Source organism: Mauremys mutica, chromosome 1 (assembly GCF_020497125.1).
Source record: "Mauremys mutica isolate MM-2020 ecotype Southern chromosome 1, ASM2049712v1, whole genome shotgun sequence".
Classification (NCBI taxonomy): Eukaryota; Metazoa; Chordata; order Testudines; family Geoemydidae; genus Mauremys; species Mauremys mutica.
Genome location: NC_059072.1, coordinates 360,192,118 through 360,263,681, shown reverse-complemented (window position 1 = coordinate 360,263,681; position 71,564 = coordinate 360,192,118). Strand labels below are relative to the sequence as shown.

The 71,564-nt window shown below is 47.1% G+C and overlaps 5 protein-coding genes and 1 pseudogene across 5 annotated transcripts; all 6 read right to left on the bottom strand.

Moving 5' to 3' along the window:
- Positions 1-4,524: 4,524 nt before the first annotated feature.
- Positions 4,525-5,461, bottom strand: LOC123364353 (annotated as a pseudogene).
- A 9,103-nt stretch (positions 5,462-14,564) lies between these two features.
- On the bottom strand, positions 14,565-15,500 carry LOC123375431 (olfactory receptor 51G2-like). Its single transcript, XM_045026302.1, has one exon. It carries the CDS (start codon positions 15,498-15,500, stop codon positions 14,565-14,567), a length of 936 nt encoding a protein of 311 aa, XP_044882237.1.
- A 20,073-nt stretch (positions 15,501-35,573) lies between these two features.
- On the bottom strand, positions 35,574-36,509 carry LOC123349086 (olfactory receptor 51G2-like). The gene has a single exon (XM_044986827.1). It carries the CDS (start codon positions 36,507-36,509, stop codon positions 35,574-35,576), a length of 936 nt encoding a protein of 311 aa, XP_044842762.1.
- An 8,734-nt stretch (positions 36,510-45,243) lies between these two features.
- Positions 45,244-46,179, bottom strand: LOC123352952 (olfactory receptor 51G2-like). The gene has a single exon (XM_044993577.1). The coding sequence runs from the start codon at positions 46,177-46,179 to the stop codon at positions 45,244-45,246; it is 936 nt and encodes a 311-aa protein (XP_044849512.1).
- Positions 46,180-57,828: 11,649 nt separating this feature from the next.
- LOC123362206 (olfactory receptor 51G2-like) lies at positions 57,829-58,764 on the bottom strand. The gene has a single exon (XM_045002597.1). It carries the CDS (start codon positions 58,762-58,764, stop codon positions 57,829-57,831), a length of 936 nt encoding a protein of 311 aa, XP_044858532.1.
- An 11,172-nt stretch (positions 58,765-69,936) lies between these two features.
- LOC123343542 (olfactory receptor 51G2-like) lies at positions 69,937-70,872 on the bottom strand. Its single transcript, XM_044978694.1, has one exon. The coding sequence runs from the start codon at positions 70,870-70,872 to the stop codon at positions 69,937-69,939; it is 936 nt and encodes a 311-aa protein (XP_044834629.1).
- Positions 70,873-71,564: the final 692 nt, after the last annotated feature.

The following is a 71,564-nucleotide window of genomic DNA, read 5'->3' as shown; positions in this document are numbered from 1 at the left end:
GGCACTGAATACCTCCGGATTAATTTCCGTTTTTCCAGTTCTTTAATGACTTGTTTCAGGGTTTTTGTTTGGTTTTTTTGGAGGGGGGGATTGGGTATTATTTAATGTATGGAGGAACGTCTCCTAGTGTAAACAAAATTTGTACCTTTCCTGTATTGAGTGGGTTTATAGCCCATCCATTTTGTATTTCAGTCCACCGGGATGTCCAGCCTTCTGGTGCAGGAGGTGGCTTTTTTGGTTTTATTGCTTTTACAATTTGAGTAGCATACCCCATGGGGATTAGATTAACGTCATCCTTCCCCTCTTTCACAGTAACAGCTTGTTTAATACAAATATTTGAGAAATGCATGACTATATTTAATTGCTTTATTGTTTCAGTTCCAATTCCATTTTTTTCTGCGATGGCACACTTCTCCTGATTGGCATGTGCACCAAACTGGAAAGGTAGTGGTTTTACATTATAAGTCTGCTTGTTTTTTGATATTTTTTGTATTTGTACAGAGTTTGTAAGTGGATCCACGTACTGATGACAGTGACTTAGGGCTTGTCTACATTACCCGCTGGATCGGTGGGCAGCGATCGATCCAGAGGGGGTTGATTTATTGTGTCTAGTCTAGATGTGATAAATCAACTGCCGAGCGCTCTCCCATCAACTCCGGTTCTCCACCAGAGCAAGAGGTGCAGGCGGAGTCAACGGAAGAGTGTAAGCCATCGACTTACCGCTGTGAAGACCCCACGGTAAGTAGATCTAAGTTCATCAACTTCAGCTATGATAGTCACGTAGCTGAAGTTGCATAATTTAGATTGTTCCCCCACATAGTGTAGACCAGGCCTCAGTATTATGCAGTGCATGCTTAACAGAAATCCAACAAAATGCACAGTGCCACCTAGAGACAAACACACAGCACCGAATGAAGACCAGATCTGACTGGAGGAATCAGCTTAGCTCGTTATTCGCTGCTATGGGTAGAATGTGTACAGGATGTCTTTTTTCCTAAAGCTTCTGATACCCATCCCAGAATATATTCCACACCCCCACCGCCACCAGTGTGAGAACCTCTGGACTACATTATCTAATGGTTAATTCTTGTCTTGAACTCTATGAATCATTTTCTTGAGTGGATCATTATCTTGGATGCAACTTAAACAAGTTGTTCTTGTTTAACTGAATGCTGATAGGCACTCAACACAGATAGATGATGGCCAAGAAGAATTGGGATTGTCACAGTAAAACTTTGATATATGGTCTTTTTACCCTCTAAACCAGGTCCTTTTCTGTCATGCGTGGAGTCTCAGAGTAGTCCCACTCTTTGAGCTGGGAACAACACAGAGTCTATGCTAAACACTTATCACCAAGTACCAGAGGGGTAGCCGTTAGTCTGGATATGTGAGCTTACTGGAGCATGAGCTTTCGTGAGTGAATACTTGCATCCGTCGAAGTGGGTATTCACCCACGAAAGCTAATGCTCCAATACGTCTGTTAGTCTATAAGGTGCCACAGGACTCTTTGCTGCTTATCTCCAAGCAGGTCTAACTGGACACCTCAGTCTCTTCCCTTTGGGTGATTGTGACCAGAGCTATACAGTCACCCTCAGCCTCCTTAAAACTAGGAGGTTTATTGGAAAAAAGCACAAAGCATTGGAGAAAATGATTGTAAAATAACAGGTAGCTGCCACACGTCTACACTCGTCTATCTGACATCTCATTACAAGCTAAGTTAGACAGGCTTTGCTCTGGAGATACAGGAACAGAACTGGCCCAACTTACATTCTCTTGGGACACCAAGGAGCTCTTGGGACCCAGATTAACTACCCTGTGTCTCTGAGAGCATCTTCCCATTGGTTTGCTCTTTTCTTGTGGAACCAGACTGTGCTGAAACCTGTGTGAGCCTGGGCCCACTCACCACCGTAGTGCTCAGCTGTGTCCATGTTACAGGGCCAACGTGTGGAGCTGACCTTTGACCTCAGACTGATTTCTCCCAGCCAGACAGTTTAAGATGAAGCCCCTGTGGCTGTTGCTCCATTGTTTGGCCGTTAGACACAATCAGTCTGAATGGCTGCAAACATGTTTCCGGTGACTGTGCTGAAACTCCTGACATCCCTGTGATGCTCCAATGCTCCCCTCAGAAATCCACTACCCACCCCTCACTGTCACCCCTGAGCATCCCCACATCTGCCACAGAGACCAAGTTGCTGGAGTCACAGGGCTTCCCAGAAGCAGCTGTCACAGGAGGCTCAGCTAGGAAACCTTTTATAGACAAATGTCAGGGACGTTGCTCTGTGGAACCTGACACAGCCCTGAGCTTAGGGTCCCAGAGTATCTGATCTCCTGGAATCTCTTTCTCCTCCCGACACCGCTGTGAGGCAGGGCAGGGCTACGATCTGCCTGTGCAGAGGTCCAGAGACAGTTAGTAGCTTGCCCATGGTCACACGTGGCAAGGGAATCAAAGCCAACTCTGTTGAGTCACAGAGCAGTGCAGAGTTTAGAGCAGTCTGGGGTCTGCTAACAGCTTCCAAGAGTACAGCCCACTTTGACCAAGTCTCTGTGGATGGGTGTCACCCCAGAGAGCCCCCTTGGGGCCTGAGGTAGCCCTGCAAGCACCCTGCCCTTACCTCTTTGGTGCTTGCAATGACTCACTCTCAGCCTGAGGTACTTAAAACAACAGCCCCCTTTGTGGGGTCGCATTATTTCAGTCTTCTCCAAAACACAAACTCTCCTACCCTCCAGCCCCATCCTTCTCCTTTCATCAGGAGACTCCCCCACCCTGCCTGCTGTGGTTAGCATTGGTTCAGGCTTGCCACACCCTCTGCCTCATCTCTTCCCTCAAATCTCTGTCCCCTGCTCTTCCACTTCTGGGCCAATGTGGGGAGACCTGGACTCTCCAACTTCCCTGGGGGTATGTCTTGGGTTTGGTGATAGAAGATGGGGGCTGCTCTCGGGCCCACCAGCCACCTGCCCAGGATAGGAGTAGGGTCTGGGGTTCCCTATGTGGTTCTGGAAACCTGGGCAGATCTTACCATGGCCTGGCTCTGGTTTTGGGTTTGTAGGTGGGTTGGAGCCTCAGGTAAAGAGGAGTAGCGTGGGGTGGGATTTCAGCAGGGCCGGTGCTTCCATTAGGCGACCCTAGGCAGTCGCCTATGGCACCAGGATTCAGGGGGCGGCATTTTGTGCGCTCCCCACGGGGCGCATGGGAGCTTCTGGTTCCACTCCCGTCACGCCGCCGAAGAAAGACCTTCTGCCGTCGTGCCGTGGAAAACAGCGGCAGGCAATTGAGCAGCTCAATGACTGCCGCTGTCGCCTGCGGCATTTCGACAAAGGGTCCTTCTTCGGCGGCGCAACGGGAGCGGAACTGAAAGCTCCCTCACGCCCCATGGGGTGCGCACAAAATGCCACCCCCCGAATTCTGCCTGGGGCACCAGAAACTCTGGCGCTGATCCTGGGTTTCGGTGAAGAGATGGGGCAGAGGGCGGGCAAAGGGGGAAGGGGATGGAGCAGGGGGTTGTGGCTTCAGGTAAGAGATGGGGCAGAGGGAGGTGCGTCAAGGAAAAAGGAAGCGCAGGGGCGGGGCCACACGGGGGATGGGGCCCCTGCATATGTTCTGCTTTTGCCTTTTGAACAGGTGCTTACCCTACAGTGAATGGGCTGGACTGAGACAGGAGCTACCTGGGCCTCTCTGGGGGAGCTGATTCCCATTTCCACCCCTTGAGAAGCAGCTGGGGCAGCACAAACACAAGGGACAGGGAGGGAAACTGGGCATCAGTCTCTTGTCAGGACTCCTGTGTGTCAGACCCTCACTCACACACACATCTCTGCTCAGGGGAGGGGGAATGGGCTCAGCAGGTGTGTGGTGCTGAGACATCAACTGTGTGCAGGGGGGGCTGCCTGAAAGGCTTCTCCAGGGGCTCCTGCGTTAATCATTTGTCTGACACGATTCAGTCACAAGCACCTGGCTGAGGGCGTAGGGGAAGGGTGGGTGTCTGTGCACCATGAATAGTCCCTGTCCACAGCTCCTGCAGCCCTCATGGATCGCACAGCAACCAGAGCGCTCACAGTGAATCAGGACTGAGACTGCAGAACAGCTCTGCAGCTTTCTCCATGGCCTATGGATGTTTAACCAGAGACAGGACGGGGCAGGACAGGTCTAATAGGAAACAACATCCACGTCCCTTCTCTTTATTGACTGTATCAAGAGGAATTGTGAGGTTGGAGCAGCTACCAATAGGGCTCTTTATGGGCCAACATCCCACCGGTCCCCTGGCTCTCCACAAACACAGGCTCTTTGTAAATGCTGCTGCCTGCCTTGGTTGCCTTCCCCCTGTGTGCTGTCCTCACTCACCAGCAGGTGGGTCAGTCTCTTTCCCATTTCTCCAAGCCTTACACCCCATCTCAACCTCTATCTATAGAGAGGAGATGAGTAGCTCATCTTGTCTCAGATGTAAGGGTCCAGGATTGAATAAGTGTCTGTGTCCTGAGTTTTTCGTCTCCTGTGTCACCAGTGCTGGAAGTGGGTGATGAACTGACCCTTCACTCGAGGAACAATCTGATTATCCTCGATCGAAGGTATTTGCTTTTCGTGCTGTACACGACTGGGTTCATCAGGGGCGGGACCAGAAGGTAGACGTAGCCCAGGAGAATCTGAAGCAGGTGAGTAGAGCTGTTCCCGAATCTGTGTATCACAGACAAACCAAACTCTGGAGTGTAGAAGAGCAGGACGACACAGAGGTGGGAGACGCAGGTGTCCAGGGCCCTCAGGCACTTTGTCTGGGACACAACGCTCAGCACTGTTTTGAGGATTATCACATATGAGAGGAAGATGAGCAGTAAATCCAACCCCATCATTAAGAGTGAAAGAGACAAGCCATAGACATTGTTGCCTGTGATGTCTGAACAAGCCAACTTCATGACTTCCTGGTGTAGGCAGTAGGAATGGGAGAGGACATTGGATCGACAGTATCGGAACCGTTTCAGGAGAAAGGGGAGTGGGACTACTACAGCCACCCCTCTTAGCACACACACCAGTCCCATCTTGGTTATTCTCGGCAGGGTTAAGATGGAAGCATATCTCAGCGGGTTACAGATCGCAATGAAGCGGTCAAAGGCCATCAACAAGAGCACAGAAGATTCAATGCACTGAAGCAAGTGAATAAAGAACAACTGGGTAAAACAGGCATTAAAGCTGATTTCCCTAGAGTTAAACAAGTATATGCCCAGTATCGTCGGTATGGTGGTTATCGATAAGCCAATGTCTGTGACGGCCAACATGGAAAGGAAAATGTACATGGGCTCATGGAGGGTTGGATCTGTTTTTATAATGAACAGAATGAACTGAATTTCCTATTATCGAAATAACATACATTAAACAGAAGGGGACAGAGATCCAGAGATGGACGTCTTCCTGCCCTGGTATCCCGGTGAGAAGGAACACTGCAGGGTTGAATTTGGTGTCATTGACAGCTGACATAATGTCCTGGGCAGGTCCAAAGAGACTAGATGATATTTAGGGAGACATCTTTCTCCTCTCAATGCAAGTCTAGAGGCTCCCAGGATCTCAAGAAAAATGAGTAACTGTATAGTCTTGGATTTTCACCACCACCAGGAAGATAGGCACTGCCAAACTGGATCAGACATGTGGTCCATTCGGCTCAGTACTGAGTGGCTATTTCCTAGATTCTTCAGAGGAAAGTGGAACAAGTCTTGCAATAGGTAGCTGAGATAACCTGCTCCCACGGAAAGTTTCACCCTGACACTCACTACTTAGACATATTTTGTGACGTAAAGCAGGAAGGTTTAGAGCCCTTGCAAGACTTTCTTAAAAGAGATCCTCACAACTATAATGGGATTTAATTTTTACCCATATAAACATCCCATCCCTCCTTGAAGCCTGCTAAGCTCTTGGCCCCATAGATATCTTGAGCTGGGAGTTCCACAGCCTATTGTGCACGATGTGATTTTATAGTTGTGACCTTCCCACAGACACTCATTCTGGCCCATTTTATCATGGCGTGTGTGCAAGTGCATGGTGATATTGGTCATTGTATTTATCTGTCCGGAATTGAAGCTATTTATAAATGTGTCTGCCTCTTTCCAGCACATGGGATAAATTCTTAGGGCCTGATTCTGAATTCAATATTGTCTTAATGGTATCACTCCAGATTTACATGGATTAATTCCTTGAGAACAGGGCTCTATTAACCTTCCCTTGCCAAATGCACCAGGTGATTCTCTTTTACCCCCAAGTGTCCCTGCAAGAGAAGCTGAAATGCTTTGCCTCAACAGTGTTGATTGAATCCAGACAGTCCATTCACCGTACAAGCTTCTCTTCATTCTCACAGGTCCTGCATCCTCTCACCATGCAAGGGTCCGTAAATATCTGCAAAGTTACAAAATGACACAGACAGTTACTTCAGTTGGGTGCGAGAGGGTTTGGCATCACACATAGGTGAATAGTGGAAAACCAGGTTTGCACTAATATCCACTTGAACGTACAAGTTATGTCAGCCATGTGCATGTAAGAGGTGATGGGTGAAAATTATATACAACCACTGTATATAATGTATATAATGTCTTTTCTACACCTCAGCTTGACTCTTTGCTGAAACACAGACCAACGGTTTTGTTATCTCATGACCTTTTCAAAAGACTTGCCCAGGTATTGCAGAGGGATAATGTTCATGACCCCGAATGTAAGTGTTAGAAACAGCTTCTGGTCATTTCCCAGGAGACAGTATCATACAGCTGTTCACTGAACAAAGAGTTAAGAGCTCAAACCTATTGCCAACAGTATTTGAAGTACTACTGAAATATTTTCTAAAGCAAAAGCCATTAAGCAATACAGTTACCACTGCTCCTTCCTGTAGCGATTCCAACAACACTGCTTCTGGCTTTCAGTATACAGGCATGGCATGAATGTTTGGTTTGTAATATCTGTATTACAATGAAAAGTTTTGGCATAACATTTACACATCTGTACTTTAGCATACATGTGTCAGTCCATTCTTTCCCCTCTGATTCGCTTTCAGAAATGATTTCTTGGGTTAGAGTGGGACTTAAAATGTAACGTCTGTCATTGGGATTTCTTCAGAACCTGAAAAGATTGCAGCGTCCCAGCCCTCATTCAGTCGATTGCCAGCAAACAAAAGTCTCGGAGCTCCTCTGTCCCTGGGTTAATAGCTGACTGGTTCTCCTCAGGTTCTGTTCTGTCAGTCTGCAGCCTGTATGCAGAGCAGTAACAGCCATTGAGATCAGTATAGAATATATTCATTCCCTGAACTCTCACTCTCTAGTACACAGTAACTCCAGCACCTGTTATTCAGGCACGATGAGGGTTTGCAGTTAGTGGATTTCAAAGTCACATGCAGGAGTATTCATGGAAATGGAACTTCATTTCACACAGGAAAGTCGTCTATTGCTCTCGCTCTGACTGTCTTTGTCCTGTATTCATAATATCTGTAGCACCTGGGAACAGCATTGTATCCGACATGGAGCTGAGCTGTCATAATGAATGTGCGTGTTAAACCCAGTTCTTAGGATGGTAGCTTGATAGCTACATTGGGCTGACTGTTTATGCTATGGCTGTACTGGGTGAATCCAGTATGGTTCATGTTAGTTTAGTAACAGGCTGCTGGAAAACAAGGAGAAAGGGAAGCAACAGCTGAAGAAAAGCCATCTCTCAGTGAGTACCTCAGGGAAACTGAGAGACCACTCCGTAGCTACAAGCTGGGAAGAGCCTATTTCCAGGCTCCAGGCACATTACACAGCTTGTTTTGGCAGTGCTGGGAGCTTGTGCAGAGCTGGTGCAGCTGTTGCTGAGAATCTCTTCATACCGACAAGCACAGACACCGCTGGGGAAGTCTGAAGGCCCTCAGCGTTCCTGGGTCCACGTCAGAGTGGGAGGGTTTGGGGTCAGAGACATGTACAGGCTGTTGTTTTAAAATCCTATTATTCTCTCATGTTATGCTTTATTCCTACTGTTCAAATTAAACAGTATTTGGGTTCAAGAAGGCTGACTGGTCACTTGTCACTAGTCACATGCTCACAAAGGGAAGAAACACATGTGCCTAACCCACTCGGACCTGCAGGGAAAACACATTCGACCCACAGTGTGCGGTAGACAAGGTCCCAATCTGAGGGTGGGAGGATCGTGGGATTTCACTCAATGAGAGGGAAAGCTATTATGCCTGACATCTGGCACTTGGAGACCAGAGGAGGGTCAGAGATTTGGTAGCCCTGTAACTCTGAGGGGTATATACAAGGCAGAAATGCTGGAGCCCTCAGCCAGTCAGGAAACAGAAATATGCCCTATCAGACCTGTTACCACAGAGCAACGCAGCTCTGAATTCCTGCCTTCACAATCGAACCAGAGAAAAAAATAATTGTATATGCATTTACTGATTACATTTCCTGGAACAAATAACCCTGAGGTAATTTGTGAAATAGTCACTGATATTCCATGGGATTTCAGGATCGGGCCCAGAGCATACTGCTCCTCTAGAAATGGGACAACTTGACAAATCCTAACCCAGGGCAATGGAGTTTTACCGCTCTGAGCTCACTTTGAATGTCAGATTTCTGTGTAGCTTGAAAAGCCCACCTTGGTTCATGGGCAGGTGTAGGGGAGGGGTTGCCAAGAGACCTAGCGCTCCTGCCCTCCAGCCCCTGTCACTGAATCACCCCATCAGACCAGCTGAGTTTGCTGCCGCTGCACAGAACATCTGCAAATGGAAACAGCTTGCAGCCTTTCCCCTTCACTTCACGTTTTAAAGACAGTGAAACCTCCCAACGTACCCAATTCCTGCTAGACGAGCAGCTGCTGACACCAGAGGTCTTCACCCCAAAGGAAAAGGAGTCATTGGAGAGGTAGCACGGGTAGCAGGCAGCATCTGTTCAGACACAGAGGCAACTGTGTTTATGAAGCATGCCTGCACATTCCCTTGGGGGCCACTTGGCCATTAGGGAACTTCAGCTTCTTGGCTTCCTGTGGACCAGCTTTAACCCGTATCATGGCCAAAGCAAACTGCAAGAAGCCAAATCAAAGAGGATGCGTAATGATCCTATCCACCTGGACTGCAGCGCCAGCCCTGCTGCAGGCTCTTTTCCTGGAATCTGGGCTTGTCATCACTGTTCATATGATTTCGATTAGTCACCTGGCTACCTTGGAGACGTCCGAGGGGTAGCAATGAACCTGTCACAGCTGTGTTCTTGCTGAAATAAAATAAAATATAATTATAATAATATAGGAGCATATTTCTCCCCGGCAGCCCCCATTTCCTGTATTACTAAACCAGGGTGCGGGCCAGGGAAGGGATATTCCACAATGCTCTGTACCTGGAAATTTCCCTTGAATCGTTCCAGGAGGCGAGGTCTCTTCCCTTCTCCCTGAGGAATGAAAAGGGGGACCCAGGATCCAGGGCTCCCCAAAGTTAGGCACCGATCCTAGTGATCCACTGCTAGCTAGGCCCACCCACCCACAATCTCTGTGCCTTCACAATTGCTCTAGGATGCTCTCCAGCTCCCGGCTAGCACAGGTTCATCAGAGATGTGCTACCAGGGCCTGTCACAGTAGCCACTGCCCACAGGATCTGCTGAAGAGTGAGTTGTACAGGGTGCAGTGGGCTGCACAGACATGGGAGGGATGATTAGAGTAGCTGCGGGGCACAATACCCCAGCCCTAGACTGGTTCAGATGTTTCGACATTTCTATGCCCCAAGTCCAGCCATAGACTCTGTCTGTGCAACCTTCATTTATGTTATAAGGAAGAGGCAGATGAAACACCTCCAATTTCTCTTGCCGATTCTGGCAGTTGCAGCTGAGCAGCATCATTGGGTCAAAATTGTGTGGGGGAGGTGAGGGGCGCTCTGTTTTCCAACACAGCTCTAGCTCAAACCATGAAACTCTGTCTCTAGTGCTACAGGACCACACCCCTAGGTGGCAGCACAAGCCCCCCATCAACCTTCCACACTGAGCACCCTTAGGGTGACCATATTTCCCAAAGAGAAAACAGGAGACACACAGTTTCTCGCCCTAGTCCCCCCGCCCCTGTGCAAAGCTGTCGCCCATCATTGGAACCCAATAGGGGAATCCTCAGGTTTCAGGAAGTTGTCACCTGTGGCTGCAACACTGCCTCCTGCCTCCCAGCTCTGCCTCACCCCCGGCTTGGGGCTGGCATCTCCACTCGCCTACACGAACGTTCCTCCGCTCCCCACTTTCATGATAGAAGTGGGCATTTGTCCTGTTTGCTGTTGCCGGCTGATCAAGTTTGCAAGAGCAAACAGTACAAATGCCTCCTTTTGGAAAAAAAAAGAAAAAGTCGAGTCGGCTGGGACCCTGCTTAAAAAATGGATTGTCCCAGCCAAAATGGGATGTATGGTCACCTTACCACAGAAGTCTGCTGGGGTGGCTAGCTGAGCTCTATAACAGAGGGAACTCCTGGAAAAGGTTTGGTCCATCTACCCCAGTGCCCTGTCCTCTGACTGTGGCCAGTTCAGGTTCTTCAGAGGGAAATAACAGAAGGGGACAATTATTGAGTGATCCATCCTCCCTCGTCAACTCCCATCCTCTGACACTCAGAGACTTAGACACACCCAGAGCATGGGGTTACGTCCCTGACCATCTTGTTTTGTAGCCACTAATGAACCTCTCCTCCATGAAATTACCTAGTTCTATTTTTGGATGCAGTCATACTTTTGGCCTTCGCAACATCCCCTGGCAATGAGTTCCTCAGGCTGACTTTGCATTGTGCATTGTGTGAAGAAACGCGGCCTTTGGTTCGTTTTAAACCTGATGCATATTAACTTCACGGGTGACCCCTGGTTGTTGTGTTATCTATTTTATAGACCGCTATCATATTGCCACTTAATCATCTCTTGTCCAAGCTGAAAAGTCCCAGTATTTGTAATCTCTCATCCAATGGAAGCTGTTCCATACCCCTAAACATTTTTGTCACCCTTCTCTGTACTTTTTCTAATTCTAATGTATCTTTTTTGAGATGAGGCAACCAGACCTGCACCATGGTGTGGGCGTACCATGCATTTATTTAGAGGCATCTATTTTGGTCTCATTATCTATCCCTTTCCTAATTGTTTCCAAACTGGGCGGTGGGTGGAGCCCACTTTTGGGGAGGCTAGCCTGCCAGACCCTCTCCTTCTGCCCTTCTCCCTCCCCCCCCCCAGCCAGAGTGGTGAGCCCCCTGAAGAAGCCTAGAGCCCCCACAGCCCCCGACGCTGCAGCCCTGAGCATGGTTGGAGGAGCCCCGGGCTGGCTGGAGCCACCCCAGCCACGCTGCACCTCCTCTCGTGAGACCCCGAGCCACCCTAGGGAAAAGCTTGTCTCTTCCCAAAGGACCTGAGCTTTTCATATTTGCTTTGCAGGTTCCAGGGCAGCTGAGGAAGCGGTTGGGACATTGCCTCCCATATTCATCATAGTGGTATCATTATGATACCGTTATAATAGATATTGTACAAACATGTCTTGTGAGGTGTCTATGGAAAAGTTTCAGAGCGGAAGCCATGCTAGTCTGTATCAGCAAAAACAAGGAGGAGTCCTTGTGGCACTTTAGAGACTAACACATTTATTTGGTGTTGTATCCTTGTGGACAACAGTTTTAGGAAGAAATCACTGGAGACACAGAGAGCTGTAAATCTTGAAGCAGCCTTTTTATTGCCACACACAGATCTAACCAATAGCCAGACAAAACTGGCTGGGCTATCCCCTAATAATCTAACTCAGTTGCCATAGCAACACAAGATTCTATTACCATGACAACCAAATACACAACTTTTGGGCATAAGCTTTTGTAGGCTAAAACCCACTTCATCTAATGCATGGAGTGGAACATACCTTAGGGAGGTATAAATACACAGCATACGAAAAGATGGGCATTGCCTTAGCAAGTGTGGGGGGGTCAATGCTAACGAGCAAATTCAATTAAGGTGGAAGTGGACTATTCTCAACAGTTGACAAGAAGGAGTGGAAATCACTTTTGTAGTGTTAATGAGGCCAATGTAAACAAGGTGGCTCATTTGAAACAGTGGACAAGAAGGGGTGAGTATTTAGCAAGGGGAAATTAGTTTTTGTAAAAACAACTCGCAGTACTTGTGGCACCTTTGAGACTAACACATTGATTTAGTTTCTGTAGTGACCCATCCACTCCCCCTCTATTCAAGCCTAATTTGATGGTGCCCAGTTTGCAAATAATTCCAGTTTTGCAGTTTCTCGTTGGAGTCTGTTTTTGAAGTTTTTTTGTTGAAGAACTGCCACTTTTAAGTCTGTGGGCTGGTCTACACTACGGGGGGGAAATCGATCTAAGATACGCAACTTCAGCTACGTGAATAACGTAGCTGAAGTCGAAGTATCTTTGATTGAATTACCTACCATCCTCACGGCGCGGGATCGACATCCGCGGCTCTCCATGTCGACTCCACTACCGCCGTTTGGGTTGGTGGAGTTCCGGAGTCAACAGGAGCGCATTCGGGGATCGATATATCACATCTAGATGAGACGCGATACATCGATCCCCGAGAAATCGATTGCTACCCGCGGATATGGCGGGTAGTGAAGACGTACCCTGTTATTGAGTAACCAGGGAGATTGAAGTGTTCTCCTACTGATTTTTGAATGTTATAATTCCTGATGTCAGATTTGTGTTCATTTATTCTTTTGCGTAGAAACTGTCCGGTTTGGCCAATGTACATGGCAGAGGGGCATTGCTGGCACATGATGGCATCTATCACATTGGTAAATGTGCAGCTGACCAAGCCCCTGATGGTGTGGCTGATGTGCTTAGGGCCTAATGATGGTGTCCCTTGAACACATATGCAGATATATTTGGCACTGGGGTTTGTTGCAGAGTTTGGTTCCTGAGCTAGTGTTTTTGTTGTGTGGTGTGTCATTGCTGGTGAGTATTTGCTTTAGGTTGGGAGTGTGTCTGTAAGTGAGGACTGGCCTGTCTCCCAAGGTCTGTGAGAGTGAGTAATCGTCCTTCAAGATAGGCAATGTGATACATGCAGGGCCGGCTCTGGCTTTCTTGCCACCGCAAGCAAAAAAAAAAAGAGGGGGGAGGGGCCACCGGAGCGGCAAAGCAGGGGAAAAAACAAAACCACAGCGAGGCCAGAGCGGCAAAGCAGGGGGGGGGTAACAAAAAAACGGCACGGCGGGAATGGCAAACGGAGGGGGGGCGGAACTGCAGCACAGCCGGAGCAGCAAAGCAGGGAGAAAACAAAACAAAACAACAACATAAAACCACGGTGCGGCTGGAGTGGTAAAGGCGGGGGAACAGGGCGCTGGAGCGGCAAAGCAGGGGAAGCAAATAAAAGAAAAAGAAAACACGGCGCAGCCAGAGCGGCAAAGCGGGGTCGGGGGAACAAAAAACGGCACGGCTGGAATGGCAAAGCAGGGAAGAAAATAAAAACCCTGCCGCACAGCCGGAGCGGCGAAGCAGGGTGGGGGAAAAACAAAAAAGCCTGCACGGCTGGAGCGGCAAAGCAGGTGAAAAAAAAACAACCTGCGGCGCGGCTGGAGCGGCCAAGCGGGGGTGGGGGAACGGGGCGGCCGGCAAAGCAGGGAGAAGAAAACAAAAAAACCCCACAGGACGGCCGGAGCCAGGGGACTGCCTGTGCTGCAGAGTGCGCGCCCGGTCTAATGGGGGGAAGGGGAGGGAGCGAGGGGGGAGACGGGGGCAGCCAGGGCTTCAGGCGGGCGCTCACCCCGCGGCCCCGACTCCCGACTCTGCTCCGGTCGGCGGGGAGGGAAGGACGGGGGCTGCCCTGCCAAATGTGCTGCAGGGCGCTCCCCTCCTCCGCCCCCTACAGGGTGGCCAGAGCAGCAAACAAACAAACAAAACAAAACAAAAAAAAGCGTCAGTGCCACCCTAGGATTGGGCGGAAGCCGCCCCCTAGAATCTGCCGCCCCAAGCACCAGCTTGCTCTGCTGGTGCCTGGAGCCGGCCCTGAGGAACAGGGAATCTGGGCCTGCGTCTCTTGCCAGGTCTCCTGAGTGTCAGACTCTCTCACACACAGAGCTCTGCTCTGCCTCATAAGGGAGTGAGCTCATTGGGAGTGTTGTGTGCAGGATGGGTGTCCATGCCCCTTGAATAGCCCCTGTCCACAGCTGCGGCAGCGCCAGTGGATCATGCAGCATCCAGAGTGCTCAGGAAGGGATGTTTAACCAGAAACGGGACAGTGACCAGCCAGGTGTAATGGGAAACAGCATCCACATCCCTTCTCTTTATTGACTCTATAGGCAGGAATTCTGAGGTTAGAGACGCCACTGATACAACACTTTATGGGCCAAAATCCCACCAGTCCCCCAGCTCTCCACAAACACAGTCACTTTGTAAATGCTACTGCCTTCCTTCCACCAGTGCACTAGCCTCCCTCACCAACCCCTCTTCCATTGCTCCAGGCCTTAGATCCCGTCAGAACTTCTCTCTCCACAGTGGAGATCATTAGCGCATTCCATCTTGGGCTAACGATCTCCACTGTGGATGTCAGGGTCCGGGATGGAATAGGGGGCGTGTGTTTTTCATGGCCCGTGTCAACAGTGCTGGAGTTGGATGATGAACTCACTGTTCACTTAAGGAACACCCTGATTATCCTCGCACGAAGGTGTTTGCTTTTCACGCTGTACACGATTGGGTTCATTAGGGGTGGAACCAGCACGTAGATGTAGCCCAGGAAAATCTGAAGCAAGTGAGAAGAGCTGTTCCCAAATCTGTGTATCACAGACAAGCCAATATGTGGTAAGTAGAAGAGCACAATGGCGCACAGGTGGGAGACACAGGTGCTCAGGGCCCTGAGGCACTCCACATGGGATGCGACACTCAGCACAGTTTTGAGGATCATCACATAGGAGAAAAAGATAAGCAATGAGTCTAACCCCACCGTTAAGAGTTTAATAGACAAGCCATAGATGTTGTTGACTGTGATATCGGAACAAGCCATCTTCATGACCTCCTGGTGTAGGCAGTAGGAATGGGAGAGGACATTGGCTCGACAGTATCGGAACTGTTTCAGGAAAAAGGGGAGTGGGAATATTAGGACCACTGATCTTAGCACAACCACCAGTCCCATCTTAGCTATTCTTGTTGGGGTTAAGATGGAAGCATATCTTAGTGGGACAGAGATAGCAATGAAACGGTCAAAGGCCATCAAAAAGAGAACGGAGGATTCAATGTATGAAAGAAAGTCGATGAAGAAGACCTGGGTGAAACAGGCATAGAGGCTGATCTCCCTAGAGTTAAATAATAATATCCCCAGTGTTGTTGGTATGGTACATATCGATAAGCCGAGGTCTGTGATGACCAACATGGAAAGGAAAATGTACATGGGCTCATGGAGGGTTCGATCTGTTTTTATAATGAACAGAATAACTGAATTGCCCACTATCGAAATGACATATATTAGGCAGAATGGGACAGAGATCCACAGATGCACATCTTCCTGACCAGGTATCCCGGTGAGCAGGAACACTACAGAGTTGAATTTGGTGTCATTGACACCTGACATAATGTACTGGGCAGCTCCAAGGTGTTTTGAACGTTCCTTCCTGAAAGGAAAAAGAACAGGAGACTACATGATATTCAATGAAACATCTTTCTGCTCTCAGTACAAGTTTGGAGGTTCCCAGGAGCTCAAGGAAGATTAGCAAAAACATAGTATTGGATTTACACCACTAATAGGAAGACAGGCACTCCCAGATTGGGATTAGACCTGCAGTCCATCTAGCCCAGTATCCAGTGGCCAGTTCCAGATGCTGCAGAGGAAGGTGGAAGAAGCCCTGCAACAGGCAGCTATAAGATAACCTGCTCCCAGGGAAAATTTCTCCCTGACATCCACAAGTTAGACATATTTTGTGGTGTAAATCAGGAAGATTTAGAGCCCTCCCAAGACTTTTTAAAAACAATCCTCATTCCTGTAATTGGATTTCCTGGTTTCCCATATAAATATCCAGTCCCTCTTTGAATCCCGCTAAACTCTTGGCCCCCTTGATACCTTGTGCCTGGGAGTTCCGCAGCCCCCTTCAGCACTGTGTGATTTTGCAATTGTGACCTTCCCACAGACACCCATTCTGGCCTTCCACTTCTGAGTTTGGCCCATTGTATGATGACATGAATCTAATCAAATGGCCGGATGAAAATGGTCTTTGGATCTGTGTGTCCTCGATTGAAGATATCTATAAATGTTTTTCATATATATATATAATTTTCTCCACTCCTGACACTTCAAAATTATGCCACTGCCTCTTTCCAGTAATGAGATAAATTCTCATTGCCATTTTTTAAATTCAATAGTATTGACTTCAAGTGCGTCACTCCAGATCTACATGTGTAAATTCAGTCAGAACAGGGTTCTATTTACTTTCCCTTACCAGATGCTCCCAGTGATACACTCTGACCCCAAGAATCCCTGCAAGGGAAGCTGAAGTGCTTCCCTGGCCAAAGGTGACTGAATCCAGAGAGTATGATCATCCTACAGCCTTCTTTTCATCCTCACAGGACCTGCATCCTCTCCCCATGAGGCATTTTTAGATATTTGGGAAGTTACAAGCTAACACAGAGAGTTACTTCAGCTGGGCATGGAAGGGGATCATATTACAAATGGGAGAATAGTGGAAGCACTAGGTTTGCACTAATATCCAGTTGAGTGTGCAAATTACCTGAGCAATGCTCCTGTAAGAGGTGATGAGTGTAAGTTACATAGAACCTCTATTACACTCCGCTTTCCTGCACCTCAGCTCTACTCTTTGCTGAAACATAGCCCAGCGGTTCTGTTCTCTCTGGAATTTTTGGAAAGTCTTTCACAGATATTGCAGAGGGATTGTGTTCATGACCATGAATATAAGTGTTAGAAACAGCTTCTAGTCAGTTATCAGGAGACAGTATTATACAATTGTTCACTGAACAAAGAGTTAATAGCACAAACCCATTGCAAACAGTATGTGGAGCACTTCTGAAATACTTTCTCAAGCAAAAGTCATTAAGCATTAAAGTTACCACTGTTCCTTCCTGTAGAGATTCCAACAACTCTGCTGCTGGCTTTCAATATACAGGCATGTCATGAAAGTTTGGTTTGCAATATTTGTATTACAATGAAAAGTTTTGGTATAACATTTACACATCTGTACTTTAGCACACACACGTCAACCCATTTTTTCCCCTCTGATCTGTTTTCAGAGATGATTTCTCAGGTTAGAGTGGGACTTAAAATGTCGCTTCTGTCATCGGGATTTCTTCAGAACCTGAAAAGATCCCAGCGTCTCACCCATCAGTCAGCCACTTGTCAGCAAACAAAAGTCTAGTAGCTCCTCTGTCCCTGGGTTAATAGCTGACTGGTTCTCCTCAGGTTCTGTTCTGTCAGTCTGTAGCCTGTATCCGGAGTGGTAACAGGCATTGGGGTCAGTATAGAAAATATCCATTCCCTGAGCTCTCACTCTCCAGTACGGAGTAACCCCAGCACTTGCTACTGAGGGTTTGCAGGAAGTGGATTTCAAAATCAAATGCATGAATATTCATGGAAATGGAACTTCCTTTCACACAGGAAAGTCGTCCATTGCTCTCTCTCTCTCTCTCTCTCTTTGAATATCTCTGCCCTGTATTCATAAAATCCGTAGCACCCAGAAATGGCATAGGGGAAGACATGGAGCTGAGATGCCATAATGAATGTGTCTGTTAAACCCAGTTCTTGGGATGTTTTCTGTAGAGCTACATTGGGTTAACTATTGGGATGTTTATGTTATGGCTGTACTGAGTGAAACCTGCACGGCTCATCTTAGTTTAGTAGCAGGATTCTGGAAAACAAGCATGAAGAGTAGAAAGAGCTCAAGAAAAGCCATCGCTCGGTCAGCACTGAGATTTAACAGTCCGAGCTCGCTTTGAAAGTCAGATTTCTGTTTAGCTTGAATAACCCCTGTGGAGCAAGGGCAGATGTAGGGGAGGGGTTCCCAAGCTACCTAGCAGTGCCTGTCCTCAAGCCCCATCACTGAGTCACCCTGACAGCCCAGCTGAGTCCTCTGCCGCTGCACAGAATATCTGCAAATGGAAACAACTTGCAGCCATTTCCCTTCCCTTCGCATTTTAAAGATAGTGGAACCTGCCAACATACCCAATTCCTGCTAGAAGGGGAGCAGCTGACACCAGAGATCTTCACCCTAAAGGACAAGGAGTCATCAAACAGGTAGCACGGACAGCAGGCAGTGTCAGTTCAGATAGGGAGGGAACTGTCTTTATGAAGCATGTCTGCACATTCCCTTGGGGCCACTTGGCCATCAGGGAACTTCAGCTGCTTGGCTTAGTTGGCACCAGCTCTAAACAGCGTTGCAGCAAATGGCAAACTGGAGGAGGCCAAATCACAGCTAAAGGCTCTCCTCCTGGACTCCGGGCTTGTCATATCTGTTTGCATGGTTCCAATTAGTCATATGGCTACCGTGAGGGTGGCCAAGTGGTAACAATGATGCTTTCACAGCTGTGATTTTGCTAAAATAAAATAAATTAAAATAGAATAATAAATAATAGAATAATATAGGACCCATTTTCTACCTGGCAGCCCCCTTTTCTGCATCACCAACCCAGGGTGCAGGCCAGGGGAGGAGATGTACATGGACATTTCCCTTGGATAGTTCCAGGAGGGAAAGTCCCTTCTCTTCTCCCTGAGGAATGAAAAGGGATCCAGGATCCAAAGTTATGCACAGATCTCAGTGATCCACCGGTACCTAGGCCCACCCACCATCTCTGTAACTTCATAAGTGCTCTAAGACCCTCTCCAGCTCCCTGCTAGGACAGGTTCAGCAGAGATGTGCTACCAGGGTCTGTCACAGAAGCTATTGCCCGCAGGATCTGCTGAAGGGGGCATCGTGCAGGGACCTGCACAGAGATGGGAACGCTGGTCAGAGAAGCTGATGGGCACAATACCCCAGCCATAGACTGGTCAGAAAATTTCGACCTTTCCATACCCAGAGTGCAGCCATAAACTCTATCAGTGCCACCTTCATTATGTTATGAGGAAGTGGGAGATGAAAAGCCTCCAGTTTCTCTTGGAGATGCAGGCAGCTGCAGCTGGGCAGCATCATGTCAGCTGAGCTTTCAGAGAAAAATGATTCATTTTCTATGAAAACTCACCCCAAAAAAATGGATGAAAAGGAAACATTTCAGTTTGCTCAGCATTTTTCATGGAGGGAAAAGCTCTCTGTTTTCCAGCCCAGCCCTGGCTCAAACCATGAGCCTTTGTTCCTCATGCTACTGTACCACACCCCTAGTTGGCAGCACTAGCCTGCAATCAGCCTTCCACAGTGAGCAGCACCTGGACATCTGCTGGGGGTGGATATGCCAATTCTATAACAGAGGGAGCCCCTGGAAATGGCCTGTCAGCAGCAGCCCATCCATCAGTGGAACAATTAATGTATATAATAACGGCCTTATTGTGTTGGACAAATGGTTTGTCCTGCCCAGGGAATGAAGAGGGAATGAAGAGAACATGGAATTATCAAGGGATCCGTCCCCTCCGTCTCCTCCATTTTGGCTAATTGATGGACCTTTCCTCCATGAACTTATGTTATTCTTTTTTGGACCAGTTATACATTTGGCCTTCACAACATCCCTTGGCAATGAGTCCACAGGCTGACTGTGCATTGTATGATAAAGCACTTTCTTTTGTTCGTTTTAAACCTTCTGCCTATTAACTTAGTTAAGTGACCCCAGATTATTGTGTAGGTGAAAATAACACTTCCTTATTCATTTTCTCTACACAGCTCATGATTTTACAGACCTCTATCATATCCCCACTTTGTCATCCCTTTTCCGAGATGAACAGTCCCAGTCTTTTTCATCTCTCTTCATCTGGAAGTTGCTCCATGTCCGTAAACATTTTTGTTACCCTTTCTCTGTACTTTTTCCAATTCACATACAGTATATATATTTTTTGAAATGGGGGAATCAAAACAGGACACAGTATTCAAGATCTGGGTGTGCCATGGATTTATACAGAGGCAATATGATATTTTCTCTCTCCTTAACTATCCCTTTCCTAATGGTTCCCAACATGAATGGGGGTGGAGCCCCCCTTCGGGGAAGGAGGTCCCCTTGGCCCCACACCTTCTGACAGAAGCTCTCCCCCACCACAGCTGGAGCGCTGAACCTCCCCATCATAGAGAACCCAGAGCCTCCCCACCACCCATGGCTGTAGCCCTGATCTCCCCTCCTACACTTTGTGGATGGAGGAGTCTTGGGCTGGAAAGAGCCCCCTCAGCCTTTCCGTGCCTCCCCTCCTGAGATCCCAATCTGCCCCACGAGGAAAGTATGTCTCTTTCTGAAGAACCTGAACATTTTAAATGTGCCATGCATGTTACAAGACAGCTGAGGAGGCAGTTATGACACTGCCCCCAGTATTCAGCATAGTGGTATCATAATGATATGATTATGATATCATTATAATGCATCTTGTACAAAATGTGTCTTGTGAGGTACCTATGGAAATGTTATGATTTGCGAAATATGATAACATTATATTTATGCATGAATCATTTTTGTATCAGAAGTCATGAATATTGACGATGTATCTGTATTTCAAATGTAGCTACGCCTGGACAAAATGCTTCCTGTCAAGACAGCTGGTTGTGAGGGGTCTATTCAGAGTAATGGGACATTAAGGGAAACAATAGGCCTGAGGAGCAGCTTATCCCCCCACCGGGTCACCCTTCCTGAGAATGCTCCAGACAGCCTATGGATAATGGCTGCTATGACTCAGCAGCGCATGCAAGGACATGTGACCAAACCACATGACACTAAACTCCATTTTGGTATGTGTATTTTTCCAATATATAACGTAGAGTGTGTGATCATTTCTTGGCCTCACTCCCCAAACAAGAGAACTCCTGGAAACACCTGAGGAACAAAAACTGAACGAAAGGAAGTGCTGGTCCCAACCTAAAGGGATTTCTAGCCTGCATATGGAAACTTGGTGGACTGCTTGTTTCATCAGTCAGGGTGAGAAATTGGCAATTCATATCTGTTATATCCTTGGGGGCAACCGGTTTAGGAAGCAATCACTTGAGGCCAGAGAGCAGGCAGCTAACCAAAACCTCCATTTTATTTACAGAAACAGAGAGCTCACTCAGCCGGTTGAAACCGGCTGAGCTATCCCTTAATAAGTCTAACTCAGTTGCCATAGGTAACCAAAACCCATGACAACCAAATACACAACATATTCCCCCCCCCTAATAAGAACATCCCCTAAATAAAACACACACAAAACTAGAGAAGGAGGGTAGACTGCCTCCATTCCCGGCTAAACCCTGGGGATTATTTTGCCCCATAACCGTGGGTTCGCCCTAGCTAAAGATCCAGCCGATGAGGAGGCCTTCTGTCTCTAGGTGGATTACGGCGAACTTCTGGTATTTTTGCACCCGAAAGTACCATGGGCTCAGGGTCCGCAGCACGAACGGGTGAGGAGGTGGTATCAGCTCGTGCTGGGCAAAGGGGCATCTCAGCCACCGGCAGTAATGGAGGAGGACAGTCAGGAATAGGTGATTCGTGATTCGGTGCCTCACCAGAAGAGGTGAAGTCAGACCCCTCAATTGCAGATGTGTCCTGAGGACTGGCATGACCTGGCAACAGCTGATCTACATGTTGCCGCCAGGTAAGATTCTCTGCAGTCCGGACTGTGTAGGAAACAGGTCCTGTTTGAGTGATGACTGTGGCCGGGACCCATTTAGCTCTGGAAGTATAATTCCGAGCCAAAACTGGCTGTCTCGGGCTAAAGGTTCGGTCTTTTGCTCTGGGTGCCCATCTGATGACTTGATATTGCTGCTGATGTTGCACAGTTTGTCTGGGTTCAGAAGGTTTCAGCAGATCAAAGCAAGTGCGCAGCTGTCGTCCCATCATTAGAAAGGCGGAAGCCTGGGTCGTAGCATGAGGTGTGTTTCTATAGGAAAGTAAGAAGGTATCCAGACGCTTTTGAATGGAGTGTTGTCCCTTTGCTGATTTCAAAGCGTTTTTCATTGTCTGCACAAATCTTTCAGCTAATCCATTGGTGGATGGATGATATGGTGCTGACGTGATGTGGTGTATCCCATTTGCCTTCATAAAATTTTGAAACTCCTGAGAGACAAACTGCGGTCCATTGTCTCTCACAAGTTGTTCTGGCAGACCAAAATGACTAAAGAGCCCTCGTAGTTTTTGGATAGTACTCTCTGCAGTAGTGGACTGCATTATAGAGACTTCTGGCCATTTAGAATGGGCATCTATTGCCACCAAGAACATCCTTCCTTCAAGGGGGCCAGCAAAGTCAACTTGAATACGTTGCCACGGGTTTTCAGGCCAGTCCCATGGGTGTAGGGGTGCCCACTGGGGTGCATTTCTTACACCCTGACATGACATACAAGCTTTTACCTTCTCTTCAATAGCACTGTCCAATCCAGGCCACCAAAAATAGCTTCGTGCAATTTCCTTCATGCGCACTATTCCACAGTGACCAGAATGTAGCTGTTCTAACAGCTGTGATCTCAGTGGTGGTGGAATAATGACACATCTCCCCCACAACAAACAGCCAGATTGGGCCGATACCTCCGTCCTTCTGGACATGTAGGGAACAAGGTCAGATGAGACCGGAGAGGTTTGTCGAGATTTTCCATGCATGACCAGGTCCATAACTTGGGACAATACTGGGTCAATGCGGGTTGCCTTCTTTATCTGAGTAGCAGTGGTGGGTGTATTCTCTACCTGTTCAAAGTAGAAGATTTCCTTTTGGGCACTATCTTGATGTTTGACCAGCAAAGGCAACCTTGAGAGGCCATCTGCATTGCCGTGCAGAGTGGATTTCCGATATTTGATTTCATATGTGTGTGCTGAAAGTAACAATGCCCAATGTTGCATACGACTAGCAGCTAATGGGGGAATGCCTGTGTAGGGTCCAAAAATTGACGTCAGAGGTTGATGGTCTGTGAGAAGAGTAAACTTTCGCCCAAACAGGTACTGATGAAACTTCCGAATTCCAAAAACAATTCCTAATGCCTCACGTTCGATTTGGATGTAGTTAGTTTCTGCTTTGCTTAGAGTGCGTGAAGCAAAAGCAATAGGTCTTTCTTCTCCCGAAGGCATAATGTGTGACACGACTGCTCCCACTCCATAAGGGGAGGCATCGCAGGCCAATTGTAGGGGTAAGGATGGATCAAAGTGCGTTAGAACTTCAGAATTTAGCAATGCATCCTTAGCTTTGTTAAATGCAACATCACAGTCTTCAGTCCCCTTCCAGGCCTTGTTCTGCCCAAGGAGCTCATGAAGTGGTTTTAGCAGTGTGGCTAACTGTGAGATGAACTTTCCATAGTAGTTCAGTAGTCCTAGAAACGAGCGCAGCTGGCTTACATTTCGAGGTGGGGAAGCCTCCACAATAGCTTTAACTTTTGCAGGGGCCTTATGAAGACCTGCAGAATCAATGATGTGTCCCAAATATTCAACAGAGGGCTTGAAGTATTCACACTTGTCTTTGCGAACTCGTAGGCCATACTCTTCCAGTCTTTGGCCTTGTCTACACTACAAGACTATTTCGAATCAACTTAGTTCGAATTTGTGGATTCGACCTTATGAAGTCGAATTTGTGTATCCATACTAAATACACTAATTCGAATTTCTGAGTCCACATTCACGGGGCCAGCGTCGACTTTGGAAGCGGTGCACTGTGGGAAGCTATCCCACAGTTCCCGCAGTCCCCGCTGCCCATTGGAATGCTGGGTAGAGCCCCCAATGCCTGCTGGGGGGAGAAATGCGTCGAGGGTGGTTTTGGGTAAGTGTCGTCATTGAACCGTCAATCACAACCTCCCTCCCTCCCTCCTTGAAAGCGCCTGCGGGCAATCTGTTCGTGCACTTTTCTGGTCAGTGACAGCGCGGATGCCACAGCACTGCAAGCATGGAGCCCGCTGCGATCATCGCCGTTTTCTCCTCCTCGCACTTTATCGTCCACCTCTTCCACAGTCAGCTGATGAGAAATTGGGCTACTTTTCAATGGTGCTGCAAGCACTGGGGGACCATAGGGGACGTTTTGCAAACATCAACATTGGGTGGCTGGGCAAGGTTCATGATGCGTGTGTTTTCAGGAACTGTGGGCTGCTCAGACGCCTGCAGGAAGGTAGTTTCTTCCCGGACCATGAAATAACTGTTGTGGATGAGCAGATTCCTAAAGTCATCCTCGGGGACCCAGCCTGCCCGCTAATGCACTTGCTCATGAAGCCCTATACAGGCGCCTGGGACAGCGACAAGGAACTCTTCAAATAACAGCGAGCAGCGTGACCTGTGACTGTTCAGTTTTTTTACAGAGAAGCTGAACCTGCCCCTGTTTCTTTACCCACTGACTGTTGACTCTCCTCTTCGGTTACATACCCCGTTCACCCCGTTTCCCCCACTTCCAACACAAGTGTAAAAATAAAATACATGTCCCATGGTTACTGAAGAAAGGTTTCTTTATTCATGACTTTGCGTTAAAGGGTTGAAACTGGGAGGCAGACTGTGCTGGGTAGGGTGTGCAGTGATGTAAAGACCGCCTGTAAACTCGAGGAATGACAGGCTCCTGCTCCCAAAGCGGTCTGCAGTGCCGGACTGGATGTTTCAACGGAGCCTGCCATCCCTCCTTTTTGGGACTCTGTGTGCGGGGGCTATGTGGCCTTTTGGCGGGGGAGGACGGATACAGATTCCTCTGCTGCGTGGCTCTGTGGTCCAGGACAGGGACCGTTGCATGAGATCTGTAACCTCCCTCCCCCGCTACAAAGTCACGTAACCCCCACCCACACAGAACCTGCAAACCACCTCCCATACCGACCAGGGTGCGTACTGACAGCAGTGTGTGTGTGACCTGCTGCTGATCCTGCCCCCATGTCTGTACCCTGGTAAAGGTGATTGTCCTGTCAAATTACCAACCCCCTTCCCCCCCTTCAAACACAGTCTCCTCTAAAAGAACATGACGGAAACAGTAATTAACAGAAAAGCATTTTTTATTATCAACTAGACAGTTAGGGGATGAAACTAGGATGGGGGCTTGGGTGAGGCGGGAAGGAAAGGACTTCTCAAAATTTAGGGTATGAGAGCTTTTGGGTACTTGAGCACTCTGCTGGGGTGCAGTGACAGTTTACACGGCCTCTGGCGCCCCTCCTTCTGGTTATTTTGGGTGAGGGGGGTATGGGACTTTGTGGCGGGGGAGGGCGGTTGCAGATACACTGCAGGGGGGCTCTGTCCTCCTGCGGTCCTGCAGAACATCCACAAGGTGCCTGAGCGTGTCCGTTTGCTCCCTCACTAGTCCAAACATTGTTTGAGTCGCCTGCTTGTCTTCCTCACGCCACCTCTCCTCCCGTTCACTGTGTGAGCGCTGGTACAGAGAGACGGTCTCCCTCCACTGGCTCTGCTGGTCCGCCTCGGCTAGGTAGCAGCCCATACGTTCATCGAACATCTTGTCCCTTGTCTTTTTCTTTCTCCGCCTAATCTTTGCCAGCCTCTGCGAGGGGGATGCTGTGGCAGGTCTGGAGACAGTGGAAGCTGTGAGATGGGAAACAGGGAGTGAATTCCTTGCAAAGATACATTTTTGCGAACAATTAACTGAGTCTAGGCTGTCTCTGTGAATTCTGGGTTGAGACCCCTGTGCCTGCTGGGGCACAAATAATTTTCGCGGTGGATTCTGGGTAAATGTCGCCAGTCATTCCTTCCTCCGGGAAAGCAACGGCAGACAATCATTTCAAGCCCGTTTTCCCAGAATTGCCCTGGCATACGCCATAGCGTGGCAACCATGGACACTGTTTTGCCTTTTGTGTATGTCACTGTATGTGTACTAGATGCCGCTGACAGAGGCGGTCCAGCAGCACTACACAGCAGCATGCTTTTGCTTTTGCATGACAGCAGAGATGGTTACCAGCCATATTGTACCATCTACCATACCATAAATTGGTAATAAGATGGTAATAAGATGGGCATGGTTACCTGTCCTTTTACACTGCACCATTTGGTGCTGTCATAAGTGCCCCTGGCCAAGCAGCCAGGGGCGCAAAAGCAAAAATTGGGAATGACTCCCTGAGTCAATCCCTCCTTTTTGGTATCTAAAAATACAATCAGTCCTGCCTAGATTATGGGCAAGTGTACTAGAGAACCACTGTATCATAGAACCAGAGAGCACAGCTGCTCTGTGTCCGATCCTGCATAAATTTGGAGCTGTATGCTATTCACAGGGGGTGCTCCTGCAACAACACCACCTGTTCGTTCCGGCCTTCCCACAGCCTTCCTGGGCTACCATACCATTGTCCCACCACTTGTGTGATGAAGTAATAAAGAATGCAGGAATAAGACACAGTGACTTGTTTGTGAGAAATGAGTGGAAGGAAGCCTCCAGGTGCAATGATAGTCCAGGCAGGACATTAATTACTGTGGATGAAGGAGCCCATCATCCCTCTGCTAGTCCAGGGGCAATTCAATCTTTTCTTTACACGGGAAGGGTGGGGGCTGATGGAGCTCAGCCCCCTGTTGCAATGATGAGGACGGTTACCAGCCATACTGCACCATCTACCATGAAAAATTAGGGCCAGGCACCCTTGATCGACCTCACAGATGCTAGTACGCATGGTTACCAGTCCTTTTGCACTGCCCCATGTGCCAATAGGCTGATGATGAGGATGGATACCAGTCGTTTTGTACCATCAGCCATCCATAGCGTGGGGGGAGCAAGGATGTTGGTGTTGAGTGCTGCACCATCGCGTCTATCTGCAGCATTCTGTAAAGATAGGGTGACATGTAAAAGAGTCAACAGAGGATTGTTTTCACTTCTGGTGGTGGGTGGGGTGTGTGCGCAAATTGCCGAACTATGCCCTGACCCACCGCAGACACTGTGTTTGACCCTAGAAGCATTTGGAGCTCATCCAAGAATGTAAATACTTTTCGGAGACAGCAGGAACTGTGGGATACCTTGCATCCTCATTCCCCCCTCCCTCCATGAGCGTCCATTATATTCTTTGGCTTTCCGTTATGCTCGTCACGCAGCTGCGTGCTGAGTCTGTGCTATGCCGTCTGTCCGTGGATTTATTAAAAATACTTTGGACCAGGCGCACCATAACAGTAATTCCACTACTTAGATGCATGAGTCTCCTAGCGAGATCACCGTGAGGACGGGCACTGAAGGAGATAGAGAGCGCATGCTGCGTGAAATCTATCACGAACCATGGACCGATGCAGCCGTGCTCGGGGAGGCAATGCTCCCTGAATACCGCATGAAAGCCTCGCGCGGAAAAGGGTGCTATCACGGAGCACCCAATAAGGCAGCTCTCCCCAGGATCCTCCTGCTGATGCTTATCGATTAATGGAAGGAGAGCTTCGTGGAGATCTCCCAGGAGGATTTCTGTTCTATCACCATATATAGAGAGTCCTCCTTCTCACACACTTCAGATTCCTGTTATATTAAGAATAAAAGTTAACATGGTTAAAGCACTTACCGACTGCTCCTTCCCCTGATTCAGGATCCGGGTTCATGGCCAGGGAGGGTTGGTAGGGGATCTCCGTGAGGGTGATGAATAGATCCTGGCTGTCGGGGAAACCAGCGTTGTAAGCGCTCTCGCTTGTCTCGTCCTCCACAAACACTTCCTCATCTTCCCCGTCCGTGAACATCGTCGAGGAACTGTCCGTCGACACTGTCCCATCATCAGAGTCCATGGTCACTGGTGGGGCAGTGGTGGCAGGCTCCGTAGCGTCCGTTTGCCGCTTTGATTTTTTGGTAGCCTTGTCTGGGGTCCTTGGTTTTCACGCGGCGATGTGTTGCATGACGGCTGTATCCTCTGTCTGGATCATGGCTTTGGAGACCTTCTCGTAGGTCTTTGCATTCCGTTTGTTGGAGCGCAGCTCCGAAAGCACAGACTCCTCGCCCCACACACCGATCAGACCCAAGAGTTCCCGGTCAGTCTATGCCGGGTCCCTCTTTCTATTCAGAGATTACATGAACTCCTCTGCTGGAGAGCTCTGCATTGCTGCCGGTGCTGCTGAGCTCGCCCCGATGTCCAACCACGAAATGAGATTCTAACTGTCCAGAAAGGAAAAGGAATTCAAATTTTCCCGGGTCGTTTCCTGTGTGGCTGCTCAGATCATCAAAGCTCGGACTGCTGTCCAGAGAGTCAACAGAGTGGTGCACTGTGGGATAGCTCCCGGAGCTACTAAGTTCAATTTGCATCCACACCTAGCCTAATTCGAGCTAGCCATGTCGAATTTAGCGTTACTCCACCTGTCGGGGTGGAGTACCAAATTCGAACTAAAGAGCCCTCTAGTTCGAATTAAATGGCTTCCTGGTGTGGACGGTTGAGCGGTTAGTTCGAATTAACGCTGCTAAATTCGATTTAAAATCCTAGTGTAGACCAGGCCTTTGTAGGGTAGCCTCTAAATTCTTTAAGTGATCCTCTTCATTTCTTCCAGTGACCAGGATATCATCCAGATAGCACTGAACTCCTGACAAGCCACACAAGATCTGGTCCATAGCCCTCTGGAACAGGGCGGGAGCAGATGTTATTCCGAAGGGTAGGTGGCAGTATCGATAAAGCCCCTTATGAGTCACAATAGTCAACAGCTCTTGGGACTTTTCATCGACGTGCATCTGTAAATATGCTTGACTCAGATCAATCTTACTGAACTTTTGTCCCCCAGCCAGGCCTGCGAAGAGGTCATCGATGCGGGGAAGTGGGTATTGCTCTGCACACAACACTGGGTTGACAATGACCTTAAAATCACCGCAAATCCGGAGAGAGCCATCTTTCTTCACTATTGGAACGATAGGAGTGGCCCATGAGCTATGGGTAACTGGTATTAGGACTCCATTGGTGACCAGGTGCTCCAGGTCTGCTTCAACTTTTGGCCTGATGGCATATGGCACAGTTCGGGCTTTCAGATATTTTGGTGGACTGTCAGGTTTAATGTTCAATGTCACAGTGATTCCCTTCATACTTCCCAAATCATCTCCAAAAACAGCAGCATGTTTCCTTAGTATAGGGGTTAGACTGATTTCTTCTTTAGTCATCCGGTGCACTTCTGCCCAGTTCAGCTGAATCTTCCCAAGCCAAGACCTAACCATTAAGGCTGGGTAGTTACCTCTCACCACAAACAGTGGCAATTTAGCCACCTGTCCATTGAGCTCCACCTTAACATCAATAGTGCCCAACATGGGCACAACTTCTCCCATATACGTCTTCAGAACAGTTTTTGTTGCCTTAAGCGGAAGATGCTGTAGCTTTTCTTTATAGACAGTCTCGGAGATCAGTGAGACGGCTGCACCGGTGTCCAGTTCCATGGAGACAGCAATATCAACAGCCTTCTGTAAGGTAAGCTGAGCTTCTGTCAGTAGGCCACACACTAACCTGTCATGCAGGGCATCATTTAACATCTCTTTAAATTCACAGTGTTCTGCTAGCTTTTTTAAAATGGCTACAAATTGTACAACTGTTTCATCTTCCTTTTGGTCTCTTTTGTGGAACCTATATCTTTCAGCAATTACCAGTGGTTTTGGTGAGAAATGGGACCCCAGGATTTCCACAATGTCACTGTAAGATTTAGTCTCAGGCTTAACAGGGTGTAGTAAGCTGCGTAGCTGGGAGTAGGTTTTAGCCCCTACAACACTTAAGAATATTGGCACCTTCTTTGTTTCTGTAATGTCATTTGCAATACCAAAAAGCTCAAAATGCTCAGTATACACATGCCATTGCTCTGTATTCTCATCAAAAGGTTCCAGTGGCCTGGTAAGAGTAGCCATGATTTTAGTTTCACTTTCACAGTCAGTGCAAACAAGCAGTATTTTTATTTGTTTGTTTTGTACCTTGACTTCTACTTCCTTCTGTTACTGGAGCAGCACCAGGATCCCATCCATCGTCGCCACTTGTTATATCCTGGGGGGCAGCCGGTTTAGGAAGAAATCACTGGAGGCCAGACAGCAGACAGCTAACAAAGCCACCATTTTATTTACAGACTCAGAGAACTCACCCAGCATGCTGAAGCTGGCTGAGCTATCCCCTAATAATCTAACTCAGTTACCATAGGAACCAAAAACCATGACAACCAAATACACAACAATATAGCCTATCTAGTATGTTAGGCTTAGTTTGTGTTTTTTTGTTTATTTGCTAGGTAATCTACTTTGATCTGTTTGCTATCACTTATAATTACTTAAAATCCATCTTTTTGTAGATTTTTTTATGCTTTATCTTTACCAGCATGTTTTGGGTACAGTGTCTGGGAAAATCTGAAGTCTATGTACAAAGGCTGTCGCATATCTTCCCCGCATCAGGGGGAAAGTGACCTATATTAAAGAGCTTACGCTGTACAGACACCTGTGCAGAGCAAGACGATACAATTCAGGGTTTATACTCAAGAAAGGGAGCAAGGTGGAGAAGCTGGGAAATTGGCTGTTGTCTCCTGCCTGTCTTTGAGTGGCTTAGGTAAAGCACTCAGGCAGCTCAGTTGGTTTTATGGCACTAACTGCTGTCGTGTTGGGTGATACCAAGGCTTGCAGAGGCTGGCTGTGTCACCAGCAGAGCAGTGTATGATTGGCCAGCCCAGCTGGAGGATTGAGGGGCACAGCAGTTCCCACAGCTCCCAGACTGCACCGTGAGGGTGACAACTTGTCACAGTGGAAAGTGTTATACAGCTTCCTCTGTTCATCAGTAATCTCCCTGAACCTGGGAAGCTAAGTACCACATACTGCATCCTCGGCCACCTTGGAACCTGCATGGTGCATAATAATAAGCAAAAACTTCCCTGTGTAAATCCCACAACTGGTGGCCAGCATCCACAGCTGCACCACTGGAGTCTTAGCCTGTCCTGGCCTATTACATCTTCCGACTATGGTTCTCAATATTCTGTTAGCTTTCTTTGACTGCTGCTGCACATTGAGCAGATGTTTTCAGAGACCATCCACAATGACTCCAAGATCTTTTTCCTGAGTGGTAACAACTAATTTGGAAACATCCTTTTGTATGTAAAGTGGGGATTAAGTTTTCCAGTGTGCATTACTTTGCATTTATCAACACCAAAATTCATCTGTCATTCACCCAGTCACTGAGTTTTGTGAGATGCCTTTGTAACTCTTTAAGGTCTGCTTTGAATTTCCCATCTCCCAGCCTTTCACCCTTGCTGAAATGTAAACCTAGAATTATGCCATCTTCTGCTGCGCAGACATTAATGCAAGCCCATGAATATAGGTAGCGTTACCATAGAATTGCAAAAGATATGCAACAGCCTTTGTTTACAGAGCTGTGATTTTCCCAGACACTTCACACAAAACACACTGGTTATGATAGAATATAAAACAAGTGTATTAAATACAGAAAGATAGATGGTGCATGATTATAGGTGACAGCAAACATCAAATCAGGTTAACTAGCAAATAAACAAATCTTCAAATGAAGCCTAATAAACTAGTTAGATTGGATATGAATTAGCTATTTATCTCCCTGACTGATGATACAAGCAGTCCACCAAGTTTCCATATGCAGGCTATAAATCCCTATAGCCTGGGACCAGCACTTCCCTCCGTTCAGTCTTTGTTCCTCAGGTGTTTCCAGATGTTCTGCTGTGTGGAGAGGTAGGTCAACAGATGATGTCACTCAACACCTTATAAAGTTTTTCCATATGGCAAGAACCCTTTGTTTTAAGATAAGTTCCCAGACCAGTTTGTGGCGAAATACAGGTACCAAAATGGAGTTCAGTGTCATGTGGTCTGATCACATGCCCATGCATGCCCTGCTGAGTCACAGCAGCCGTTACTCAGAGGCTCACTGAAACGTTCACTGGAAGGTGAAGCTCTTCCATGGTCAATTATCTTTGTTGATGAGCCATCAGCACTGTCTAGCATCTTCATTTTTGTACCTGAGACCATTGCTTCTTGTTATGTCATCTGCCACCACTGAGAACCACGGTCTTGAGTGGATCATTATCTTGGATGAAACTTGAACAAGTTGCTCCTCTGAATGCTGACAGGCACTGAACCAGGACAGACGCTGGCCAAGAAGAATTGGGATTGTCACAGTAAAATTGGGATATATAGTCACTTTATACTAGGTCCTTTTATGTCCTGTGGGGGAGTCTCGCAATACTCCCACTTTTCGAGCTGGGAACAACATCCCATCTATGATTAAAGTTTATCACCAAGCAGCTCTGACTGGACACCTCAGTCACTTCTGTAGGGAGTTTGTGACCAGAGCTGTACAGTCACCTCCACCCTCCTTAAAACTAGGAGGTTTATTAGCAAACAGCACAAAGCATTAGAGAAAATGGTTATAAAATACCAGGCAGCTGCCACACGTCTACACTCATCTATCTCATGTGTCACTCCAAGCTAAGGTAGACAGGCTTTGCTCTGGAGACAGAGAAACAGAACTGGCCCAACTTTCAAACTTCTGGGAAGCCAAGGAGTTCTTAGGGCCCAGTTTATTTTCCCTGTGTACCTGAGAGCATCTTCCCATCTGTTTGTCCCTTTCTTTTGGAAGAAGACTTTGGAAACCAAAGTACTCAGCAGTGTCCTTGTTTCAGGGCCAAGCTGTGGAGTTGACTTTTGCCTTAAAACTGCTTTCTCCCAGCCAGATTGTCTAAGATGAGTCTCCCATGGCCATTGCTCCATTGCTTGTCGGTTAGACCAATTCAGCCTCTATGGCTTGCAAACGCCGCTCCGGTGATTGTGCTGAAACTCCCGTTGACCCCATGACACTCCAACACTCTCCTCAGAAATCCACTGCCTACCCCTCACTGTCACCCCCGAGCACCCCCACATTTGCCACAGAGACCAAGGTTCTGGAGTCACAGGGCTTCCCAGAAGCAGCTGTCACAAGAGGCTGTGGTAAGAGGCCTTTTATAGACAAATGTCAAAGTTGTTGTTCTGTGGGACACTGATTCGCCCTGATCTTGGGTTCTCAGAGTATCTGAGCACCTTGAATGTATTCATCCTCCCGCCACTGCTGTGAGGTAGGGCAGTGCTGCTACCCACCTGTGCAGAGGCTCAGAGACAGCCCATGGCTTGCCCACAGGCACACAGCAAGGAAATCAAACCCAGATCTATTGAGTTGCAGAGCAGTGCCCAGAGAACAGCACCAACCTGCAGAGAGCGGGGATAGCGAGGAGCCAGTTACAGTGGTTTGATTTGCTGGCCTGTTCTCCCCCAGCCTCAGGGGCTGGGCTGACCTCCGCCCGTTGGTAACAGCTTCCAGGAGCACAGCCCACTCTGGCCAAATCCATGCAGATAGGGACCACCCCAGAGTTCCCATTTGGGTACTGACGTAACCATGCATCACCCTTACATTCCTTAGAAAGTCCTTGCATTGACTTACTCTCAACCTGGGATACTTAAAACAAGATTCCCCTTTGCGGGGTTGCATTTATTCAGTCTTCTCCAAAGCACAAGGTCTCCTACCCTCCAACTTGACCAGTCTCCTTTACTCATGAATACTCTCTCATTCTTGTTGCTGGTGTCTGCATTGCTTCAGACTTTCCACTTCCTCTGGGGCTCTGCCTCCTGGCCACACCAGAGCTGGGCCATGGTAAGAGCTTCTGTGATGTTCTCTGATTAAAATATGACCATATATCTAGAGATCACTCTGGAATCACTGTTCTATATTTGAAACAAATCTTGTGCAAAATGTGACATGTAAGATGTTGATGAAAAAGTTATGATTTTCTGGTTATTGTTGTGTTATCTGTATTTTGTATTTGAAGGTTGGCTCTATACCCTCCAGCCCCACTTCCTCCTTTACTCACAAGCCCTCTGCTCCCCCTTCCCGACCTCCTTGCTGGGGTCTGCATTGGTTTAGGCTTGTTGCATCCCCTGCTCCACCTTTTCCCCTGAGGCCCTCCCCCCTGTCCAAACTACAGTCACCCTGACATTTGCTGAGAGAGCAATGCAGCAATGCACAGACAATCCAGGAAGTTTTTGGAGAGTGCTGGGGACAAATTCCTAGTACAAGTGCCAGAGGAACCGACTAGGGGCCGTGCTCCACTTCACCTGCTGCTTACAAACAGGGAAGCATTGGTAGGGGAAGTAGAAGTGTGTGGCAACCTAGGCAGCCCCTGTCCACAGCTGGTGCAACCCCCATGGATCATGCAGCATCCAGAGTGCTCAGGAAATACCAGAACTGTGACTCCACAACAGCTCTGCAGCCTTTTTTTAATGGCCCGTGGATGTTTAACCAGAGACAGGACATTGCCCAGGCAGGTTTAATGGGAAACAACATCCACATCCCTTCTCTTTATTGACAGCATCAACAAGAATTCAGAGTTTGGATCAGCCACCAGTATGGCCCTTTATTAGCCAACGTCCCAGTGGTCTCCTGGCTCTCCATGAACACAGTCAATTTATAAATGGTGCTGCCTGCCTTGGTCTCCTTTCCCCATGCACTGTCCTCCCTCACCAGTGTTTGGGGTCAGCCCCACTCCCATTGTTCCAGGCCTAAGACCCCATCTGACCCTCTCTCTACAGAGTGGAGATCAGTAGGTCATGTTGTCTTGGATTTAAGTGTCTAGGATGCAATAGGTGACCCGTGTCACCAGCACTGGAGCCAGGCGATGAATTGACCCTTCACTTGATGAACATCCTGATTATTCTCGCACGAAGGTGTTGGTTTTTCACGCTGTACACGATTGGGTTCATCAGGGGTGGGACCAGCAGGTAGACGTAGCCCAGTAGAATCTGAAGCAAGTGAGATGAGCTATTCCCAAATCTGTGTATCACAGACAAGCCGATCTCTGGTGTGTAGAAGAGCAGGACTGCGAACAAGTGGGAGATGCAGGTGTTTAGGGCCCTGAGGCACTCCGCGTGGGATGTGACACTCAGGACAGTTTTGAGGATCATCACATAAGAGAGAAAGATAAGTAATAAATCCAACACCACCGTTAAGAGTCAGATTTGGTCAGATGAAATAAAAGCAAAATGCATTCTAAGCTGATTTTAACACTTTCAGTGCCCTTACAAACTTAGAGGCTTCTCACCACAGGCTGGCTGGTTGCTCTTCAGCCAGGCTCTCCCCTTTGATCAGCACTTCAGTCACTTGGTGTGGTGGTGTCTGTAGATGGAGGTGGAAGAGAGAGGAAGAGCCTGGCAAACGTCTCTCCCTTTTATCATGTTCTTTCTTCCCTCTTGACTTCCCCCCCGTACTTTCAGAGTCAGGTGAGCATTACCTCATCGCAGTCCCAAACTGACTAAAGGAAGGGAGGTGACTCACTCAAGAGTCCAATAGATCCCTTGTTGCTGCCTAGGCCAGTGTCCTTTGTTCCTGTGAGGCTGGGCTGGGTTTGTCTCATCCATGCCCTGATGAGGTGTGAACTGCCCCTCTGCTCTTGGGGAGTTGTTGTCTGGGCTTGCTTTAATCCATGATGATACATTTTCATCTTCATAACTATATACATGAAATTACAACCTATAACATTATTATAACATTACTGTAACAACAGTTACTATAACATCACTATAACAACAATGCTCAGTGCATCATGAGCCTTCCGGAGACACTTTACATGACAAACTATGCACTGGATACAACACAATCATATTATAAGGATGAACACGGAGGTGCAGGGAATTCCCCTGAAGCACAGAGTGTCACAACCTTCACTTGATAAACAGCCTGATTATTCTCGCACGAAGGTGTTTGCTTTTCACACTGTACACGATTGGGTTCATCAGAGGCGGGACCAGCAGGTAGACATAGCCCAGGAGAATCTGAAGGAAGTGAGAAGAGCTGTTCCCAAATCTGTGTATCACAGACAAGCCAATCTCTGGTATGTAGAAGAGCAGGACAGCACAGAGATGGGAGATGCAGGTGTTCAGAGCCTTGAGTCTCTCTGCGTGGGATGCGACACTAAGCACAGTTTTGAGAATCATCACATAAGAGAGAAAGATGAGCAATGAGTCCAAACCCACCATTAAGAGTTTAATAGACAAGCCATAGATGCTATTGACTGTGATATCGGAACAAGCCATCTTCATGACCTCCTGGTGCAGGCAGTAGGAATGAGAGAGGACATTGTCTCGACAGTATCGGAACCGTTTCAGGAGAAAGGGAAGTGGGATGTTAAGGGCCACCGATCTTAGCACAAAGAAAAGTCCCATCCTGGCTATTCTCAGTGCGTTTAAGATGGAAGCATATCTCAGTGGGTTAGAGATCGCGACAAAACGGTCAAAGGCCATCAACAAGAGCACGGAGGATTCAATGTATGAAAGTGAGTGGATGAAGAACAGCTGGGCAAAACAGGCATTGAGGCTGATCTCCCTAGAGTTAAATAAGAATATGCCCAGCATTGTCGGCATGGTGGATATCGATAAGCCAAGGTCTGTGATGGCCAACATGGAAAGGAAAATGTACATGGGCTCATGGAGGGTTCGATCAGTTTTTATAATGAACAGAATGACTGAATTTCCTACTATTGAAATAACATATATTAAGCAAAAGGGGATAGAGATCCAGAGATGGACATCTTCCTGTCCCGGTATCCCAGTGAGCAGGAACACTGCAGAGTTGAATTTGGTGTCATTGACAGCTGACATAATATACTGGGCAGGTCTGAGGAGTTTTGAACTTTCCTTTCTGAAAGGGAAAAAAACAGGAGACTAAATGATATTTTAAAAGATACATTTCTGCTTTCGGTGCAAGTCTAGAGACTCCTGGAAGCTCAAGGGAAATCAGCAAAAACATAGTCTTGGATTTACACTACCAACAGGAAGATAGGCACTGCCAGACTGGATCAGACCTGCAGTCCATCAAGCCCAGTATCCCTTGACCAGTTCCAGATGCTGCAGAAGAAGGTTGGAAGAAGCCCTGAAATAGACAGCTGTGAGATAACCTGCTCCCAGGGAAAACATCCCAGGGAAAAAATCCCCTGCTCCTGTGAGATAACCTGCTCTCAGGGAAAATATCTCCATGACAGCCACTAGTTAGACATATGTAGTGGTGTAAATGAGGAAGGTTTAGAGCCCTTCCAAGACTTTTTAAAACAATCCTCACTACTATAATTGGATTTTATGGTTGCCCATATAAACATCCCGGCCCTCTTTGAATCCTGCTAAACTCTAGGCCCCCTTGATATCTTGTGGCCGGGAATTCTGCAGCCTACTTGAGCACGGTGTGATTTTGAAATTATGAGCTTCCCACAGACACCCTTTCTGGCCCTCCAATTCTGAGTGTGGCCCATTGTATCCTGAAATGAGTCTAAACACATGGCCAGTTCATGATGAAAATGGTTCTGTACATATGTGTCCTGGAGTGAAGCTATATATATATACACAGTGATACACTCTGACCCCCAAGAATCCCTCCAAGAGAAGCGTAAGTGCTTCCCTGGTCAAAGTAGACTGACTCCAGAGAGTTTGCTCATCCTATAGGTGTCTCTTCATCCTCCCAGGACCTGCATCCTCTCCCCATGCAGGTCTTTGTCGATATTTGGCAAGTTACAAGCTAACACAGAGAGTTACTTCAGTTGGCCAGGGTAGGGGACGGTATCACAAATGGGTGAACAGTGCAAATCTAGTGTTTGTACTAATATCCAGTTGAGTGTGCAATTTACTTGAGCAATGCTCCGGTAAGAGGTGATGGGCCCAAGTTACATTCAACCACTATTACACTCCCCTTTCCTATACCTCAGCTCGACTCTTTGCTGAAACACACAGCAGAGCAGGGCTGTTTTTAAGCATAAGCAGCACCGGATAATTTGGGGCACCCCTGGGTCTTAGTGTCCACATTTCTGCCTCTTCCTATCCCTCTTCTGACCCTTCCTGCAGACTCCCACCACAGCTGCAGCCTGGTGAGTCTTCCTCCGGAGAGGATCTAGTACTTAAAAGTGAAAAAGCCTCCAGCCTGGCAGCCCTAGTAGCTCAACACTGAAACTGTTAAAGAGCCATTCGAGGAGTAATGAAGCCATTTAACAGGCATTTGCCATAGACTGTCTGGTTTGAGTTTACTGACAAAACCAGTGGTGCGTTACTGTAGTATTTACTCAGAACATATTAGTCTACAGGACCTTAGTTTAAAATTTGCTTTAAAAATATTTCATTAGTGTGTTCTTGAAGATTATATAATCAGATCACTAAAAAATCCTTGCATAGATTTCTAGATGCACAATCTGAGGATTCATCTTTAGCCTTAAATACTTGAATCTTCAGACATACAGTTTTTTCAATAAATCCTTCAAAAGTCCCACCTTATCGAAAATACACATGCGAGCCGGGCTGCCGTCGGGCATAGGGGTACCAGTTTAACAATACTGCATAGAGCCCCATAAATCCTAAGGACGGCCCTGCACCAACGGTTCTGTTCTCCCAGGAATTTTTGCAAAGACTTGCACAAGTCTTCAAGAGTGATTGAATGTATGACCAGGAATGTAAGCGTTAGAAACAGCTTCTTGTCTGTTACTAAGAGACGGTATCATACAACTATTCACTGAAAATGATTTCATAGCATAAACCCTTTGCCAACAATATGTGGAGTGCTTCTGAGATATTTCCAAAGCAAAAGCCATTAAGCAGTAAAGTTACCACTGCTTCTTCATGTAGAGATTCCAACAACTCTGCTACTGGCTTTCAACATACAGGCATGTCATGAAAGTTTGGTTTATAATATTTGTATTACAATGAAACGATTCGGCATAACATTTACATATCTGTACTTTGGTATGCACATGTCAACCCATCCTTTCCCCTCTGATCTGCTTTCAGAGATGATTTCTCAGGTTACAGTGGAACTTACAATGTGGCATCTCTCATCGGGATTTCTTCAGAACCTGAAAAGATCCCAGCATCTCACCCCTCATTCAGTCACTTGTCAGCAAACCAAAGTCTAGTAGCTCCTCTGTCCCTGGGTTAATAGCTGACTGGTTCTCCTCAGGTTCTGTTCTGTCAGTCTGTAGCCTGTATCTGGAGTGGTAACAGGCTTTGGGATCAGTATAGAAAATATTAATTCCCTGAGCTCTCACTCTCTAGTACATAGTAACTCCAGCACTTGTTATTCAGCTACGATGAGGATTTGCAGAAAGCGGATTTCAAAGTCATATGCATGAGTATTCATGGAAATGGAGCTTCATTTCACACAGGAAAGTAATCTATTGAAATCTCTCTCTCTCTCTCTGACAGTCTAACTACAAGCTGTTTTTATAAAATACTTAGCCCCCGGGAATGGCATTGGGACAGACATGGAGCTGAGCTGCCATAATGTTCAACCCTGTTCTTGGGATGTTTGCTGTAGAGCTACATTGGGTTAACTATTGGGATGTTTATGTTATGGCTGTATTGGGTGAAACCTTCATGGCTCATCTTAGTTTAGTAGCAAGATGCTGGAAAACAAGCAAGAAGGGAAGCAACAGTTCAATAAAGCCATCGCTCAGTCAGCACTTCAGGGAGGTGGAGAGACAACACTGGAGCTACAAGTTGGGAAAAGCCTATTTCTGGGATCCAGCCACATTACACAGCTTGTTTTGGCAGCACTCAGAGGCTTTCCAGAAGTGGAAAAGCTGTAGATGGGAACCTCTTCAGACTGACAGGCACAGACAGCACCGAGAAAGTCTGAAGGCCCTCGAACTACCTGGGTCCTTGTCAGAGTGGGAGGGTTTGGAGATCAGAGACGTGTACAGACTCTTCTTTGAAAACCCTCTTATTCTCTAATGTTACACATTATTTCTACTGTTCAGATTATACAGTATTTTGGTTCAAGGAGGCTGACTGGTCACTTGTCTCACCACTAGTCACAGAATCCCAAAGGGAAGAACCTCAGGTGCCAAACCCACTGCGAACTGCTGGGAAAGCACAATCAACCCACAGTGTGCAGTAGCCCAGGGCCCAGTCTGAGGTGGGAGGGTCGTGGGATTCCACCCCATGAGAGGCAGAGTCTTATGTCTGACATGTGGCACTCGGAGACCAGAGAGGGGGCAGAGATCCTGGCAGTGCGGTAACTCTGAGGAGGACCCCTCAGCCAGTCAGGAAATTAACATATGCCCTATCAGACCCATTACTACAGACCACGGCAGCACTGAATTCCTGTGTTCACAATCAAGCCAGAGAATAAAATCGCTGAAAATGCATTTGCTGATTAAATTTCCAGTATTAAATAAACCTGAGGCAATTTGTGAACTAGTCACTGATATTCTGTGGGGTCTCCTCTCACTCAGCCCCTGGCAGGATCGGACCCATAGCACTCTGCACTTCGAGAAATGGTACCCCTTGATAAATCCTGACTCGGGGCATTGGGGATTTATCACTCCAAGCTCTCTTTGAAAGTCAGTTTTCCGTAAAGCTTGAATAACGCACTGTGGGGCCCAGGCAGATGTAGGGGAGGGGTTCCCAAGCTACCTAGAGCTGCCTGCCCTCCAGCCCCGTCACTGAGTCACCCCGACGGCCCAGCTGAGTCCTCTGCCGCTGCACAGAACATCTGCAAATGGAAACAACTAACAGCCTTTCCCCTTCACTTTGCATTTTAGAGATAGTGAAACCTGCCAACGTACCCAATTCCTGCTAGATGTGCAGCCGCTGACATGAGAAGGCTTCACCCTAAAGGACAAGGAGTCATCGGAGAGGTTGCACAGGCAGCAGGCAGTGTCTGTTCAGACAGGGAGGGAGCTGTCTTTATGAAGCATGTCTGCACATTCCCTTGGGGGCCACTTGGCCATCAGGGAACCTCAGCTGCTTGGCATAATGTGCACTAACTTTAACCCCAACATGGCCAAGGCAAACTGCAGGAGGCCAAATCACAGGGGATGTGTGGTGATCCTACCTAATTGGACTGCAGCTCAGCTCTCCTGCAAGTTCTATTACTGGAGTCTGGGATCGTCATCACTATTTCAATGGTTCTGATTAGTCACATGGCTACCTCGGGGGCATCCAAGTGGTAACGATGATGCTGTCACAGCTGTGATCTTGCTGAAATTTAAAAAAATATATAATAATAATATAGGTCCAGATTTTTCCCCAACAGCCCCCTTTCCTGCATTACAAAGCCCGGGTGCAGGCCAGTGAGATTCCACAAGGCTCTGTTGTACAGGGTGGGGAGGCCTGCACAGAGAGTGAAGGCTGTTTATACAAGTGGATGGACACAATACACCAGCCATATGCTGGTGAGGAGGTTTCGACCTTGCCATACCCAGAGTGCAGCCATAGACTCCGTCAGTGCAACATTCATTTACATTATGAGGAAGAGGCAGATGAAAAGCTTCCAATTTCTCTTTGGCATCCAGGCAGCTGCAGCTGGGCAGAATCATGGCAACCGAGCTTTCAGCGAAAAATGAGCCATTTTCTATGAAAACGCACCCCAAAAATGGATGAAAAGGAAACATTTCAATTTGGGTGAATATTTTTGATGGGGTGGGGGAATCTCTCTGTTTTCCAGCACAGCTCTAGCTCAACCTATGATCTTCTTTCCCTTATGCGACAGGACCACTCCCCTAAGTGGCAGCTCCAGCCTTCCCATCAGCCTCCCACACTGAGCCTGCCCTGGACATCTGACAGGGTGTCTATGCCATCTCTGTAGCAGAGGGAAGCCTTGGAAAAGGCTTGTCTACAGCATCCCATCCATCAGGGGAATAATTTAAGCACATAAAAATGGCCATATTGGAATAATGGTCCATCTAGCCCAGTGTCCTGTCTTCTGACAGGGGGCAGCGCAGATACTTCAGTGGGAATGAATAAAACAGGGCAATTATCGAGTGATCCATCCCCTGTTGTCTGCTCCCAGCTTCTGGCAATACAAAATTTAGAGACACCCGGAGAATGGAGCTGCATTCAAAACCATCTTGTCTAATACCTATTGAAGGACCTCTCCTCCATCAACTTATCTGATTTTTTTGGACCAGCTATACTTTTGACCTTCACAACATCCCTTGGCAATGAGTTCCAGAGGCTGTCTGTTTGTTGTGTGAAAAAATACTTCATATAATTTGTGTTAAACCTGCTGCCTTTAACTTCATTTTGTGACCCGTGGTTCTTGTGAAGGGGTAAATAGCACTTCCTTATTCACTTCCTCCACACCACTCATGGTTTTGTAGACCTCCATCATATCGCCCCTTAGTCATCTCTTTTTCAAGCTGAAATGTCTCAGTTTTATTAATCTCTCCTTGTATGGCAGCCATTCCATAACCATAATAATTTTTGTAGCCCTTTTCTGAACTTTTTCCAATTCCAATATATCTTTTTTTGTGATGGGAGGACTACATCTGTACATAGTAATCAAGACGTGGGCATACCTTGGATTTATATAGAGGCAACATGATATTTTCTTTACTCTCTATTCCTTTCTTAATGATTCCCAACATTCTGTTCGCCTTTTTGACTGCTGCAACGCATCGAGTGGATGTTTTCAGAGAACTATCATCAGTGACTCCAAGATCTCTTTCTTGAGTGGTACCAACTAATTTAATCCCATCATTTTCTATGTATAGTTGGGATTATGTATTCCAATGTGCATTTCTTTTCACTTATCAATACTGAATTTCATCTGCCCTTTACTTGACCCATCACCCAGTTTTGTGATATCTCTTTGTAACTCTTCGTAATCTGCTTTGGACTTAAGTATACTTCATATCCCATGACTGCTTATTTTGCTTAAGAGCCTTTGGTTAGGGGCCTTGTCAAAAGCTTTCTGAAAGTTCAAATAAACTATATACACTGGATCATCCTTGTCCCCTTTTGTTGGCCCCCAAAGGAATTCTAATATATTGGTGATTCATTATTTCCCTTTGAAAAGCTATGTTGAATCTTGCCCAAAAAAGTGTGTTCATCTATGTATCTGAAAATTCTGTTCTTTACTATAGTTTTAACCAATTTACCTGGTATTGAAGTTTGGCTTACTGGCCTGTATTGCCAGGATCACATCTAAAGCCTTTTTTAAAAAATCAGCATCATACTAGCTATCTGCCAGTCATCTGACAAAGAGGCTGATTTCAGTGACAGTTTACATAACACAGTTAGTAGTTCTGCAATATCACATTTGAGTTTCTTCAGAAATATTGGGTGATACCATCTGGTCCTGGTGACTTTTTACTTTTTAATTTATCAATTTGTTCCTAAACCTCCTCTACTGACACCTGAATGTGGGAGAGTTCTTCAGATCTGTCACCTAAAAAGAATGGCTCAGGTGTGGGAATCTCCCTCACATCCTCTGTGGTGAGGATCAATGCAAAGAATTCATTTAGCTTCTCTGCAACAGCCTCATTTTCCTTGAGTGCTGCTTTAGCTCCTCAGTCGTCAGTGCCCCACTGATTGTTTGCAGGCTTCCTGCTTCTGATGTACTTTGAAAAATAATTGCTTTTATTTTTTGTGACTGTTGCTAGTTGTCCTTTAGATCTCTTCAACTAGGTACGCAGTATCGCCCAGCGCGGGTCAACAAGCATGAGTCACCCCCACAAAAAAAAAAGAGATTGGATTAAAATAATGAGATTTTAAAATACACTAATGTGGGGTTTGTTTTCATGTGCCTTTGGTTTCTGAGCCTTTGTGGTGCACGTGGTACAGAGATTCTAGGTTTTCTGAAACTCACTTTTTAAAATAAACTCTTTTAAGAAAACGAAAAGCTGAGATTCCTCCGCAGTCTCTGGATCCCAGAAGTTGGGGCTTTAAGAAAGACAGGAAATAGTGCGAATCTCCCAATAAAATCCGAAGGAGCTGGTGCTGCTGGCTGTCTCTCAGGCTGAGCACCCACAAACGAAGGCATTGAGGGTTACTTAGTGAGCGTTTCTGGTCACACAGTCCATCAGTGGCGGAGACGCTGTGTCCCTCTGCACTGGGGTACAGAGCCCTGGGTTGTAAGGACCAAGGTTACCCACAGACAACCGGACATAACAGTGATGGGTGCGAAGATGCACTGGGTACCTGATGCACAGCTCAGGAGGTCTCCTCTTTTCTCAGATATGAGACATGCCCACACTGGGTAAGCCGGGCTATGCATATTCTTAATAGAAAGGGGCTTGACCCAAGCCCAGCTTCAAATGCCTGCTGCTAACTCTCTTAGACCCAAGCAACGCCCCCCCCCGCCCAGATCCAGCTATCCCCAAACTTGTGGATGATGGAAATTTGGATGCAGGGTGTGAGGTCTATCTCCAGTGCTAGAGCGGCTCTCGGTGCTCATGGAGTGGGTGGAGGGTCAGGATCAGACTGAGAGGCAGCCCAGCAGGGCTCTGTTCAGCCAGGCAACGATCTCCAGATCCTTTGCTTTCCGAAGGCACGTCCCAATTCCCCCTCTTGGTGCTGAGCTGCAGGAGGGGCCCAGAACTCCCTCATCAAAGGGGGCCGTGCCGATGACAGACCTCATCACCAAGGGGTGTTGGGAAGGGATCAGGTTCTCCACCCTGTGCCCCAAATCGTCCTTATGAGGCACACAGAGCTGAAATCTCTCTAAGACACTTAGCTCTGATTACAATTCTTTCGGCGTCCAAGTGCCTCATATTTATCAGTACCACACCCTATGTGGCAGGGCAGTGTTACTAACACCACTGGGCAGACCCGAAGGCCAGAAGACACCATTGTGATCACACTGCTTCAGGTAGAATAAACAAACAGATTTATTAACTACAAAGACAATTTTTAAGTGATTATAAGTCAGAGCATAAGAAGTCAGATTTGGTCAGATGAAATAAAAGCAAAACACATTCTAAGCTGATCTTAACACTTTCAGAGTCCTTACAAACTTAGATACTTCTAACCACAGCCTGTCTGGTTGCTCTTCAGCCAGGCTTTCCCCTTTGATCAGCGCTTCAGTCGCTTGGTGGTGGTGTCTGTAGATGTAGGTGGAAAAGAGAGGAAGAGTATGGAAAATGTCTCTCCCTTTTATCATGTTCTTTCTTCCCTCTTGGCTTTGCCACCCTCCCCCTTCAGAGTCAGGTGAGCATTACCCCATCACAGTCCCAAACTGACCAAAGGAAGGGGGGTGACTCACCTGAGAGTCCAACAGATCCTTTCTTGTTGACTAGGCCAGTGTCCATTGTTCCTGTGAGGCTGGGCTGGGTTTGTCCCATACATGCCCTGATGAGGTGTGAACTGCCCCTCTGCTCCTGGAGAGTGTTTTTCTGGGCTTGCTTTAATTCATGATGATACATTTTCATCCTCATAACTATATACATGAAATTACAACCTATAACCTTATTATAACATTACTGTAACAACAGTTACTATAACAAAGCTCAGTGCATCATGAGCCTTCTGAAGACACTTTACATGACAAACTTTGCACTGGATACAACACAATCATATTATAAGGATTAACATGGAGGTGCAGGGAATTCCCATGAAGCACAGAGTGTCACAAGCTTCACTTGATGAACAGCCTGATTATCCTTGAACGAAGGTGTTTACTTTTCACGCTGTATACGATTGGGTTCATCAGAGGCGGGACCAGCAGGAAGACATAGCCCAGGAGAATCTGAAGGAAGTGAGAAGAGCTGTTGCCAAATCTGTGTATGACAGACAAACCGATCTCTGGTATGTAGAAGAGCAGGACGGCACAGAGGTGGGAGATGCAGGTGTTCAGGGCCCTGTGTCTCTCCGCATGGGATGTGACACTCAGCACAGTTTTGAGGATTATCACATAAGAGAGAAAGATAAGCAATGAGTCCAAACCCACCATTAAGAGTTCAATAGACAAGCCATAGATGCTGTTGACTGTGATATCGGAACAAGCCATCTTCATGACCTCCTGGTGCAGGCAGTAGGAATGGGAGAGGACATTGGCTCGACAGTATCGGAAGCGTTTCAAGAGAAAAGGGAGTGGGAATATTAGGGCCATGGATCTTAGCACAAAGAAAAGTCCCATTCTGGCTATTCTCGGTGGAGTTAAAATGGAAGCATATCTCAGTGGGTAAGAGATCGCAACAAAGCGGTCAAACGCCATCAACAAGAGCATGGAGGATTCAATGTATGAAAGCGAGTGGATGAAGAACAGCTGGGCAAAACAGGCATCATGGCTGATCTCTCTAGAGTTAAATAATAATAGCCCCAATTTAGTTGGCATGGTCGATATCGATAAGCCAAGGTCGGTGACGGCCAACATGGAAAGGAAGATGTACATGGGCTCATGGAGGCTTGGATCTGTTTTTATAATGAACAGAATGACTGAATTTCCTACTATTGAAATGACATACGTTAAGCAGAAGGGGATAGAGATCCAGAGATGGACGTCTTCCTGCCCAGGTGTCCCGGTGAGAAGGAACACTGCAGAGTTGAATTTGGTGTCATTGACAGCTGACATAATGGACTGGGCATGTCTGAGGAGTTTTGAACTTTCCTTCCTGAAAGGAAAAAGAACAGGAGACTACATGACATTTAGCGACACATCTTTCTGCTCTCAGTGCAAGTCTAGAAACTCCCAGGAGCTCAAGGAAGATCAGCAAACCAAAGTCTTGGATTTAAGAACATAAGAATGGTCGTACCGGGTCAGACCAAAGGTCCATCCAGCCCAGTATCCGGTCTACCGACAGTGGCCAATGCCAGGTGCCCCAGAGGGAGTGAACCTAACAGGTAACCATCAAGTGATCTCTCTCCTGCTGTCCATCACCACCGTCTGACAAACAGAGGCTAGGGACACCATTCCTTACCCATCTGGCTAAGAGCCATTAATGGACATAACCTCCATGAATTTATCCAGTTCTCTTTTAAACTCGGTTATAGTCCTAGCCTTCACAACCTCCTCAGGCAAGGAATTCCACAAGTTGACTGTGCGCTGAGTGAAGAACTTCCTATTTGTTTTAATCTTGCTGCCCATTAATTTCATTTGGTGGCCCCTAGTTCTTATAATACGGGAAAAGTAAATAACTTTTCCTTATTCACTTTCTCCACACCACTCATGATTTTATATACCTCTATCATATCCCCCCTTAGTCTCCTCTTTCCCAAGCAGAAAAGTCCTAGGGTATGGCTACACTTACAAATCTGCAGCGCTGGTAGTTGCAGCGCTGGTCGTCCAGCTGTGCAGGGCCAGCGCTGGTGTGTGGCCACACTCACAGCTACTAGCGCTGGTGTGTGGCCACATTTGCAGCATTTGCAGCGCTGTTAGGAGTGATGCATTATGGGCAGCTATCCCAGCGTTCAAGTGGCAGCAACATGCTTTTCAAAAGAGGGGGGTGGGGTGGGGTGGAGCGTAGTGTGACAGGGAGCGGGCGAGAGAGAGAGAGTGGATTTTTGGAGCCAACACTGTGTGTTACCTTCCTGCCTTGAAAAATCAGAACATGTTCCCGATCCCTTACCCTTAACTCTTAACTGCAAACAGCCTGCAGCTAACGGACTCCCTCTCTCCCCTCTGCCCCGTTTCTGTCAAGCAAACACTCACTCCCTGCCTGCCTGCCTCATTATCTCATTTGATTGTTCACAGATTGATCACAGCAAACAGGAGCTGTGTTTGTAGATAAGCAGCTCCGGGATCAACGGCTCAACGGAGCTCCGAGTTCACAACAAAACAAAGAGAGGCTGCATAACAAAACAAAGAGAATAATTTATAAAAGCATTCTGGGATATCTGCTAATACCCTGGAGGCCAATCACAGCGCTGGTGTGTGGCCACACTTGATGACCAGCGCTGCAGCACCAGCGCTGCAATCTTTATTCCCCATGCTGAGCCAGGTGTATGGCCAGCGCTGCAGCCAGGGAGTTGCAGCGCTGGATGTGCCCTGCAGGTGTGGACACTTACTAATTGCAGCGCTGGAAAGCCTCCACCAGCGCTGCAACTCGCAAGTGTAGCCATACCCCTAGCCTCTTTAATCTCTCCTCATATGGGACCCGTTCCAACCCCTAATCATTTTAGTTGCCCTTCTCTGAACCTTTTCTAATGCCAGTATATCTTTTTTTAGATGAGGGGACCACATCTGTACTCAGTATTCGAGATGTGGGCATACCATGGATTTATATAAGGGCACTAAGATATTCTCCATCTTATTCTCTATCCCCTTTTTAATGACTCCTAACATCCTGTTTGCTTTTTTGACTACACACTGTGTGGACGTCTTCAGAGAACTATCCACAATGACTGCAAGATCTCTTTCCTGATTAGTTATAGCTAAATTAGCCCCCTTCATATTGTATGTATAGTTGGGGTTATTTTTTCTAATGTGCATTACTTTACATTTATCCACATTAAATTTCATTTGCCATTTTGTTGCCCAATCACTTAGTTTTGTGAGATCTTTTTGAAGTTCTTCACAGTCTGCTTTGGTCTTAACTATCTTGAATAGTTTAGTATCATCTGCAAACTTTTCAACCTCACTTTTTACCCCATTCTCCAGATCATTTATGAATAAGTTGAATAGGATTGATTCTAGGACTGACCATTGGGAAACACCACTAGTTACTTCTTTCCATTCTGAAAATTTACCATTTATTCCTACCCTTTGTTCCCAGTCTTTTAACCAGTTCTCAGTCCATGAAAGGATCTTCCCTCTTATCCCATGACAACTTACTTTACATAAGAGCCTTTGGTAAGAGACCTTGTCACAGGCTTTCTGGAAATATAAGTACACTATGTCCACTGGATCCCGCTTGTCCACATGTTTGTTGACCCCTTCAAAGAACTCTAATAGATTAGTAAGACATGATTTCCCTTTACAGAAACCATGTTGACTTTTGCCCAACAATTTATGATCATCCTACAGGCTTCATCCTCACAGGACCTGCATCATCTCCCCATGCAGGTATTTGCAGATATTTGGCAAGTTACAAGCTAACACAGAGAGTTACTTCAACTGGGCGGGGGAGGGGACGGCATCACAAATGGGTGAATAGTGCAAACACTATATTTGCATGATGGGTGTAAGTTAACACAATCACTAATAAACACTCCTTTCCTATATCTTTGCTGAAACAGAGACCGGCAGATCTGTTTTGTCAGGAATTTTTGGAAATACTTGCACAAGTCTTCAAGAGTGATTGGATGCACAATCCGAAATTTAAGTGTTAGAAACAGCCTCTGATCTGTTACTAAGAGATAGTATCATACAACTATTCACTGCAAATGATTTCATAGCATAAACCCTTTGCAAACAGTCTGTGAAATATGTGACGTCTGATATACTTTCAAACGCAAAAGCCATTAAGCAGTAAAGTTACCACTGATCCTTCCTGTAGAGATTCCAACAACTCTGCTGCTGACTTTCAACATAAAATCATGTCATGAAAGTTTGGTTTGTAATAGCTGTATTACAATTAAAAGTTTTGGCATAACATTTACACATCAGTTCTTTGGTACACACATGTCAACCCATCCTTTCCCCTCTGATCTTCTTTCAGAGATGATTTCTCAGATTACAGTGGGACTTAAAATGTAGTGTATCTCTTTTGGATTTCATCACAACCTGAAAACATCGCAGGGTCTCAGCCCTCATTCAGTCACTTGTCAGCAAACAAAATTTTAGTAGCTCCTCTGTCCCTGGGTTAATAGCTGACTGGTTCTCCTCAGGTTCTGTTCTGTCAGTCTGTAGCCTGTAGTGGTAACAGGCATTGGGGTCAGTATAGAAAATATCCATTCCCCGAGCTCTCACTCTCTAGTACATAGTAACCTCAGCACCTGTCATTCAGGCACGCTGAGGGTTTGCAGGAAGTGAATTTCAAGGTCAAATGCAACAAAGAGTCCTGTGGCACCTTATAGACTAACAGGATGCTTTGTTGCTTTTTACAGAACCAGACTAACATGGCTACCCCTCTGATACTTGAAGGTCAAATGCATGAGTATACATGGAAATGGAGCTTCATTTCACACATGAAAGTTGTCTATTTCTCTCTCTCTCTCTCTCTGACTGTCTCTTTCCTCTATTCATAAAATCCATAGCACCCAGGAATGGTACTGGGACAGACATGAAGCTGAGTTGCCATAATGAATGAGTATGTTAAACCCAATTCTGGGGATGTTTGCTGTATAGCTATATTGGGTTAACATTTGGGATCTTTATGTTACGACTGTATTGGGTGAAACCAGTATGACTCATCTTATTCTAATAGGAGGCTGTTGGAAAACACGCAGTAAGAAAAGCCATCTGTCAGTGAGCATTTCAAGGAGACTGAGGGACAGTGGAGCTACAAGCTGGGAAAAACCTATTTCTGGGCTCCAGCCACGTTACACAGATTTTTGGCCAGTGATAGGAGTCTGTCCACAGGTGGTGTAGCTATTGGTGAGAAGCTCTTTGGACTGACAGGCACAAACAGCGCTGGAGATGTCTGAAAGCCCTCTTCCTGCCAGGGTCCCTGTCAGAGTGGGAGGATTTGGGGTCAGAGACGTGTACAGACTGTTGTTTGAAAACCCTCTTATTCTCCCATCTTAGGCTTTATTCCTACTATTCATATTAAACCCTATTTTGGTTCCAGAAGGCTGGCTGGTCACTCGTCTCACCACTGTCACAGAATCCCAGAGGGAAGAACCACAGGTGCCGAACCCACTGCGAACTGCTGGGCAAGCACAATCGACCCGCACTGTGCTGTAGCCCAGGGCCCAGTCTGAGGGTGGGAGGAAAATGGAATTCCACCCCATGAAAGGGAAAGTTAGGAGGCCTGACATCTGGCACTGGAGACCAGAGATGGGGCAGAGATGCTGGCAACCCTGTAACTTGGAATGGTATCAACAGGGCAGAAGTGCTGGAGCCCTCAGCTAGTCAGGAAATATATATAACAGGACCTCTATCGGACCTGTTACCAGAGAGCAACGCAGCTCTGAATTCCTGCCTTCACAACTGAGCCAGAGAATAAAACCTTTGAAAATGCATTTGCTGGTTAAATTCCCATGACCAAATAAACCTGAGGTAATTTGGGAACTAGTCACTGATATTCTGTGGGGTCTCCTCTACCTAATCTCCTGGCAGGATCGGGCCCAGAGCACAAGAAACCTCTAGAAATGGGACCCCTTGAGAAATCCTGACTCGGGGCATCGAGTTTCTAACACTCTGAGCTCGCTTTAAAAGTCACATTTCTGTGTAGCTTGAACATCCCACCATGCAGCATGGGCAGGTGTAGGGGAGGGGTCACCAAGCTACCTAGTGCTGCCTGCCCCTCCAGCCCCTGTCACTGAGTCACCCTGACAGCCAAGCTGAGTGCTGTGCTGCTGCACAGAACTTCTGCAAATGAAACAGCTCACAACCTTTCCCCTTCACTGCACATTTTAAAGAGAGTGAAACCTGCCAACGTACCCAATTCCTGCTAGAAGGGGAGCCGCTGACACCAGAGAGCTTCACCCTAAATAAGACGGAGTCATTGAAGAGGTAGCACAGGCAGCAGGCAGTGTCTGTTCAGACAGGGAGGCAACTGTCTTTATGAAGCATGTCTGCACATTCCCTTGGGGGCCAGTTGGCCATCAGGGAACCTCAGCTGCTTGGCTATGTGTGCACCAGCTCTAACCCCTGTGACAGCCAATGGCAAACTGGAAGAGGCCAAATCACAGGGGATGTGGTGATGCTGCCCAACCAGACTGCAGTGCCAGCCCAGCTGCAGGCTCTACTCTTGGAATCCGGGCTTGTCATCATTGTTCTTATGGTTCCGATTAATCACATGGCTCCCTTGGGGATGGCCGAGTGGTAATGATGATGCTGTCACCACTGTGATCTTGCTGAACTAAAATGAATAATAAAGAATAATAATAGTTAATAATATAGGACCATATTTCTGCCTGGCAGCCCCATTTCCTGCATTTGAAACCCAGGGTGCAGCCGGGGAAGCGACATTCCACAAGGCTCCCTACCTGGGAATTTCCCTCGGATCATTCTGGGTGGGAGGTCCATTCCCTTCTCCCTGAGGAATGAAAAGGGGGACCCAGGAACCTGAATCCCCAAGGTTATGCACAAATCTCAGTTATCCACTGGTAGCTCGGCCCACTCACCCACAATTTCTGGGCCTTGTACAGGATGGAGGGGGCTGCACAGAGATGGGAAGGCTGGTTAGAGTAGCTGATGGGCACAATACCCCAGCCACAGACTGGTCGGGAGGTTTTGACCTTTCCATACCCACTGTGCAGCCAGAGACTCTGTCAGTGCCACCTTCATTTGTTTCGAGGAAGAGGCAGATGAAAAGCCTCCAATTTCTCCTGGAGATTCAGGTAGCTGCAACTGGGCAGCACCATGGCAGCTGAGCTTACAGAGAAAAATGATCCAGTTTCTATGAAAACTCCCCTCAGAAAAAATGGATGAAAAGGAAACATTTTAATTTGGGTGAATATTTTTCATGGGGCAAATAAACTCTCTGTTTTCCAGCCAAGCTTGAGCTCAAATCATGAGCCTCTGTCCCTCATATTACAGGACCACACCCCTAGGTGGCAGCACAAGCTCTCCCCCGTTCGAGGCTATTTCCTGTCACTGGAACCCTGTAGGGGCCCCCTCAAGTGTCAGGAGTCTGTCACCTGTGGCTGGAATGCTGCTTCCCCACCCCAGCTCCGCATCACCCCCTGTGCGGGGGGTTGGCACCCCCACTCGCCTCCCCTGAACATTCTGCCGCATCCCACTTCCCCACTGTTATGACAGAACTGGGCATTTGTCCCGTTTGCTGTTGCCTACTGATCAAGTCAGCAAGAGCAAGATTAAAAGGGACAAATGTCTCCTTTTGGGGAAAAAAAAAAGTCAGATTGGCTGGCTCAGGGCTTAAAAAAGGCACTTCCCCGACCACAATGGGAGGTATGGTCACACTACCATGGACGTCTGCTAGGGTGGCTACACCAGCTTATCCATCAGTGGAATAGTGTAAGAACATAACAACGACCATATTGTGTCAGACCAATAGTCGATCTAACCCAAGTGTCCTGTCTTCTGACAGTGGCCAGTTCAGATGCTTCAGAGGGAATGAACAAAACAGGGTAATTATCGAGAGATCCATTCTCCATCATCTGCTCCCATATTCTGGCAGTCAGAGGTTTAGAGACTCCCAGAGCACGGGGCGCTGTCCCTGGCCATCTTGGTTAATAGCTATTGTTGGACCTATCCTCCATGAACTTATCTAATTCTATTTTGACCATCTAACTTATACTTTGGGCCTTCACAACATCCCTTAGCAATGAGTTCCACAGGCTGACGGTGCATTGTGTGAAACATTTTTGTTGCTTGTCTCTTTACTTTTTCAAATTCAAATATATCTTTTTTGAGATGGGCAACCAGAACTGGGCACAGTATTCCAGGTGTCGGCATACCATGGATTTATATAGAGACAATATGATATTTTTTGTCGTATTATCTATCCTCTTCCTTATGGTTCCCAAATATTCTGTTACCATTTTTGACTCCTCCAGGATATTGAGTGGATGTTTTCAGAGAACTATCCACAATAATTTCAAGATGTCTTTCTTGAATGGAAACAGCTAATTTAGAGCCAATCATTTTTTATGTATAGTTGGGATTATGTTTTCCAATGTGCATCTCTTTGCACTGAAACTCTTTGTAATCTTCTTTGGACTTCAGAATATTGAGTTGCAAATTTTGCCACTTCACTGTTTACTCCTTTTTCAGTGAAGACCAGCACAAAGAATCCATTTAGCCTCTCTGGAAGAGCCTCATCTTCCCTGAATGCTTCTTTAGCACCTCAGTCATCCAGTGGCCCCACTGATTCTTTGGCAGGCTTCCTCCTTCTGATGTACGTTGCTTACAGAGTTTTAGTTTGCTTTTTGCAGCTGTTAATGCTTTGGTATAGTACGCAACAGGGTTTTTTTTTCCCCAGCACCAATATTCTGCATCTAACAATACAGAAATTTTTAACACTAGAATACAAAACAAAAGGGAACTTATTGTTAGGGGTGGGCAAAGTAGATACTTTCATTAACCCCTTTTTCACGCTTCCCCATGCACTAGCTGCTTCTTTTGTTTAGGTTTATTGTGGTTTTTTAAGCACCAACCCAGTAACTGCTGCACTAACTCTTTCATGCTCTTTAGAGTTTTACTTCCTACAAAGCTATTATTTATATATTTCACACTTTTTTTGGTTTGCGACAATTTTTAACATATTTTTACAGCAACATGGAATATTTTGAGTGTCTTGTAGTACCCCACAGGCAAAAGATTTGAGCAATATCGAATACCCTGGAACACAGAAGCCGTTTGGTACTGGGATTCTGGATTTAAAGTAAACTTTAAAAACCATTTGCCACATTCAGTACAGAAAACCCATTTATTTCTGGGATATCACCTCCAGCAGCACAGGATACACAGCTACTATGGGAGCTCCTCGCTTAGCAATTTTGTTTAACCCTCGATAGTCAATAGTTAATGTTCATGTTCTTCTGGCTTTTTACCTGGCTAGATTGGTGCTGTGTTAGGCACTGAGCACCTCCGGATTAATTTCCGTTTTTCCAGTTCTTTAATGACTTGTTTCAGGGGTTTTGTTTGGGTTTTTTTGGGGGGGGGATTGGGAATTATTTAATGTATGGAGGAACGTCTCCTTCTACTGTAGACAAAAATTGTACCTTTCCTGTATTGAGAGGGTTTGTAGCCCATCCATTTTGTATTTCAGTCCACCGGGATGTCCAGCCTTCTGGCGCAGGAGGTGGCTTTTTTGATTTTATTGCTTTTACAATTTGAGTAGCAAGCCCCATGGGGATTAGATTAACATCGTCCTTCCCCTCTTTTACAGTAACAGCTTGTTTAATACAAATATTTGAGAAATGCATGACTATATTTAATTGCTTTATTGTTTCAGTTCCAATTCAATTTTTTTCTACAATGGCACACTTCTATCAAGTGGATTTCAAAAGGGCTAACTTTACTAAATTAAGGCGACTAGTTAGGGAAGTGGATTGGACTAACATATTTAGGGATCTAAAGGCGGAAGACGCCAGGGGTTACTTCAGGTTGAAGTTGCAGGAGCTGTCAGAGGCCTGTATCCCGAGAAAGGGAAAACAGTTCGTAGGTAGCAGTTTTAGACCGAGCTGGATGAGCAAGCGTCTCAGAGGGGTGATTAAGAAAAAACAGAAAGTGTACAAGGACTGGAAAATGGGAGGGATCAGCAAAGAAACCTACCTTATTGAGGTCAGAGGGTGTAGGGAAGCAGTGAGAAAGGCACCCCCAGCCTCCTTAAAACTAGGAAGTTTATTGGAAAACAGCACAAAGCATTGGAGAAAATGGTTGTAAAATAACAGGCAGCTGTCTATCTGACATCTCATTACAAGCTAAGTTAGACAGGCTTTGCTCTGGAGATACAGGAACAGAACTGGCCCAACTTACATTCTCTTGGAACACCAAGGAGCTCTTGGGACCCAGACTAACTACCCTGTGTCTCTGAGAGCATCTTCCCATTGGTTTGCTCTTTTCTTGTGGAGCCAGACTGTGCTGAAACCTGTGTGAGCCTGGGCCCACTCACCACCGTAGTGCTCAGCTGTGTCCATGTTACAGGGCCAACGTGTGGTGTGGAGCTGACCTTTTCCCTCAGACTGATTTCTCCCAGCCAGACAGTTTAAGATCAAGCCCCTGTGGCTGTTGCTCCATTGTTTGGCCGTTAGACACATTCAGTCTGAATGGCTGCAAACACATGTCCGGTGACTGTGCTGAAACTCCTGACGTCCCTGTGATGCTCCAACGCTCCCCCTCAGAAATCCACTACCCACCCCTCACTGTCACCCCCGAGCACCCCACATCTGTCACAGACACCAAGGTGCTGGAGTCACAGGGCTGCCCAGAAGCAACTGTCACAGGAGGCTCAGTTAGGAAACCTTTTAGAGACAAATGTCAGGGACGTTGCTCTGTGGAACCTGACACAGCCCTGAGCTTAGGGTCCCAGAGTATCTGAGCACCTGGAATGTATTTATCCTCCTGCCACCGCCTGTGCAGAGGTCCAGAGACAGTTAGTAGCTTGCCCATGGTCACACATGGCAAGGGAATCAAAGCCAACTCTGTTGAGTCACAGAGCAGTGCAGAGTTTAGAGCAGCCTGGGGGCTGCTAACAGCTTCCAAGAGTACAGCCCACTTTGAACAAGTCTCTGTGAATGGGTGTCACCCCAGAGTGCCCCCTTGGGGCCTGAGGTAGCCCTGCAGGCACCCTGCCCTTCCCTCTTTGGTACTTGCAATGACTCACTCTCAGCCTGGGGTACTTAAAACAAGAGCCCCCTTTGTGGGGTCGCATTATTTCAGTCTTCTCCAAAACACAAACTCTCCTACCTCCAGCCCCATCCTCCTTCTTTAGTCAGGAGACTCCCCCGCCCTGCCTGCTGTGGTTAGCATTGTTTCAGGCTTGCCACACCCTCTGCCTCATCTCTTCCCTCAAATCTCTGCCCCCTGCTCTTCCAATTCTGGTCCAATGTGGGGAGACCTGGACTCTCTAACTTCCCTGAGGGTATGTCTTGGGTTTGGTGATAGAAGATGGGGGCTGCTCTCGGGCCCACCAGCCACCTGCCCAGGATAGGAGTAGGGTCTGGGGCTCCTTATGTGGTTCTGGAAACCTGGGCAGATCTTACCATGACCTGGCTCTGGCTTTGAGTTTGGAGACGGGTTGGAGCCTCAGGTAAAGAGGAGGAGCAGGGGGTGGGGTTTCGGCAGGGCCGGTGCTTCCATTAGGCAACCCTAGGAGTTGCCTACGGCACCAGGATTCAGGGGACGGCATTTTGTGCGCTCCCCACGGGGCGCACGGGAGCTTCCGGTTCCGCTCCTGTCACGCCACCAAAGAAGGACCTTCTGCCGACGTGCCGCGGAAAACAGTGGCAGGCAATTGAGCAGCTCAATGACTGCCCCTGTCTCCTGCGGCATTTCGGCGAAGGGTCCTTCTTCGGCGGTGCGACGGGAGGGGAACTGGAAGCTCCTGCGTGCCCCATTTGATGCGCACAAAATGCCACCCCAGAATTCTGCCTGGGGCGCCAGAAACTCTGGCGCCGATCCTGGGTTTCGGGGAAGAGATGGGGCAGAGGGAGGGGCAAAGGGGGAAGGGAATGGAGCAGGGGGTTATGGATTCAGGTAAGAGATGGGGGAGAGGAAGGTGCCTCAGGGAAAAAGGAAGCGCAGGGGCGGGGCCACATGGGGGACGGGCCCCTGCATACGTTCTGCTTTTGCCTTTTGAACAGGTGCTCACCCTACGGTGAATGGGCTGGACTGAGACAGGAGTTACCTGGGCCTCTCTGGGGGAGCTGATTCCCATTTCCACCCCTTGGGAAGCAGCTGGGGCAGCACAAACACAGGGGACGGGGATAGAAACTGGGCCTCAGGCTCTTGTCAGGACTCCTGTGTGTCAGACCCTCCCTCACACAGGCAGCTCTGCTCGGGGGAGGGGGGAATGGGCTCAGCAGGTGTGCGGTGCTGAGACATCAACTGTGTGCAGGGGGGGTTGCCTGAAAGGCTTCTCCAGGGGCTCCTGCGTTAATCATGTGTCTGACACGACTCAGTCACAAGCACCTGGCTGAGGGAATAGGGGAAGGGTGGGTGTCTGTGCACCTTGAATAGTCCCTGTCCACAGCTCCTGCAGCCCTCATGGATCGCACAGCAACCAGAGCGCTCACAGTGAATCAGGACTGAGACTGCAGAACAGCTCTGCAGCTTTCTCCATGGCCTATGGATGTTTAACCAGAGACAGGCCAGGGGCAGGCCAGGTGTAATAGGAAACAACATCCACGTCCCTTCTCTTTATTGACTGTATCAAGAGGAATTGTGAGGTTGGAGCAGCTACAAATAGGGCTCTTTATGGGCCAACATCTCACCGGTCCCCTGGCTCTCCACAAACACAGGCTCTTTGTAAATGCTGCTGCCTGCCTTGGTTGCCTTCCCCCTGTGTGCTGTCCTCACTCACCAGCAGGTGGGTCAGTCTCTTTCCCATGCCTCCAAGCCTTAGACCCCGTCTCAACCTCTTTCTATAGAGAGGAGATGAGTAGCTCATCTTGTCTCAGATGTAAGGTTCCAGGATGGAATATATGTCTGTGTCCTGAGTTTTTCGTCTCCTGTGTCACCAGTGCTGGAAGTGGGTGATGAACTGATCCTTCACTTGATGAACAATCTGATTATCCTTGATCGAAGGTATTTGCTTTTCATGCTGTACACGACTGGGTTCATCAGGGGTGGGACCAGAAGGTAGATGTAGCTCAGGAGAATCTGAAGCAGTTTAGTAGAGCTGTTCCCGAATCTGTGTATCACAGTCAAGCTTATCTCTGTAGTGTAGAAAAGCAGGACGACACAGAGGTGGGAGACGCATGTGTTCAGGGCCCTCAGGCACTTTGACTGGGACACAACGCTCAGCACTGTTTTGAGGATCATCACATACGAGAGGAAGATGAGCAGTAAATCGAACCCCATCATTAAGAGTGAAAGATACAAGCCATAGATGTTGTTGACTGTGATGTCTGAACAAGCCAGCTTCATGATGTCCTGGTGCAGGCAGTAGGATTGGGAGAGGACATTAGCTCGACAGTATTGGTACCGTTTCAGGAGAAGGGGGAGTGGGAATATTGCGGCTATTCCTCTTAGCAAACACACCAGTCCCATCTTGGCTATTCTCGGCAGGGTTAAGATGGAAGCATATCTCAGTGGGTTACAGATCGCAATGAAACGGTCAAAGGCCATCAACAAGAGTACGGAAGATTCAGTGCATTGAAGCGAGTGAATAAAGAACAACTGGGTAAAACAGGCATTAAAGCTGATCTCCCTAGAGTTAAACAAGAATAGGCCCAATATCGTCGGTATGGTGGCTATCGATAAGCCAAGGTCTGTGATGGCCAACATGGAAAGGAAAATGTACATGGGCTCATGGAGGCTTGGATCTGTTTTTATAATGAACAGAATGACTGAATTTCCTACTATAGAAATAACATACATTAAACAGAAGGGGATAGAGATCCAGAGATGGACGTCTTCCTGCCCTGGTATCCCAGTGAGAAGGAACACTGCAGGGTTGAATTTGGTGTCATTGACAGCTGACATAATGTCCTGCACAGGTCCAAGGAGTTTTGAACTTTAGTTTCTGAAAGGAGAAATAACAAGAGACTAGATGATATATAGGGAGACATCTTTCTGCTCTCAATGCAAGTCCAGAGACTCCCAGGAGCTCAAGGAAAATGAGTGACTACATAGGCTTGGATTTTCACCGCCACCAGGAAGATAGGCACTGCCAAACTGGATCAGACATGTGGTCCATTCGGCTCAGTACTGAGTGGCCATTTCCTAGATTCTTCAGAAGAAAGTGGAACAAGTCCTGCAAAAGGCAGCTGAGATAACCTGCTCCCAGGGAAAGTTTTCCCCTGACACCCACTACTTAGACATATTTTGTGGTGTAAATCAGGAAAGTTTAGATCCCTTCCAAGACTTTTTAAAAAGAGATCCTCACAACTATAATGGGATTTAATTTTTACCGATATAAACATCTCATCCCTCCTTGAAGCCTGCTAAGCTCTTGGCCCCATAGATATCTTGAGCTGGGAGTTCCATAGCCTGTTGTGCACTATGTGATTTTATAGTTGTGACCTTCCCACAGACACTCTTTCTGGTCCATTGTATCATGGCATGTGTGCAAGTGCATGGTGATATTGGTCATTGTTTTTATCTGTCCGGAATTGAAGCTATTTATAAATGTGTCTGCCTATTTCCAGCACATGGGATAAATTCTTAGGGCCTTATTCTGAATTCAATATTGTCTTAATGGTATCACTCCAGATTTACATGGGTTAATTCCTTGAGAACAGGGCTCTATTAACCTTCCCTTACCAAATGCACCAGGTGATACACTTTTACCCCCAAGTGTCCCTGCAAGAGGAGCTGAAATGCTTTGCCTCAGCAATGTTGATTGAATCCAGACAGTCCATTCACCGTACAAGCTTCTCTTCATTCTCACAGGTCCTGCATCCTCTCACCATGCAAGGGTCCGTAAATATCTGCAAAGTTACAAAATGACACAGACAGTTACTTCAGTTGGGTGCGAGAGGGTTTGGCATCACACATGGGTGAATAGTGGAAAACCAGGTTTGCACTAATATCCACTTGAGTGTGCAAGTTATGTCATCCATGTGCATGTAAGAGGTGATGGGTGAAAATTATATACAACCACTGTAACACTCCCCTTTTCTACACCTCAGCTTGACTCTGCTGAAAAACAGACCAACGGTTCTGTTATCTCATGACCTTTTCAAAAGACTTTCCCAGGTATTGCAGAGGGACAATGTTCATGACCCCAAATGTAAGTGTTAGAAACAGCTTCTGGTCATTTCCCAGGAGACAGTATCATTCAGCTGTTCACTGAACAAAGAGTTAAGAGCTCAAACCTATTGCCAACAGTATTTGAAGTGCTACTGAAATACTTTCTAAAGCAAAAGCCATTAAGCAATACAGTTACCACTGTTCCTTCCTGTAGCGATTCCAACAACACTGCTTCTGGCTTTCAGTATACAGGCATGGCATGAATGTTTGGTTTGTAATATCTGTATTACAATGAAAAGTTCTGGCATAACATTTACACATCTGTACTTTAGCATACACGTGACAGTTCATTCTTTCCCCTCTGATCCGCTTTCAGAAATGATTTCTTGGGTTAGAGTGGGACTTAAAATGTAACGTCTGTCATCGGGATTTCTTCAGAACCTGAAAAGATTGCAGCGTCCCAGCCCTCATTCAGTCGATTGCCAGCAAACAAAAGTCTCGGAGCTCCTCTGTCCCTGGGTTAATAGCTGACTGGTTCTTCTCAGGTTCTGTTCTGTCAGTCTGCAGCCTGTATGCAGAGCAGTAACAGCCATTGAGATCAGTATAGAAAATATGCATTCCTTAACTTTCACTCTCTAGTACACAGTAACTCCAGCACCTGTTATTCAGGCATGATGAGGGTTTGCAGTTAGTGGATTTCAAAGTCAAATGCAGGAGTATTCATGGAAATGGAACTTCATTTCACACAGGAAAGTCACCTATTGCTCTCTCTCTGACTGTCTTTGTCCTGTATTCATAATATCTGTAGCACCTGGGAACAGCATTGTATCCGACATGGAGCTGAGCTGTCATAATTAATGTGCGTGTTAAACCCAGTTCTTAGGATGGTAGCTTTATAGCTACATTGGGCTGACTGTTTATGTTATGGCTGTACTGGGTGAAACCAGTATGGTTCATGTTAGTTTAGTAACAGGCTGCTGGAAAACAAGCAGAAAGGGAAGCAACAGCTGAAGAAAAGCCATCTCTCAGTGAGTACCTCAGGGAAGCTGAGAGACCACTCCATAGCTACAAGCTGGGAAAAGCCTATTTCCAGGCTCCAGGCACATTACACAGCTTGTTTTGGCAGTGCTGGGAGCTTGTGCAGAGCTGGGGCAGCTGTTGCTGAGAATCTCTTCATACCGACAGGCACAGACGCCGCTGGGGAAGTCTGAAGGCCCTCGGCGTTCCTGGGTCCCCATCAGAGTGGGAGGGTTTGGGGTCAGAGACATGTACAGGCTGTTGTTTTAAAATCCTATTATTCTCTCATGTTATGCTTTATTCCTACTGTTCAAATTAAACAGTATTTGGGTTCAAGAAGGCTGACTGGTCACTTGTCACTAGTCACATGCTCACAAAGGGAAGAAACACATGTGCCTAATCCACTCGGACCTGCAGGGAAAACACATTCGACCCACAGTGTGCAGTAGACAAGGTCCCAGTCTGAGGGTGGGAGGATCGTGGGATTTCACTCAATGAGAGGGAAAGCTATTATGCCTGACATCTGGCACTTGGAGACCAGAGGAGGGTCAGAGATTTGGTAGCCCTGTAACTCTGAGGGGTATATACAAGGCAGAAATGCTGGAGCCCTCAGCCAGTCAGGAAACAGAAATATGCCCTATCGGACCTGTAACCACAGAGCAACGCAGCTCTGAATTCCTGCCTTCACAATCGAACCAGAGAATAAAATTATTGTATATGCATTTACTGATTTCATTTCCTGGAACAAATAACCCTGAGGTCACTGATATTCCATGGGATTTCAGGATCGGGCCCAGAGCACACTGCTCCTCTAGAAATGGGACAACTTGACAAATCCTAACCCAGGGCACTGGAGTTTTAATGCTCAGAGCTCACTTTGAATGTCAGATTTCTGTGTAGCTTGAAAAGCCCACCTTGGTTCATGGGCAGGTGTAGGGGAGGGGTTGCCAAGTGACCGAGCGCTCCTGCCCTCCAGCCCCTGTCACTGAATCACCCCAACAGACCAGCTGAGTTTGCTGCCGCTGCACAGAACATCTGCAAATGGAAACAGTTTGCAGCCTTTCCCCTTCACTTCATGTTTTAAAGACAGTGAAACCTCCCAACGTACCCAATTCCTGCTAGATGAGGAGCTGCTTACACCAGAAGTCTTCAGCCCAAAGGAAAAGGAGTCATTGGAGAGGTAGCACGGACAGCAGGCAGTATCTGTTCAGACACGGAGGCAACTGTCTTTATGAAGCCTGTCTGCACATTCCCTCGGGGGCCACTTGGCCATCAGGGATCTTCAGCTTCTTGGCTTCCTGTGCACCAGCTTTAACCCCTATCATGGCCAAAGCAAACTGCAGGAAGCCAAATCAAAGAGTATGAGTAGTGATCCTGCAAACCTGGACTGCAGTGCCAGCCCTGCTGCATGCTCTATTCCTGGAATCTGGGCTTGTCATCACTGTTCATATGATTTCGATTAGTCACCTGGCTACCTTGGAGACGTCCGAGGGGTAGCAATGAACCCATCACAGCTGTGATGTTGCTGAAATAAAATAAAATATAATTATAATAATATAGGAGCATATTTCTCCCCGGTAGCCCCCATTTCCTGTTTACTAAACCAGGGTGCGGGCCACGGAAGAGATATTCCACAATGCTCTGTACCTGGAAATTTCCCTTGAATCGTTCCAGGAGGGGAGGTCCCTTCCCTTCTCCCCGAGGAATGAAAAGGGGGACCCAGGATCCAGGGCTCCCGAAAGTTATGCACAGATCTCAATGATCCACTGGTAGCTAGCCCCCCCACCCCCAATCTCTGGGCCTCCACACCTGCTCTAGGATGCTCTCCAGCTCCCTGCTAGCACATGTTCATCAGAGATGGGCTACCAGGGCCTGTCTTAGTAGCCACTGCCCACTGGATCTGCTGAAGGGTGAGTTGTACAGGGTGGCGGGGGGTGCACAGACATGGGAGGGCAGATTAGAGTAGCTGCTGGGCACAATACCCCAGCCCTAGACTAGTTCAGATGTTTCGACATTTCTATGCTCCAAGTCCAGCCATAGACTCCGTCTCCCCCTCTATTCAGGCCTAATTTGATGGTGCCCTGTTTACAAATATTTCCAGTTTTCAGTTTCTCGTTGGAGTCTGTTTTTGAAGTTTTTTTGTTGAAGAACTGCCACTTTTAAGCCTGTTATTGAGTAACCAGGGAGATTGAAGTGTTCTCTTACTGATTTTTGAATGTTATAATTCCTGATGTCAGATTTGTGCCCATTTATTCTTTTGCGTAGAGACTGTCTGGTTTGGCTAATGTACACGGCAGAGGAGCACTGCTGGCACATGATGGCATCTATCACATTGGTAGATGTGCAGGTGACCAAGCCCCTGATGGTGTGGCTGATGTGCTTAGGGCCTAATGATGATGTCCCTTGAACACATATGCAGACATATTTGGCACCGGGGTTTGTTGCAGAGTTTGGTTCCTGAGCTAGTGTTTTTGTTGTGTGGTGTGTCATTGCTTCAGGTTGGGGGTGTGTCTGTAAGTGAGGACTGGCCTGTCTCCCAAGGTCTGTGAGAGTGAATGATCGTCCTTCAAGATAGGCAATGTGATATATGCCGCCATGTGCCAGCCATGCCCCTCATAATCATGTCATAACAATATCACTGTGATGAATATGGGATGAAACATCACAGCCTCCTCTATTCACGCCTCTGTGTGGGACAGTTCCTCAGATTTGTCACCTAAAAGAATGGCTCAGGTGTGGGAATCTCCCTCACGTCCTCTGCAGTGAAGACCAATGCAAAGAATTCCTTGAGCCTCTACGCAACAGCCTCATCTTCCTTCAGTGCTCATTTAGCACCTCAATCATCCAGTGGCCCCACTGATTGTTTGGCAGGCTTCCTGCTTATGAGATACTTTAAAAATGGCTGCTAATTTTTGTGTCTTCTGCTACTTGCTCTTCATGTCTTTTCAACTAAGTACGTGGCATCGCCAAGCCCCATTTAAAAATTATGATTCACACCCCCAAAAATCATAAGATTGTTTTAAAATAATGAGATTTAAAAATATACTACTGTGGGGTTTCTTTTCATGTGCCTTTGTTTTCTGAGCCTTTGGGGTGCACCTGCTTCAGGTTTTCTTGTTTTTCTGCAACTCACTTTTTTAAAATAAACTTTTAAAAGAAAACTGAAAATGAGATTCCCATGCAGTGTTTTGATCGCAAAATTGGGGCTTTCAGAAAGACATGAAATAATGCAAAACTCCCTATAAAATCCCCAAAGATGGTGCTGCTGGATGCATCTCAAGCAGAGAACATACAAATGAAGGTACTGAGGGTAAGTTAGTGGCCATTTCTGGTCACACAGTGCATCAGTGGCAGAGACGCTGTTTCCCTCTGCACTGGGCTTCAGAGCCTCCTGTTGTAAGGAACAGGCTTACACCACAACCAGCCAGAGATAACAGTGGCAGGCTCGCAGAGGCACTGGTTCCTGGGGCACAGGTCAGAGGGTCCTCCTTATGAGCAGGCATGAGCCATGCACATGCCGGGTAAGCAAGGTCATGCACATTCTTAATTGAAAGGGCCGTAACCCAAACCCAGCTACAAATGCCTGCTGGTAGCTCTCTATTGGACCCAAACAACCCCCTCCCCTGATCCAGCTTGGTGATGTTGGAAATTTGGATGCAGGGTGTGAGGTCTATCTCCACCGCTAGAACTGGTCTCATTGCTCATGGAGTGGGTGGGGGTCAGGATCAGACCGAGGGGCAGCCCAGCAGGGCTCTGTTCGGCCAGGCAACGCTCTCCAGATCCTTCGCTCTCTGAAAGCAAGTCCTGATTCCCGCTCTTACTGCCGAACTGGAGGAGGGGCACAGAACTCCCACGTCAAAGAGGGCTGTGCTAATGACAGGCCGCATCACCGAGGGGTGTTGGGAAGAGTTCAGGTTCTCCACCCAGTGCCCCAAATCATCCTTATAAGCTGAAATCTCTCTAAGGCACTTAACTATGGCTCCAAGACTGTAGCATCCAAGTGTCTCGTAATGTGTAACATTTATCAGTACCCTGTGCAGTAGCTCAGTGCAATTAATACCACTGGGCAAAGATATCAGGAAGATGCTGACCCATCTTAAGGAGAAGGGAAGGAACAACAGCATGATGGATAGAGAGGTTTTGATCAAACCAACATGTACAAGGTAATGGGCGGCCCTTGGATATGTCAGTGGGTGGCAGCCTAAAACGTTAGAGGGTGGCACTCTGATATGTCAGGGGCAATACGTAACTTGTTTGTATCTGTGTATAAAGATGTATCTCAGAGGCGATATGTTTCTCTGGCCGAGGGGAGAATGGAAAGTCCTGCCATTCATTGAGCCAGACCATTGTCATGGGCATACATGTGTGAGTGTTCCTGTAACCATTAGCACCGTGCTTCATTGGCAATAAACCTGACCAAGTGACTTTGCTGAAAACCGACCCTGTGGATTTATTGGGTGGTTCACTCGAGGTGTGCTGTGCCATCTGTCTGCGCAGAGCTACGACAGCACACAGGGAGAACACACACAAGCAGTGGAACATCTGTCAACACTGGCGATCCCCAACCACTGCTCTGGTAAGGAAGTGAGCTGCCCTCTGTAGGACTCACAGTCTAACATGGCAGAAAGCTATGTGTTAGGGAATCCCCTTAACCCCTCCCTAAAAATCCCCAGAGAGTTTCATAAAGTATGGATGTGCTGGGTTGCTAGCAAAAGAGGTCCATAGGAACTTTAAAAATATCGTAGGGAAGAAACATGCAATGAAATCCTACAGACCAAAGACACTAAAAGATATCACACCACAAAAACACCAGATGATTTCAGTATATAATGAAAGAACCCTCAAGCATCAAGAAAAGGAAAATGAAGTGCTTTATAAATAAGAGACTGTTTGAATACACCTCAACTTACCATATATGGACAATTAAGTTGGCAATCAGCTAAAACTCACCATCAGTTAATTAAAACTTGTCTACCATGTAAAAACAACTGTATTATTGCTGTACATCATTTACAATGTGCATAACATTGCTAAACTGTTTAACCAACACACAGATAAAAATCCTCAAAAGAATGGCAGCAAACAACATGAAGTCAAGTTAAAAACAAAGTGGTAAAAATATATATATGTGACATAATAAGTACAAATTGGGTAAACCAATTCCCTGGTAGTACCAGTCATAATTTGGATTAGTGACACTGCATCCTAAGTGAGGCACATTGTTAAACATTTGTTCCTCACACCACTACGTACAGACTGTGAACAAGTCACCCCTTAACCTTCTCTTTGTTAAGCTAAATAGACTGAGATCCTTGAGTCTGTCACTCTAAGGGTATGTCTAAATCTAATCCTTTCATCGTTCCCATGTCTCTTCTCTGCACCTTCTCCAATTTATCAACGTCCATCAAGAACTGTAGACACCAGAACTAGACACAATATTCTGGCAGCAGTCACACCAGTGCCAAATAAAGAGGTAAAATAACTTCTCTGCTCCAATTTCAGATTCTCCTGGTTATACATCCCAGATTGCAGTAGCGTTTTTGGCCGCAGTGTTGCACTGGGAGGTCATGTTCAGCTGATTAACCACTATGACCCCCAAGTCATTTTCAGAGTAACTGCTTCCCAGCACTGCCTCCCCCATCCGGTAAGGATGGCCAGCATCCTTTGTTCCTAGATGTAACCTTTACATTGAGCTGTATTAAAACGCATATTGCTGAAGAACAGAGGGACTAAGTGAGTTTCCCAAAGTCACAGAAGAAGTCAGTTCAAGAGCCTGGAACTGAAGCCCATTCTTCCGTATCCCAGGCCAGCACTTTAACCACTGAACCATCCTTTCTCTCTGGGGCTAGTGGCTGGGGAGGGGCAGCTGGGGGCTCAGCATCCTGAGATTACCAGAAACTCAGGGAATTAAGCTCCTGTGATATCACTAAAGAGGAGCCCAGGAACAGTTCCTCTTCCAGATGAAAACGCTGAGTCATGCTTTTTCCTGAATCTATTGAGGGCCAAATCCATCGGCCAGGGCATAGTGGACAAGTAACTCCACACGAGCGCCCGGTGTGATGCAAAGTGGGCTAATGGGACATAGGGACATAGGCCTGGAAGGGACCTCCTGGATCAAGAAGCCCAGTCCACTGCTATGGCAGGCAACTCCATAATATCACCCGGTGCATCAGCCTGTGTCAGCAGGATCTGGGTGAGTTCTCCCCTGACAGCAGGCTGGGATGCGAAGAGACTTCAGGAGCAAACTGTATTTATATAAACACGTCTACTCTGCCTGGATATCCAGCAGACAGAGCGGTGTTGTTCAAAGTGATCAACCGTGGCTGGTGCTGGGTTACAAATCATTGTCATACTGAATGCACGGGTAGTGCAATGTTCTTATCGATGTTGATGTCTTTATTTTTATTTTTCAATTAGCTGTTAAACCAGAGTTACCTTAAAGACAGCGTGCACTGTAGATTTTTTGCGGGGTTTATAAATATGTTTTTGACCTTTTAAGGTTAGACCCCATACAGATATTTTAGGGTTTTTTTTCGGGTAACCAATTGAACATTTTTTGTTATGACAGCAAAGATCCATTGTATAGGTTTATTTATTTTTATATGCCCTTTGGATAAATTGTGATGACTTACGAGTTTTTTTAGAGCATGATGGCTTTTTACAATAACTTTATTTGCTGTGACAAGTGCTTGGGCTTGTTGTAGTGTTTAGTCAGCAGCAAGAGCAGTTTGCTTACAGAGTTTTAGTTTGCTTTTTGGAGCTGTTAATGCTTTGGTTTAGTATGCAGCAGGTGTTTTTTCCCCAGCACCGGTACTTTGCATGATTATACTAACAATATAGAAATTTTTAGCGCTAGGATACAACACGAAAGGGAACTTATTGTTGGGGTGACCAAAGCAGGTGTTTTCATTAACCCCTTTTTCAAGCTTCCCCATGCACTAGCTGCTTCTTTAGTTTAGGTTTATTATGTATTTTAAGGAACAACCCAGTAACTACTGCACAAAACCTTTATGCTCCTTTTCTGTTTTACTTACTAGCAAGATATTGTTTATATACTTCACAATTTTTTTATTTGCAACAATTTTTAAACATATTTTTACAGCAGTATGGAATAATGCGAGTGCATTGCAGTACCCCATAGGCAAAACATTTTAGCAATATCGAGTACCCTGGAACACAGAAGCCATTTGGTACTGGGATTCTGGATTTAAAGTAAACTTTAAAAAAACATTTGTCACATTCAGTACAGAAAACCCCTCTATTTCTGGGGATACCACCTCCAGCAGCACAGGATACGCAGCTACTACGGGTGGTAGGGGGTCCCTGCTTAGCAATTTTGTTTAATCCTCAATCTTACTGTCAGCCTGGGGTACTTAAAACAAGAGTCCCCTTTGTGGGGTAGCATTAATTCAGTCGTCTCCAAAACACAAGGTCTGCTACCCTCCAGCCCCATCCTCCTTTCCTCAGGAGACTCCCCCACCCTGCCTGCTGTGGTTAGCATTGTTTCAGGCTTGCCACACCATCTGCCTCATCTCTTCCCTCAAATCTCTGCCCCCTGCTCTTCCAATTCTGGGCCAATGTGGGGAGACCTGGACTCTCCAACGTCCCCGGGGGTATGTCTTGGGTTTGGTGATAGAAGATGGGGGCTGCTCTCGGGCCCACCAGCCATGTGCCCAGGATAGGAGTAGGGTCTGGGGCTCCTTATAGTGGTTCTGGAAACCTGGGCAGCTCTTACCATGGCCCGGCTCTGGCTTTGGGTCTGGAGAGGGGTTGGAGCCTCAGGTAAAGAGGAGGGGAGGGGGGTGGGGTTCTGGGGAAGAGATGGGGCAGAGGGAGGGGCAAAGTGGGAAGGGGATGGAGCAGGGGGTTGTGGATTCAGGTAAGAGATGGGGCAGAGGGAGGTGCCTCAGGGAAAAAGGCAGAGCAGGGGCAGGGCCACGCAGGGGATGGGTCCCCTGCATATGTTCCGCTTTTGCCTTTTGAACAGGTGCTCACCCTACAGTGAATGGGCTGGACTGGGACAGGAGCTACCTGGGCCTCTCTGGGGGAGCTGATTCCCATTTCCACCCCTTGGGAAGCAACTGGGGCAGCACAAACACAGGGGACAGGGAGGGATACTGGGCCTCAGGCTCTTGTCAGGACTCCTGTGTGTCAGACCCTCACTCACACAGGCAGCTCTGCTCGGGGGAGGGGGGAATGGGCTCAGCAGGTGTGCGGTGCTGAGACATCAACTGTGTGCAGGGGGGTTGCCTGAAAGGCTTCTCCAGGGGCTCCTGTGTTAATCATGTGTCTGACACGACTCAGTCACAAGCACCTGGCTGAGGGCGTAGGGGAAGGGTGGGTGTCTGTACCCCTTGAATAGCCCCACATGGATCACACAGCAACCAGAGCTCTCACAGTGAATCAGGACTGAGACTTCAGAACAGCTCTGCAGCTTTCTCCATGGCCTATGGATGTTTAACCAGAGACAGGACAGGTGCAGGCCAGGTGTAATAGGAAACAACATCCACGTCCCTTCTCTTTATTGACTGTATCAAGAGGAATTATGAGGTCGGAGCAGCTACCAATAGGGCTCTTATATCAACATCCCACTGGTCCCCTGGCTCTCCACAAACACAGTCACTTTGTAAATGCTGCTGCCTGCCTTGTTCTCCTTCCCCCTGTGTGCTGTCCTCACTCACGAGCAGATGGGGGAAGTCTCATTCCCAATCCTCCAAGCCTTAGACCCCGTCTCAACCTCTTTCTATAGAGAGGAGATGAGTAGCTCATCTTAGAATCATAGAATCATAGAATCATTGTTGGAAGGGACCTCAGGAGGTCATCTAGTCCAACCACCTCCCCAAATCTTGTCTCAGATGTAAGGGTCCAGGATGGAATAAGTGTCTGTGTCCTGGGTTTTTCGTCTCCAGTGTCACCAGTGCTGGAAGTGGGTGATGAACTGATCCTTCACTTGATGAACAATCTTATTATCCTCGATCGAAGGTGTTTGCTTTTCACGCTGTACACGACTGGGTTCATCAGAGGCGGGACCAGCAGGTAGACATAGCCCAGGAGAATCTTAAGCAGGTGAGTAGAGCTGTTCCCGAATCTGTGTATCACAGACAAACCAATCTCTGAAGTGTAGAAGAGCAGGAAGACACAGAGGTGGGAGACGCAGGTGTTCAGGGCCCGAAGACACTTTGTCTGCGACACAACGCTCAGCACTGTTTTGAGGATCATCACATACGAGAGGAAGATGAGCAGTAAATCCAACCCCATCATTAAGAATGAAAGAGACAAGCCATAGAGGTTGTTTACTGTGATGTCTGAACAAGCCAACTTCATGACCTCCTGGTGCGCACAGTAGGAATGGGAGAGGACATTGGCTCGACAGTATTGGAACCGTTTCAGGAGAAGAGGGAATGGGAATATTACGGCTATTCCTCTTAGCAAACACATCAGTCCCATCTTGGATATTCTTGGCAGTGTTAAAATGGAAGCATATCTCAGTGGGTTACAGATGGCGATGAAGCGGTCAAAGGCCATCAACAAGAGTACGGAAGACTCCATGCATTGAAGCGACTGAATAAAGAACAACTGGGTAAAACAGGCATTAAAGCTGATTTCCCTAGAGTTAAACAAGAATATGCCCAGTATCGTCGGCATGGTGGCTATCAATAAGCCAAGGTCTGTGATGGCCAACATGGAAAGGAAAATGTACATGGGCTCATGGAGGCTTGGATCTGTTTTTATAATGAACAGAATGACTGAATTTCCTATTATCGAAATAACATACATTAAACAGAAGCAGACAGAGATCCATAGATGGACGTCCTCTTGCCCAGGTATCCCGGTGAGAAGGAACACTGCAGGTTTGAATTTGGTGTCATTGACAGCTGACATAATATCCTGGGCAGGTGCAAGGAGTTTTGAACTTTAGTTTCTGAAAGGAGAAATAACAGGAGACTAGATCATATTTAGGGAGACATCTTTCTGCTCTCAATGCAAGTCTAGAGACTCCCAGGATCTCAAGGAAAATGAGCGTCTACATAGTCTTGGATTTTCACCACCACCAGGAAGATAGACACTGCCAGACTGGATCAGACATGTGGTCCATTCAGCTCAGTATTTAGTGGCCATTTCCGAGATTCTTCAGAGGAAAGTGGAACAAGCCCTGCAATAGGCAGCTATCAGGGCCGTCTCCAGACCCCAGCGCGCCAAGCAGAGAGCGGCAGGAGGCTCCGGTGGACCTCCAGCATGCATGCCTGCGGAGGGTCCGCTGGTCCCGCAGCTCCGGTGGAGCATCCGCAGGCATGCCTGCGGGAGGTCCACCGGAGCCGCGGGACCAGCGGACCCTATGAGATAATCTGCTCCCAGGGAAAGTTTCCCCCTGACACCAACTACTTAGACATATTTGGTGGTGTAAATCAGGAAGGTTTAGAGTCCTTCCATGACTTTTTGAAAAAGATCCTCACAACTATAATGGGATTTAATTTTTACCCATATAAACATCCCATCCCTCTTTGAAGCCTGCTAAGCTCTTGGTCTCATAGATATCTTGAGCTGGGAGTTCCACAGCCTATTGTGCACTATGT

Coding starts and splice junctions, on each gene's coding strand:
- LOC123352952 (XM_044993577.1), bottom strand. CDS start 46,179: ATGTCAGCTGTCAATGACACCAAATTCAACTCTGCAGTGTTCCTTCTC.
- LOC123343542 (XM_044978694.1), bottom strand. CDS start 70,872: ATGTCAGCTGTCAATGACACCAAATTCAAACCTGCAGTGTTCCTTCTC.
- LOC123349086 (XM_044986827.1), bottom strand. CDS start 36,509: ATGTCAGCTGTCAATGACACCAAATTCAACTCTGCAGTGTTCCTGCTC.
- LOC123362206 (XM_045002597.1), bottom strand. CDS start 58,764: ATGTCAGCTGTCAATGACACCAAATTCAACCCTGCAGTGTTCCTTCTC.
- LOC123375431 (XM_045026302.1), bottom strand. CDS start 15,500: ATGTCAGGTGTCAATGACACCAAATTCAACTCTGTAGTGTTCCTGCTC.